Below are 60,948 nucleotides of genomic sequence, written 5' to 3'. Positions count from 1 at the left end.
TGGAAAAACATAGATTCATTTAAGAGCTGTTAAAGAAATAGGGTTGACCAAGAATGGACTAACAGTTACCAAAGGGAAAGGGGACTGGGGAGAATGGGAGGGAAGGGAGGGATAAGGGTGGGGAAAAAGAAAGGAGGTATTACGATTAGCATGTATAATATGGAGGGGCCCGGGGAGGGCTGTGCAACACAGAGAAGACAAGTAGTGATTCTACAGCATCTTACTACGCAGATGGACAGTGACTGTAATGGGGTTTGTGGGGGGGACTTGGTGAAGAGGGGACCCTACTAAACATAATGTTCTTCATGTAATTGTAGATTAATGATAATAAAATAATATAAAAAGAAAAGGAAATAGGGTTGAGGTGTGCAGGCTGGTAGTGTTGGCCATGGGAGTGAGGACTGAGAAGTCAAGCCAGGTTTCTGGCTTGGGAAGCAGGGTCAGTGAGGCCGCCATTCAGAGGAGTGGGAAATACTGGATGAGGGTCCGCTGTGTGGGGGGAAGGAGCACGAGTTCCAGTTGGGTGACTGGGCTTGAGGGCCTGGGCCCGTCATGTGCTGCTGCAGGCCATTGGGGACAAAGCCCAGGGGTCAGGTCAGGGCTAAAGGCATGACGTTCATAGCATGAAGGGGGTGCTTCACCCATGAGTGGGGCAGACAGCCCACTGTGATCAGGGAGGCCAAGAAGGGAAGAGGGTGGAAGGTGGGACTAGAGTTCTTGAGACGAGGTGACCTTGTGAGGAAGCAGCCTGAGGGGCTGGAGGCAGTGGGCTATGTGAGGTTGAAGCTTAGGGGAAAGCTCTGGGCTGGAGCTATGGGGAGGGGGCGTGCATTTAGAAAGCAGTAGGAAACATGGGAGCAGAGGAGAGAGCCTAGAAAATGTAGAGTTTTTCTAGCTATAGCATTCCTTCTGATAACAGGTTATCTTTAGCAACTTGGTTACTAGAGGTGGAGATAATCTGGAAGATAATGATTCCCAAAGAAGAAGGTGGGGTGAAGTGCAGGTGCAGTGTTTAAATCAGAGGATGTGAGTATATAAAAGCTATCAAAGACTTGTTCAGTCTGGACATGGACTCGCTTCTGATGGACCCCTACTAAAGGGGCAACACCTCTTGCCCTCTGCCCTGCCCTCACTGCCTCACTCAGACAAGCTGGCCAAGTATGGCCGTGCTACACGTGGGCACAGTTACTGGGAGAGAGAGAGTCACGGCCTGTGTATTGTCTTCTTCTCTTTGGACTGGGCTGAGCCCTTTCCTCAGCTAGACCTGAGTCCTGGCCTGCGTAAGGGGGGCTCATCCCTGTGAGAATACTGCCGCCGGGGTGGCTCAGCCAACTCACTGCCACAGCCGCTGCCCCACTTCCTTCCAGCTTCCCATGCAGAGGACAATGCTGTGCAAGGATTTTCGCTCAAGGGGACAAGGTAGCACTTGTGGATACACCCCTAAGTGAGTCGCTCAATCAAGGGATGTTATCCCCGCGCATACCGAAGTTGTTCTCTTGTTGGAGAAAGAATGCAGCCAAGCGAGTTTTTCTAGCACACTTTCTAGAAACCTGTGTTGGAAACTCAGGCATGCTTGTAGGTCTTCACAGTCACTCAGCCAAAAAGGGACGGTGCTGTCTGCAGGACTGAAGAGCAGGGCAGTGGCCAAGAGCTGGCCCCACTTCTCCCCATTCCCCTTTCTGATTTCCACAGTAACGTTTTTCTGCTTGAACATGTGGGGTCTGTCTTAAGCAAAGCACTCTACCGGGAGAGCGAAGGAGCCGCTCTGGATTTCTTACATGAACACTGCCTCAAATGGAGGTGACAAGGAATGGCTCTGCTGGTGTCAGTGGAAGACGGAGGGGCCGATACCTCCCCTCAGTTTGTCCCAGCTCCATTTCCTCTTCCCTAAGGCGAAACCACCTAGACAGCTATTAGGAAGATCCCGCGCGCCTAGACAGCTATTAGGAAGATCCCGCGACTGCTTCTCATGTAATACCCTCCCTCCAGCTTCATTCAGCTCTGATTAATCAGGAAAACAACGGTCTCTCGTCAGTCCCCTGCAACCTTTCCAGAGAAAGCTGGAAATCAAGACCCAAATGGCTTTTCACTGAATAAACTTGCACATCATTCATGAAAGGCTATCGCAGACTTCCAGGGAGCAGAGCGTGCTGTCGCCAGGTTATTTTGCGGGGCAACAAGCTGAGAATCAAGTTCATGAAAACATCACAAAGGTTGGGAAAACTCCCTCCAAATCTTTCCTCCTCCTCCAACTGGCTCAGGGCATTAAATGCTAAATAACAACAATAATGTTAAGGGATTTTTATTATTCAAAAAATAAATAACAAGATAATCACAAGTTCACTCTGGAAACAATGAAGACTGCGGGTAGATACAATAGATTTCCTTTAAATACAGTCATTTCGGGAGGAGGAGTGGGCAGGCTCACAACTGCTCTCTCGGCTTCCCCCTCCCGTGGTAGAGTGGTGGAGATAGGACAGGGTTGAAATAGGATACCTGATTAGCAACAGCCTGACTGTGTGTGTGTGTGTGTGTGTGTGTGTGTGTGTGTGTGTGTGTGTGTGTGTGTGTGTGTGTGTGATGGGGGCAGGGTTTTTCAGTTCTCCAGTGCACTGGACTTTCTAGAGCTTGCCCCCTCCATCTGGGCCACAGGGCCACAGGGACCCAGAATCAACCATAATTATGTGAGCTGAGGTTCCCTGTCTCCCTTCCACATCTTCACTGATAAGTCAAATACATCATCCACTGAAAGACACTGCATGCAAAGAAACATAACTAAACTTGGCTAATTATCTGCTGTTTACTCAGAATTCGGTCTGTGCATAATGGCCTGGTCTTTTCATAGGACTCTGGATGTCTGCATCAGTGGGATCACTGCTTCAGAATATAAGCTCTTATGGAGCAGGCCCGTGTGAGATTCACCCGCCCTGTAATTCAGTTTTTGCAGCTTTACATGCCTTGGGGTGTATAATAAATAGTTCTCCATGAGGAGGATCCTAGGGTTATAAATAGGCAGTTCAACAGGGTGATCTTAACTGCTTTGCTGTATTAGGAAGACTGCCAGCATTGGCTGGGCCACAGCCTGCGACGTTACACTGTTCAGAGCTTGAGCAAGCCGAAAGACGTGAAGCCGGTCCCATGGCTTACTTGGCTTGGATCAGTCACGTTGACAAACACCGAAGCACCTGGGTGCAATTCAAATACTCCTCCCAAGTGAATGGATTGTTGCCCGCAAGGTTTGGAGGAACTGTGGGTATTTGCAGCTCTAAGTAAGATTCTCTCGGATCCACTCGCGGACCTCAGGCAGAGGCTGGCTATAAACGGAGCGTGACTCGAAGCTTCTCTATTGGAACAGAAGGTGACTTGGGCATAGATATAATAGAGTCCTTGCCTTTTAACGGCCAGCTGCTTCCCATTTTCGAGGGTTACCAGGTTGCTGCTTATGGTGTAGTATCCTTTGGGGGCCCACTGTAGAACTGTAATGGAGAGGGAAGAGATTGCTGGTGAGGTGAAGCACACATGGTTTACATCCTAACAGCAAGGCAGGTTTAATGTTGGGTACCAGCTTCATGTAGGAATGGAAGCATTGGGCGTCAGGGATTCCTAAGGACCCTTCCAGCCGTCAGAGTCTGTGGATGAGCTATGACTTCAAATCAGCATGGACGTCACTGTCGGATGGAGCTGGGCTCCCATCCGGGCTTTCTTCGGGCTTGGGCAAGTCACCTAATCTCCTGAGGAACGGAGCTTCAGTTCCTCATCAGCAACATGTGGCTAACGTGACAGGGTATTCCAGAGACTTGGTTTGAAAATTAAAGTGACAGCACAATGAGTTGTCTAAACCTTTTAGAGTTTTTAAAGCCAGTTTTCCCTTGAACTTAAGAAAGTGTGAAGGCTCTCAAAAGCCTACTTCATAAACTGTGCATGCCAAAATATTCAGATGGATTATTGCTAATATGAACACGGAGAACTCACTTTCCTTGAATGTTACAAAGTCAAAGAGTTGCCAGTCTCCTTAGCTCAGTCTCAGCACAGAGAAAAGGAAGGACCCCCTTTCCTCCCTCCCACAAGGACTAAAATTAGACAAGGAGGTATGAAAATAAACCTGTCATTTCACTGTGTGTTTTGATCTCCCATTGTAGTGGGCGCCACCGACTTGAAAGCACCTGCGTTCTTGTGGCTAAAGCGGGGTACCCACCAACAGTGTGCCATTTTCTCGGCTGGGATGTTGAGTGGGTTCAAAGTAGTGTGTGTGCACCCGATGTCAAATCTCAGCTCCCACAGAGAGCTAGGCGGCTGGGGCTGGGGGCTGGGGAGAAGGGAGAGGACTGCTGCATCTGCTCCCTTGAGCTTTTTAAAAAACACTCCTCTTTGGTGGCCTCTCGGGGTGTAAGCTCCAACCTGTTAAGGCTCATCCTTTAATAAGAGGAAAAGCATCCCCCAAATGCCAGACATTTCTTGGCCCTCCAGGCCACTCCAGAAATGATGCCGCATTATCGTGTTTTCACTTTTGGATCATTTGATGAGAAAACAAGGGCAGATTCCCATCCTTTAGTCCACTAAGTTTCTGTTTGTAAGTCCTTCTCTAATTTCTATCGTTGTTGTGGGAAATAGGTCAGGTCTGTAGCAGCACGACCAGGTAGGAATGAGAGGTTGGGGACTGATGTGAGGTGAGGAATGTTAACTGTCTTCCCACCTCATCCCCAGCAGACCTTCTGTGATGCAGGCTGAAAAGTATGTTTGGACCAATGTCAATTATGGGCTTTTGGTAGAACCTGAGCACTGTGAAATATATCCAAGGGCAAGAATTTAGATATAGGTGGGTAAATAGCAGTGGAGAACTGTTCTTTAAGGAGGTGTGTCTGTTGCTGTCACCCAACCCAGATGAGGTGTCAGGTGGATGGCCACCCTGGACATGCCAATATAGTTGTGATGTTCTCCCATAAGTGTATTTTCCAAGAAAGGGGCACTTGCAGAATTATTAAATATTGTGGGCATAATCAGTATCAATGAAGGGCTTTACCTGACTCTTCTGACGTCTAAACTACAGCAAGGTAAGCTAAGTAATGACATCTTACACTTATATAGCACCTGACGGTGTAACTTTCCTCCACATTAGCTGATTTGGTGCTCAGAGTTGCCTGTGAAGTAAGTGAGGCAGGAAACTGCTGTGTAGGTAAAGGGACTTGCCCAAGGTCACCCAGCAAGTGGTAGTCCTGGTTCTCGATTCTCAGGATTCCAGAACTTCCTCCCTAGCACTCTTATTCCCATATCATGATCCATGACAGCCTTTATGTGTTACACACTGAGAAGCCAAGCCATCTCAGAGATGAAGCAGTATCTCCTCTCCTCTCTTTCTCTGCCTTTATCTAACACACACACACACACACACACTGTTTAGAACTCCATTCGGTAACACGGTGTTGAATTTTTCAAAGACTGCTCTGATGCTCTTGGAATGCATTCACGTAGATGGGGGATTTTATGCTAGTACGTATGTTTCCATCCATTTATCAGATGCGACACACTCTCCAGCACCAGCTATTGCAAGGTACAGATTTGGGAAAAAAGATCTAAGGGCTCAAATGATGGCAGAACGTATATGGAAATAAAATCATTCAGAGTTGAAAAGATTGCAGTATGTCATCTGTTGTTACTTCATTGGAAAATCTAACATCCTGGCACCTATTGATCTCTGCAGAATGATTTTACCTTTAATTTCCCTGGGGTTGGCCCCAGTGAGGCTGGGGTTCATCACACAGGGATTGACAGATGCAGGAAATACCCCCTAAGGCCCATTTGCACACAGTGAAGAGGGGTTCAGATGAGAGATGTTCCCAGTCAGGAGGGCACTACCTGCCATCTCTCCCAGGTTGTCAGAATAATGGTCCTGCCACCCAGTAATTCATCATTCAGAATCAGCCATTGAGCAAGAATATAATGAGGACATCAAGATTGCTTCCCCCCTTTTGTCCCTCCAAGTCCCATCTGTGCATTTGAGCTCACTTTGAAGACAAAGGAGAGCAGATGAGAGGTGTATGGGCGGGTCTGGAAATTGGGCCCCAGAGGAAGAGAGGAGCTGAGTCATTAGGCTCCAGTGCTCCAGCTTCACAGTCTTCCCCCTTGGGTGGCTGAGCTCAGATGCCTTAGGACTTACTTACCAGATGCTGTTTTACTGCTGGCCTCGCTGATGACATGTGCCGCAATTTGAGGATCCTGATCACCTGAAATGAAATCAAAAGCAAACTGTCAAGCCAAAGTAATCCAAAACGGCCCGCAAAACTATCGGGTCTATTTCTACAGCCGTGTCATAGAGACTGGGCTTTCATATGTTATTAAAAAGTTATCAAAATCCTGAAAAAGGTCATTAAAGACCAATAAGAAGGATATCAAAATCCTTAAAAAGGAAGGATAAAGGTCTGAAATCCCCTTCAGAGAGGGAAAAATTGGTTTCTAAAATCTGAACAATTGAATTGGCTGTTCCCTCCAATCCCAATCTTTTAAGAGTTGCTGAGTGCTTGACTGCACTTTACGTAACACTGACACAGGCTGAAAACACTGGGCTTCATTAAACAATTTTTGAATCTTGCTTTTAGGAACAACTCCCATCCATTGGAAATCACAGTGGGCCCCCAGGTCATGTCGACACTCTTAGCTAGTAAGATGCTTCTGGTGTCTGATTAGGTCAAGCAACTAGAGCCTATTGTATCTATCTCTCTTGGTTTCTCATGTAAGAGCCTTACTCCTTAATTAGATGTGCTTATCTCCCAAGTATAGAGACTGTGTGGAAGTTTCTTTTTTTCCAGTAATGAGCCCAATAGTGGACACTTTGTAGGTGCCTTATAAATATCGAGTCAAATTGCATGACCTACATTAACAGTTTTGTTAAGTTTATTCTTTTCCTGAAGACTGCCGGGCAGCATCCACTGCTACTGAACTCTTACCTCAAATCTCACTGTAATGAACAAGCAACACGGTACCATTCAAAATATCTTAAGTCATTCTGAAGAAAAAAACCTGCATGGAAATCAGATGACCCTTTGCATCCAGACCAACAGTTAAAGCAAGGTCTGAGTACTCTCTTTGCTCAGAAAACAGTATCTGTATCTCTGTATGTATGTATATATGGATTTCTCTGTGTGTGTTACATTTATACAAGCCACAGCATCTTCGTCACTGACTTCGTGATATAATAGTCTAACGACACCCATCTATCAACACACCATCTGTCCCATGCCCCACTGCTCAGGTCACCCCAAGCATTGCTGTGTTTGGTTTGGAGTGCTACATTCTAAGAGGAAGAGGGAAAGTTAGTGTGTCCAGAAGGGGAGGTAACTAGGAGATGAGAGGGCTTGGAAAGGGTCATAGGAAGAATCATGGAAGACATTGGGGAGGTTTAGCCTGAAGAAAAACAGGCTCAGGGGCCATGATTGCTGTTTCCAACATCTGGACAGCTGCTGTATAGAAGCAGAATTATACTTAGTAGGGCCCCAAAGTGCAGAAGTGAGTCCAGGGAGTGAAGTTTACAGGAACGAATTTCCACTCCAGGGGAGAAAAGATTTCTCCGGAGTAGTATTGTAATCTTACAATTATCAGAGCCATTCAAAGATGGATGAGGCTGCTTTATGGGATAGAAGGTGCCCGGGCATGTTGCCCCAGAGGCCAGATGGTCAATGCTGCTGGGAAGGAGATTCGTGCTCTGGGGCTGGGGCTGGATTGGAAAACCATCAAGGTCCCTTCCAACCCCGAAGTACTGGAGAGTCTCTGACATCGAGGACAGTGCAAAGTAGGACATTGTCACTCCAAATCACCCCCTGATCCCAGAGGTTCCAGTGGCCATGGTTTCCCATGAAAAACTGCTATCATTGAGTCAATGAATGCCACTGCTACCAAATGATGACTTTCTTGTCATCTTAGCCTCTGTAGGTGCTACTAGGCTGTATGGTTGCTTTGATTTAAGGTTTTGAAAATAATAGTGTTTCTTCATACTTGGTAGCATCAGCATTAAAGGAACAGAGCCACCCCCATAAATATGTACATACAAAGCCTTTCCAAACCACAGGCACCAGAGAAGGGGTTGATTTAGCCGCTGGGTTCTGTTTCATTTCCAGAGCTTAAAGTTTCCTGATTTCAACACTAGGTTGTTCAATAAAATCTGCCTAAAGCATATTCATAGAAATTGGAACCCAGCAACCTACCTTTTTGCCTTTCAAAGTTTTCGTCTTTCTTCTTCGGTTCCTCCTGATGTTCCATCATATTCTAGAATAAGAATCATTGCCAGTGTCATTTTGACAGGAGCTCTGGTGTGGGGTTTAAGAGGCATCGTGCACTCGGCATCTGCCATTGCTCTGCTGCCTGTTTCTGGTGAGGGTCATCACGCAGACTCAGATCCTGTCACTAATTTGACCTTAATGACTGGGAGCCCATGGCTCTGACAGATGAGCTGACAGCCCAGGAAGCCCAGGGGTGACCTTGGAAGCAGAATTACTTTATTATCTCCATTCTAGTGCTCTCTCCAGAGCAGAGGCTGCGAAGGTGACCCCTCCTATGACCCCAGCCTCCCTGGCTTTGACAGGTATTGACAAAGAATGCTGAATGGGGAGATGATTCTACCCTGGGAACAGGTGCACAGAATATTATTAAACAGAAAACCAAGTGTGTATCTATTAAAATAAAATTGGTCTGGAATCTCTAAAGAAATGGCCATAGGAAGTTTGATCTTGAGAAGAAATCTCAGACTATGGAAAGACCTTTAGGCGTATTTTATTTTGTGGACCCTTTCAATGGGCTGAGGAGATTCTCTTGGTGCTGGTTGCCTCGTGTGGTGGCCTGTATATATTTAGAATCATCAGCATTTAGGAAACACAGGTCATCTCCCAATGCTGCTGATGTTCAAAGGCAAATGCAACATTTCTCAAGGGGTTTCTTCTTACTCAGCAACAGAAGGAAGGCTAGAGGTACTTAAAGAAGCTAACAGAGACTGCCATCAACAGAGGTTGGAAGGTAATAAAAGCTTTGGCTGCTATATACTGAATAAAAGGCCCAGACAGCTTTAGTAGCTGGCGTGAAGTCCCCAAGGAGTCTGAGGTTGAAGCCAAGAGTAGAAACTGTGAGGTCACATTCGTAGGCCAGCTTAGCTCACGCCATTAGCCTGTACTCTGAGCACAAAGGAGGAGGACAGGCATATTTTCACATCTCATAATCTGATAATTCCCATTACTGGAGTCAGTTCTCTACAGTGACTTGCTTTTTGTTCCTCCCCGAGAAAGAATCAGTGTTGTTACTGTTGAGCGTCTTGGGGTAGGCTCAGCTCAGTTGCCAGATGGGAGGGTGTAAGTCACACAGCCCAGAGGGAACCTGTGCCTCAAGACGCTCACATGGGCCACAGAGCTTCAACTTTCCACTCAAGCTGAAGTGTGGCCCTGTGAAAGCGCAGCAACAGGAAAATGTTTGTGAGATAACAAGTAAACAAATGAGTATTCGGTGCCTTTGCAAAACCTGGAGTGTGGTGACTGAGGTGGAGACACTTTTAGGCTGGGTGCTTGCATTGGTGTCAGGGCTTGGCCACGGTGAAAATGTGAAGTCAGCAAAGTGTGTCTTTTATGCACCCGGCCTCGCCTTTCCGTGAACTTTCCCCCAGCCACACTCCCCAGAGCCCTTGTTTTTGCTTGCTTCACTCCCCACCTCAACTGAAAAACTTTTTAAAGCGGACTTTCAGAAAATCTGGGAGCAGTTATTTCTCTCTTGGTGGGAACTCTATGTGGCAACGATGGACAGGTTGACCTTCCACTTGAAAAGGAAATGCTTTAACCCTGTCATTGCAGGCACTGGGGGACAGACAACCGTGGAACTGACCATTCCGGCAGCAGGTGGGGTGGGTAGTCAGGTTCAATGAGAAATTGCACTATTTGACATGCTGCTTCCACTTACCCTGACATAAGCCCTGACCCCCATCTTCCCCCAAGTGACAGGGTGGTGCTACCTGCCTCAGGAGGTAAGGGGTGAGAGCTCCTTCTCACTAGAGGTGTTTAGAGACAGGTGACTACTTGGTAGAGACTGTGGGGAAAAGACTGAGGATTGGGGATGATGATTGGGCCGGGTGATTTCTAAGACCCCTCAACTCCTATGATTCGGAGCCCCCCCAGATTAAAACCTTAGGTTGCTCTAGGCCGGTCAGACCGTGATCCCTGAGTAATTCGGTCTTTTTAGACTGTGAATCTCAGCTGTCACTTTTTCATGTAAGTGTAAGCAAAGAGGCCAAACTGGCAGCTTTCTCAACTCCTATCCTGGGCAGCTGATCTAGGAGGCTTTACTTATCTGACCTGAAGTAAAGACATGAGGAATTGGCAGTTCAACTGCAAAACTCTCAGTAAGAATGAGAGAGGGTGGGTAAAAACCCAACAGCCACTCTCATCACCAGTGGGGGGACCTGAAGCCTGAGCACATAATTACAGAATGTTGGAGCTAGTAGTGCCCTTACAGATAATCTCAGCTCTTTCATTTTGTAGGTGATAAAACTGAGGCCCAGAGAGGTGGAGTCATTTGCCCAAGATCACACAGCCAAGCATCTGAAATATGCTGTTTGGATTATTTACCATTGTTCCCAAAGTGGTTTTATTCCCATTTAGATTTGCAAAAGCCCCAAACCTTGTAACGCTGGCCAAAATCCCCAAAGAACTGGAAAAACTCAGATCATTTCCAAGCCTTGCAAATAAAGAGTTAGGAATCTTTCATCTAAGACCTAAATTGGGATAAAGACCCTAAAACTCAGCAGAGATTTGAGCTGTATTCTGATTCCCACAGGTGACCCAGGAGTAAGCTCTCAAGTCTTCACTACTGGGTTAAATTACACATTGGGGACGGTACAGGAAGACTGGAATAAGCTCAGAAGTAAGATCTTAAGCCCTTCAATCCTGGATTAAACTGCACATCATCCGTATGTGAGAACTAGCTCATTGCTTTATCCAGATACCCACCCACCTAGCACAGAGCTGCCCTCAATGTGGGGCACTGCCCCCTATTCAAAACCCCAAAGGGGGCTGAGGGCCAAGTGTATCTGACTCTATTCTGAGAGGAAAACAGGCTGAAAGACGTCCTGATATTCTGCTTTAGGAGAAAGAGCCCCTAGACCCCTTGGCTATGATGGTAGAATTAATATTGTAAATGCACCCACAGGAAACATTGTACCACTGCAATGACTTCACGTTGGGAGCTAGCCTGTTGGGCTAGAAGCCTTCAAACTCTGTCTGCCTTGGGTCTTGATTGGTCCCAGAGTGGGCTGGCTTCACAAGCAGGCCGTATTATATGGCGTATGGTTCGGGCCATACTGAGAAAGTCCATCACCCATTCCCCATTCCTCTCCTCACAATAAATCACTTTCACGGCACCTGAAATGCCATCATTAGAGAAGCATTCCTTCCTACGCTGCAGTGTATCAGTCTTGAGAAGTTCCTGCTACCCCTGGTAAAGGCAACACCTTAACTGTAGTGGCCACTGGGTATCGCTTCTCTGGGAAATGGGGACCAGGCCATGGATCCACAGTGAGAAGCCATCAAGGTTTAGATGGAACGATAAGAAAATGCAGAAAACAAACATGGGGTAATTCATAATTCTCCCAGAGGCAGCTGCAAGGATGAGCTTGCATGTATGTGTCAACATGCCCGCGGGAGTGGTTATTTTCTTCAGAGGGCCTTTTTGTTCTTCTCAAGAACATTCCTATGACTGTACACACTTCTAGCTGCTTTCCTTTCCCCTCTAACAGAGAGTTTTGGCTTTGTTTTTTGCTTTTCTCTTTTTTATATACATCCCCACATATGTATCAATGTACACAAATATATATAACAAATATTGACACTTTCATGTTGTCGGGCTTCAGTTTCCCAAACTAGAATAAGTAGTAGAACTTTTCAATGATATTTTTACCAACAGCGGAGCGCCTTACCTTGACAATGGTTTCAAACTGTTTTCTAATTTCCCCACAGTTCAGTAAGGATATGGACCCATCTTCTTTGTGACATTTCTGTATCATTTTCATAAACACAAAATCGTCGTGAAGATTTCTTTCGTCTTCTATCTATGTGTGAAATAACAGGGACATGAGAAATGAGGTTCTGAAGGTGAATGCAGCTAATGAGGCTGGCCTCTACATTGACTTCGTGGCTTCAACAACAGGAGGAGGACTTTGCAGACATAAATGGGGACAAAAGTTATTACACTGGATTATTGATATTTGGTATTAGCTGTTAAAAAATCTACAACAGCCAGCAATGAAAATATCATATTATCTGAAGCTCTAGGTAGAAATCGCAACTGTTCTAACAAAATATCACCACAAAGTGTACTTTTTTTCAATGTATCAGAGCAGCAACATTCTGTAGTTGTCCTATTACCCATTGCTCCGGGAATGATTGGTCATTAGGAACACAGTCTCTAAAACAGTTTTCTGCTGAGCTCATTTGCCCACTTCATTTCAGTGTTTGGTGCCATGGTGCTTTAAAAAAAGAAGTTAATTTGCAATGTATGTCAATTAACTCGAGTTCTAATTACATTGCTCTCTTTTTAACGCTCGTATTTGCAGAAAACGTGCATTTTTTAAAGCAATCATCTTTCATTGCAGAGTTAGCAAGATACTTTATTTTCCAATATCTTCAAATAATTAAGCGTATAGAATTAACTTGTATAATCAACTAATACTGCGCTATTTTCTGGTTTTAAGATTAAATTTTTAGCAACAAGATACAGGTGGCCGGCGGCTTTCACTATCTTGAAGAGCACACCTAAAGGCTATGGTAGATTTGAGTCTATCCAGGTCAGTGTTGCCCCTATAGAAGCTGGGCACAGGTCCAGGCAGTCGGGTGGCAGAGCCCAACAGGCCAAACACAAACAAACAACTAGACCCAGAATCCCCCTCCTTTCTCAGCGGTGAAACCTAAAATTTGAGTAACCCAGTGAATTGCCTCAGCTGTCACTGCCCCACTTTGTCCTGACAGAAAACCTCATGGCTTTAATTCTAGGTTGACGTCCCAATTAGAAGACACTCAAACATCCCTAAGAAAATGTCCAGATGCCGTGCAGCCACAGTTCCCACAGGCAGACTTGTAGGGGCAGCCAGACAATGGATCAAATTTCCCCTTTATATCTATGAGTGATATTGTGTCAACACAGCCACCAATACCCCTCAGTGAAAGTGGGGAAACACGCCGAAACAGGATACATCCTAAAGGTCATCTTTTCCGAAGATGCAAGACAACCTCCCGAAGTTTACTCTCTATTCTTGCAAGTCCAGCCACTTAAGAATGAAAACATCTCAGAGGGAAACGAAGCAGCTTGCGACCACAATCAGGTTTGAAGAATTATACAGACACCACTTTGACTAAAAGATTGCAAACTCTGGGACGTATCCATGTCTATGCTAATCTGAAGTGCTATGAAATTTCAGATCAAATTGATGCTCTCCTTCTCTGCTCAGAAATTTAAAAGAAAAAAGTTGTCTCCATCAGAAAAAAGAAGTTGACCTTTATGGAAACCGAGGCATAGAAATGTAAAACAACTTGCCCAGGATCACAGAGCTGGTAGGTGGCAGAGTCTAGATTTGAACCCAGGCAGTCTGACTCCAGAGCCCAAGTTCTTGACCAGCAACAGGAATACGATACCTCACTAACTACACAACAGACATTATGCCACCAGACCATTTACCTACTTGGGTTCCTACCACTGTCCAACATTTGGAGAGAACTAAAACCAACCAACCCACAGATCAATAAGGACCCCAAATTTAGTTAATAAAGGCTCAATTCATCTTACCTTGTCCAATCTTCTGTGAAGGTACACAGCAAAAAATGCTGATCCAATCATCTGGGTGATAAGAAAAACAGTCAGTAAATACATAAAAATCTTCATACTGACGGGTGGTCCAGTGGCCACAGATCTGGGGGAAGGTTGGCTGTATGTATCGATCATGCCGTGTTAGAGTTGAACTGATACCTTCTGGCCAAAAAGGTGGCAGAGGCAGCATGAGAAGACTGTCAAAGTGGCCACCTTACTCTGGATTAGTTAAGAGCACACAATCGTCGCAGCCCACACTTCCTGGAAAATGTGCTTCGTAGTCTTCTCTCCTAGCAAAAAAAGTTACGTAAAGGTTTTTTTTTTCATTATACCCATATCATTCACTTCCAGGCTTTCCCTTTTGTTAGTAAAGAAGAAACAAGTCTCTTCTTCCATACATTCATTCTTGCCTTGAAATGTCATAGACTTCTTAACAGACAATGGCAGTATTTTCCTATTGCTGTCAAATGTTTTGGGTTCACCAGTTTCAAGGAAAGTGACAAATGAATCCACCAGCAACAGACTTATTTCAATTTCAATCTTACTAATGTAAAGCGGGAACCTGGTATATGGGGAAAGAAACAAATGTTAACAAAAGTTTGGATTGATTTTGTGACTGGTGGGCCACTAGCTAATTGTGTCTCAAGATTTCTTCAATCTTTAAACTCAACAAAATCCCAGAAGCTTTTCAAGTCAAGACTCCATGGCATAAGGTAAAAAGAAGCACTGACAATTATTAAATAAAACTGAGCTGGAAAGACAACTCGAGAAAAAAAATTTCTTAAAGGCCAAGAGATGTAGAGTCTTGAGGGAAATCAGGCCAAAACTCTGGTGTTCAGGTTAAAATAGGAATAGTAGCTTGAGTTAGCCAAGCTTCCACTCTACACTCTTCCAATCCAACAGGTAAATGTTGATGCCAGTGTAAGGATTCAGAATAGAGATTATAGACTATGGTTAAAGGACGTGAATTCTAGTCTTGGCTCTACCAATAAATGGCTCTGGACCTCAGGCAAATCACTTCACCTCTCCAGGTATCGGTTTCCTGATATCCCAACAGGATAGTTGCACCTGCCTTCCCTATCCTATAGGTTGCTTGAAAGTCAAACAAAGATGTGCATGAAAGATCTTTGAAACATGTTAAGCAATAGGCAGACAATTCTCATTATTAATTTTTTGGAAGTTTGTAAGCCAAGATATGATTTTCAAATAATTGCTAATTCCTTAAAAAAATAAAAGAAAAAGAACATCAAAAACACCCAAAGTTTTGAGAAAGAATTGAATCATTGAGGTATGTAGGATTATGTATTTCTGATCAGCTTTTGCACTGTCTTATCAGATTGCTTTCAAAATAAAAGCAGCTGTGGAAATCCCTACCCCACCTCCCAATCTGGTCAAGAAACCATGATAAGATTGTTTTGGTGATTCCTATAAAATTGTTTTAAGACACACAGAGCAAATGTAACAAGCTGCTCCTATGGGCATACTATCTGTATAGTTAGCACCTGCTCTCTTCCCCTCCCACGCCCCAGCATCCTGTCCTGGGCCCAGGTCTGTGTAGCTTTTCACTACATCTGCCAAGTAGGTGGCTTCAATGCACATGATAAACTTTGATCAGTCAAGTCAGACGCTTTGGTTCTTAGACAAGTAACCTTACTTCCACTGAAGGAAAATTATCACGAGAGCCAAAATGGGCTTGAGCACTTCTCCAAGGCCAGTTTCATACAATGACACCATGCCAGGGCTGCAGGGGCGCTGAGAAGATCAGCGCAGCCAAACCCCCAGGGACAGAGGTCCCCACTGGAAGGACCACAGAGATGCAGACAATGTCAGGATTTGTTCACAATACAAACATCAAGAAAGAACTGTTGGTCACTCTCTCTGTCTCCACTTCCTGATCTTCATCGTCCTGCATCTGACTTCTGCCCACAATAGTCCCTCCATACTATTCCCACCATTATTAGCTCCACAGATTTGGCTAAATACTTTTCTAGAATTCATCTTTCATGACCTTTCTATTCACCTGTGGACCTGTTATTCTGTTATCCTTCTGAGAACTCTCCCTTCTTGCCTCTCAGAATACTTCTTCATGTGATTCCCTTTTTAATTTGAATCCCTTGAAACTTTGGTATTCTATCCTCTCCTCCCTGCCCCCCTTCATGTTTTCCTTGGATGATTCCCATCCACTTTCACAGTTTTCACTATCAACTTCATTGTGGTAAATCCCAAATCTGTAACTGCAGCCTTGAACTTCAGATGTGTAAGTACAGCTACCTTTTTAAAATTGATATTTCTTGTATTAGTTCCAAGTATAAACACAGTGGTTCAACAGTTACCCATATTATTAAATCCTCACCCCCACTAGTACAGCTACTATCTGTCAACATAGAAAGATGTTATAGAATCATTGGCTATATTCTCCATGCTGTACTACCATCCCTGTGATCAACTTATATTATGATTGAGAACTATTGTGCCCCTTTGTTCCCCTCCCCCTCCCCTTCCCCCATGTGCCTCAACCCCTCCCCCTTGGTAACGACTAGTCACTCCTCAGTGTCTATGACTCTCCTGCTGTTTTGTTCCTTCTGTTTTGCTCTGTTTTTATAGTCCACAAATAAGTAAAATCATGTGGTATATGTCTTTCTCTGCCTGGCTTATTTTACTGAGCATAATACCCTCTAGATCCACGCATTCTGTTGCAAATGGCAGGATTTCTTTCTTATTTATGGCTGAATAGTATTCCATTGTGTATATGTACCACCTTTTCTTTATCCATTCATCTATTGATGGATGCTTAGGTTGCTTCCCTATCTTGGCTATTGTAAATAATGGATATATCTTTTCAGATCAGGGCTTTTTCTTCAGGTAAATTCCTAGAAGGGGAATTCCTGGGTCATACAGTACTTCTATTTTTAGTTTTTTGAGGACCCTCCATACTCCTTTCCATGGTGCTGCACCAGTTGACATTCTCACCAACAGTGTAGGAGGGGCTCATTTCTCCACATCCTCGCCAACACTTGTTATTTCTTGTTTTTGGATAGTGGCCATTCTGACTGGTGTGATGGATGTCTCGTTGTAGTTTTGATTTGTATTTCCCTGATGATTAGTGATGTGGAGCATCTTTTTGTGGGCCATCTGTAGTTCTTCTTTGGAGAAGTGTCTGTGCAGGTCCTTTGTCCATATTTTTAATCAGGTTATTTGCTTTTTTTGGTGTGAGGCTAAGTAGAGTTACCTTTGAATATTTCCATTTGGTATCCCAAAGCCACCTCACATATTGCATGCCCAAAGTGTAACTCATGTCACCTCTCCACTTCCAGCGCTCACCTGACCTCCATCAGGGTTCTCTCAATCTCCGTGAATGGTACTACTATAGCCATCTAACTGTCAAGGCCCGAGACCTGGGGGTCATCATAATTCTTCCATCTGTCTTGCCCAGATTACTCCCCAATCCCAGTGTCTTATTCCTTCCCAAAGCTTCTTGATTTGCCACCACTTCTTTCCATTCCTCCTGCCCCCATCCTAGTCCAGGCCCACATCTCTTCTCTCTTAAATTACTGAATTGTACTCTCCTAGTTTATCTCCTTGCTTCTGTTTCTGCCCAACCTCATCCTTTTTCCATATAGCCAGCAGATTGTTAATTTTAAACCCTATAATCATATCAAATCTGACGGAAGCTATCACGTTTCTGCATGAGACCCAGGGAAGCAGACCGACAGAGTGCCGTGGCATGTTCAACATGCACGAGCTTGTCTCCAGAAGTTCCTGCTTGTACTTCAAGCCTTGAAGCCTCCTTTTTCTCTCATCTTTCTCCTGCCTGGTCCTCTAGCTTGAAGCAACCACTGGCTACCTTCCTAGTCTCTGAACTTCAGTTCTCTTTTCTGATTTCCGGTTCTGTGCCGAATGTCCTTTATGTCAGGGCATTCCATACTGTCTCTTCCCCAAGAAGTGGTCTGGACCTGGGGTTGGGCCCCCTTTAAAAATCTCCAGTGGCCTAATACATCCAGAAGTGATTCTCAGACTTAGTTTCCAAACAATTTGTAGATCTCTGGAGTGCCTGAACATGCCTGCAGCCATAGTCAAATATTGACCATCTTTTTCTTAGTTCACAGAAAGAACTAAGTTAATGGAGTGAATTGTTTCATTTTTCACTTTTTCTTGCATAAAATTTTCTGCAGTCTGTCACCCCTTTTTATGACTGCTTTTCTGCTAACTAGTTTGCAGCCAATAAGTATCAAGGAAAAAATTCAAAAAACAATGGATCACAGTTCAACAGCTTGGTGTGAATATTCTTGTGGTTGTGATTTTATATTGATAACCTAGAACAGTCATAGTTTCTGCTAGAAAAATTATTTCCAGTACATATGAAAGAGTTAAATCCATCAGCATTTTGTTTGTTCTACAGACGGCCTCACAAAGACTCTTTTCCCTGAATATGTCTGGGAAATCCTTGCCTAGAGGATAGTGTCTTGCTTCTTAGCACCGAACATGATCTGACCCACCTCCCATCTTTTCGTCTTCGTCCCCCACAACTTGCAACATGCTATAGGGCACCAACCATATCAAGCTAGGTTTATTTCCCAAAAAGTACTGTGCTTGTTCCAGCTGTTCCCTGCACCCATGCTGACTCCCTCCTCTCTTATACATTAAGCTTGAAGAGATGACCCCCCTCCCTCGCTCTGTGAAAAACCCCTCCAGGTGACGAGGAGCTTTCTTCTACGCTTTACCTGTTACAGCATTTGCCACACTACATCAGAGTTGACTTCTCTGATTTCCCTAGCATTAGCTCCTAGAGGGAAGAGACAAAAACTATTTTTTTTTTAAATCTCAGAATCTTTGCTTCCTGACACATTGTAAGGAATTAGTAAACCTTTGCCAAATTGCTAAATTTTCTTTTAAGGGGATAGAAAGGGAAGTTGTAAAACATACTAACTTGATAGACTAGCACTGGCTAGCCTCTTCAGTAGTACAAATCAAAATATATTGTATTTAAATTTTCTTCTATTCCTTCAATTATCTCTTTTTCCTCTGGGGTCAGTTCCATTTGTTTATTATGGTCCTTCTCTTTCATGTTGATAGTTTTCCTCAAATGTCTCATGATCCTTAGTTGTCTGGCCATATTTATGAATGAAAAATGATGTTAGTTTTTATGGGTAGATGGCATGGGTTTCCTCTACAATTGTGTTGATCTGTTTCCCCCACAACCCTCTCTCCGGAATGGGAGGGCTGACTGTGGGTTCTGTTTAAGTGGGTAGGACCTGTCAACAGACAGACTTCCTTTAGGTTATGTGGGCGGAGAGGCAGGAAGGCCAGGGACCCCCACAACTGATAAAATAAGGAGGGCTTTTCTCTGGGGGTGGAGCCCTGTAGAGGGTTTCACTCTCGACTGAGGCTGGTTTTCCTTTTGTTTTCTTCTTCTATCTGTTGCGGAGGTCTCAGCACCCTCCCTGGAGCTCTCCCCAGGCGATTTTAGCCTGAGGGCAAAGGTCAAATGCTGCTGCTGACAAAGGGTCCTTGGGGGAAGGGAGAAAGAGCCCACCTGTTCCACTGCAGCTCTTTACTGCCTTCCCATAATGAGGGCCTCAGCCTACCCCTGCCCTGCTGTCTGCATTTGTCTCTGACATTGGTGCTTCTTTGGGAAAACCCAGTCTTACCTCTGATTTCTTGAATTCCAATGCTTCCTGTTCTGATTTCTCTGTTAGTCCAAATTCATTGACTTTCTTGCGTTCTGGTGTCCCTCCAAATTTATTTCACGTTGATGTCACCTTTTCTTGTTTCCCGTGGTTGTTGTGATTTCAATCATTTTACATTTATTTTTGGCTAAACAATGCATTCACATGGTTAAAAATGTAAATGATACAAGAGTGTGCAGTGTAAAGTCTTCCTTCCACTTCTTTCTCCCAGTCCTCCATTGTCAACCAGTATCATTAGTTTCTTCTCTATCTTCCAGAGATGCTATTAATGGGTATTCAAGCAAATACATGTTCTCTTTCACCCTTTTGGGCACTCAGTAGGATACAATACACTGTTCTGCATCTGTTTTTTTCATTTAACAATATATCTGGAGAATATTCCATGTCAGCAAAGTGACTCTTTTTTCTTCTTTTTTTTACAACTACACAGTATTCCATTGTATGAATGACATCCCATAATTTAACTAATCCTCTATTGATGAACATTTAGGTTGTTTCCAGTCATATGATACTAAAACATTGAGCAACAAATAACCCTATGCTTATTCAGTTTTTAAAGTTTCTTTTTAGGCATTTCTGTGAGATCTGAAAGGCAAAAAAATCACATTTTTTTAGCACTGAACAATCAACATGTTAACCTAAACACATCACACTCAAAGGAAGATAATTTAAAGTTATTGTTCATTTTTCATTAGTCGGATCAGTGCATAGTAAGTCATTTGTGTCATCTACCCCCTTCAAAGCAAGGCATTGCGTTTTAAAGCTTCCAGTGCGAAGTTCTGTGTGGTCTTGAGGATTCTGGTTACATCATGTGGGATTCTCCATGTAGGTCTGCAGCAGAAAGCCAGAGTGATCTCTGGTGCCTCCAGCCCAGATGCTGTACTTTTTGGCTAGATTGGTAAGAAACAACTTCAAGAGATTTCTTTCAATCAGTTCATTTGCTTAAATCAACATTTATTGAGTGCCTACTGTGGGTTATGTGCTGATCTAGACACTGGGGATACAAAAATAAAGATGATAGTCCCTATCTTACCAGAAGCTCACAGTCCAGAGCAGCCGAGCAATACATGAGCACAAACAACTATCAAACAAGGTGAAAAATGCCACAGTAGAGGTGAACACAGACTGCTATGGGAACATTAAGGAGGAGTACCTACCCAGTCTTGGGGGTAGGGTAGAAATAATATCAGGGAAGGCTTCCTGGAGGAAGAGACACTTGTCATAGCTTTGTATACCAACTTCTAGCACTCCACTGACAAATACGAACTTTCAGTGTCCATCTATTGTCCTTGGCTTTTCTAGTCTGGAGTCTTCCACCCCTTTTCATTCTGCAGCAGCCTCATAGTTGGCTATATTTATTCTGACACTCCAAAGGTTCAGGAAGAGTAAGGTGGGAGAGGATTGGGGATAATCATCTCCAGCATAGACAATGTGGTTGGAGACCAGGATGTTTGGAGTGTTGGCCTGGTTTCAGAAGTATTAGTTGTGATAGTGTGACCAGAATCCTCAATCTCTATTACTACCAGCTGCCTTACCTCCATCTCAGGTCCCCAGGGTGAATTTTCTTGGCAAATGGGTGCTCTTTGTTTCTGATTGCATTTGTTTGCTTCTGTGTCACTCTGACTCCACTCCCCATTTGTATAAGAAAAAAAGCCATATCTATTTATTTGCTTAGATAGAAAAGAAATGCAGGTGACAGTGGTTAATTACCACTGGGAAGTAGAACTGGGCTGGGTGTGGGGAGGCAAGTTTTACTTTTTGCTCTGTACCCTGTGCTCTCTGCATTCTTTTTACAATAAGCACATTTGAATTTTGTAATAATAAATTTTTTGATGAACTTTTTATTGAAGTAAACCTTTACATACAGAAAAGTGCACAAATCATAAGCTTACGAATGAATTTTCAGAGTAAACACAGCCATTGTAATCATCACCCAGATTGTAGACCTTTACAGTATCTCTGAAGGCCCCCTCTTGTCTCCTTCTAATCACTTCCACTTCTCATGAAGATAACCACTATTCTGCTTTCTAACACCAAAGGTTAGTTTTGACTGAGAGTTCCAGTTGCTCCTTATTCTCGCTAGCACTTGTTATCATTAGTGTTATTTATCTTAGCTATTCTGCTAGGTCTGCAGTGTTATCTCATTGCAGTTTGGATTTGCATTTCTCTAATGGCCAATGATGTTGAAAATCTTTGCATGTGCTCATTTGCCATCCATATGTCTTCTTTGGTGCTAACATGTTCCATAAATATAGAACTTAATGGTTTTTAAAAATTGCTTGAAAATAATAATGCCACTAACCTGACTAGGGAATATTCTTTGTGTAACAATCCTTCCAAGAGGCCAGATTAGGATGGTGTAAATAGCCAGAATTTGGTAGCAGATATTCCAGACTACTCTGCTTGCTGTGGGATTTTAGGCAAACTATTTGACTTCTTTGTACCTCAATTGCTTTGTCTCTAAAACAGAGATAACAATAGTTCCTGCTTCATAGGAGTGTCCTGAGGATTAGAGGAAAAAATTATGTAAGGATCTCCATTGCATGCCTGACAGGGTAAATGTTCATCAGTACTCTCTTTGCAAAGCCTGGGAAGGGGGCAAGGCAGCGAGGTTGTCTTGTCCTTTAGGTAGTCAGTGGCTCAGTATCTCAGGGAGAAGTGGTGAATGATTCCTCTTTCTCTGGACGAACAAAACTCCAGAGTTCTGTCCTGGAGGCAAGATTCTATCCCCTCACTCCCTGCTGTGCTTCCCGCCTCACCACAGCAGGAAGAGCGGGCTTGGAAAGAAATTTGAGAACTTCCCAGACGTAAGACGGGCTCGGCTCTTGGATGATGCTGCACCCCTTGTATGACTTTAACACCTCCTGCCTTGTGTCTAGCAGAAAGACAAAAGCCCCAGGGCATCTCTCTGTATTATTTCCGAAGATTCTCACATTGATGTTTCCTATGGCAGGACTGCCTGAAGGGCCTTGTGGCTGACACCAAGTAGTCAGTACCCAATCAGCAAATATTTGCCCAGCACTTAGCAAGCAGTAGGTTCTCTGAAAGGTCTGGTGAACCAAAATGAAAAAGAAAGGAGAGAGAAAAGCGGAGCATTGACCACAGTGCTTTGGGGGAAGCACCACAACAGGGCGAGTGCAGGGGGCTGTGGGAGAGTGAGCGGGAGTGAGGGTGAAGCCTGAGAGGCTGGTGGGGGCAGGGGGGGTTGGTTCCTGGAAGAGGGAACATCAGAGCCCTAAGGGAATTGTCTGCAGAGGGAAGAATACATTCCAGGCACAGGAAATAGCACATGCCAGGACCCAGAGATGGGTTCTTTCTTCTCTTGAGGCTGCATGCTCGTGACCAAAGCCTTGCTCTGGGCTCTGCACAGCACCCCAGCTTCTTCCAATGGGCCCTTAAGGTGGAGCACAGAATATTAGAACTTAAAAAAATACCCTTGTTTCCAGAGTGAAGGGTCACAGGATCAAGTACTCTGCAGGTGGGTGCATTACTGGCACTCATTCTCCTTCAGCAATCAGCCCAATATGACTGAATATATAAGACTTGTCTATGTGCTTCTAGCCCATTTTTTATCTCTTGCCCTCGAGTCTCAGCCTGCCTTCTACATCTCTTCCAGAGCTCCAGAACTCTGGTAGGCTGGCCCCCAGCACTTACGGACCAAGAGCCCTCCACACCAGCTTTCCCTGGGCCCCCCTAATTTACCCCTACTCAATCCTTCTTCTTAACATGTTCAGGGTTTTTTTTTTTTCCAGTCTCTTTTTCCTTGTTTTTGTCTCTCTAGCTTCCAACTGCTATTCTCTAGGCTGCCCTCTTCACTTCGGATCCAAGGCTTGGGCAGCCCGTCTCTGATTTCCTCCTATGGCCCTCTCCTGACGACCCTTTGGAACTGTTTCGAAAGTGGCACTTCTTCTCCTGGCTCCTTTCCTCGGTATCTTCACAGGGGACTCTTCTTAGTGGGGACCTGACTCAGGAGACCCCCGGCGCTCACAGTGTCTCCTGGGGCCAGCCCCCTGGTTTCATAAATGGGGAAACTGAGGCTCAGAGAAATGGGGATCACTTACCAGGGCTAGGCAGCAAGTTAGTGCAGAGCAGGGACTAGCCGAGGCCGGCAGACTTCCAGCCAATGCTCTTTCCCAGGAATCAGGCTGCCTCTCACAAAGCTCAAGTCCTCTCCCCGGCATCAGCTCCCACCCGCTGACTTCACTGCGTGCCCATCTCTGTCAGTGCTTCCTTCCTGAGCCAGTTCATTAAGACTACAGCTGGCCCGTCCAGGCTTCTGACTCAGCAGCCTAGTAAAGAACATCCAGCCATGTCTGCATATAATTAAGGAAACACCAGGGGCAGGAAGCACTTTTTTCTCTGGCAGGGTCTGGGGGGTGGGGGGCGCGGGGGGGGGGAGGCGGTGTAAAAGGAGGTGGAGAGATTCAGTTAAATGGTGAGATGTCAGGACCCACAGTGGTGGTAGGGGTGTATGAAAGGGCTGTATGAGAAGATTCAGCATTACTGGTTACATACATTTGGTAGAGACATGTAGTTAGTGGCATAGAAGGAGCCATGTGATACACCTGTGTTAGTGCAACTATCATGGGAAAAATAGAATGTTCCCATAGTTCCACTTGTGTAAACAGTACATCACGCGTGTCCCCAAAGTGCCTATGAGTAGTGGTTAGAAATCAGCTGCATGTTCCCGTCCATTCTCTGACCCCACGTTAATTTTTGCCTCTGGGTTAGTAGTTGGAAATGATTACTACAATGCTTGTGAACTGGTGTGGCACAGGCATTCACCAAAGAATAAATGGAGTTGAGAACTTCTGTCCTTTACAATGTCCCGCTGTGAATGGTGCCATCTTGCTAAGTGTGGATTTAGAACAGCTCCTACTAGAGCACATCTGCATCTAATCCAGCATCTCCACTCAGGGCTTTTGACATCGAATGTTTTCTGACTGGGAGGAGCAGGCAGCCCACGCTTGCCCTGTTGGTAGAGGGTCTCTGAAGCCTGGAGACCTCGCTTCGGACATGACGGGACCAACCACAGCTGAAGCATGGTCACATAAAGCAGTGGGGCTGACACTTGTACTGGGTTGAACAGTGTTCCCCCGCCCCCAAATTCTTATCCTCCAAATTCTTATCCTCCTGGAATCTGTGAATGTGACCTTATTACGAAATAGAATCTTTGCAGATATTAGCTAAATTAAGATGAGACCATACTGGGTTAGGGTGGGCCCTACTCCATGGCTGGTGTCCTTATAAGAGGAGGACACACACTGAGGGAAAGTGGCCATGTGAAGGCAAAGGCAGACATTGAGCAATGGTGCCACAAGCCAAGGCACATGATGGAGTGGCACAACCATCGGAAACCGGAAAAGTCAAGAAAGGATTCTTCCCTAGAGTCTTTGGAGGGGGCATGGCCCTGATAACACCTTGATCTCAGACTTCTGGCCTCTAGAACATTAGAGAATAAACTCCTGCTGTTTTAAACCACCAGTTGGTGGTAATGTGTTACGGCAGCCATTGGAAACCAATACAGAAACTCTATAGAAAAAATTGGCTCCATCTTCTGAAATATTACAGTAATCGTGACATGAGGAGAAAGGTGCTCATCAATAGAAGATACACCCCCAAGCATAGGGACTGTGTGGCCCCTCGGATTATGCCATGCACAGGCCTGTACATGCATAGAGAAGTAAGTCTGGAAGATATCACTTGTTTCTGGGTGATAAATTCTGGGAGATTTTTATCCTTTTCCTCTGATTTGTCTGTATTTTCTAAGTTTCCCACAATGAATATGTATTACTTGTATAAACAAGATATATCAACATCTACCTGTCATCTATTTATCCATGTATCTTTAATTTCTATTACTTTCATGCACTCACAGAATTCTTTTCAGTGAAGTAGTCCCAGGATACCTGAACTTCTTTTAGACCCAAGGTTAGGAGCACCTCCCTGAAAGCTCTGGCAGAGTAAGGGTAGACAGTCATAATTCCATGTATTTATATAGTATTTGATGCTTTTCAAAGAACACAGTTCCCTGTCCATTGACCCATTCAACCTCATCCCCCTTAGATTGATAAGGAATCTGAACTCAGAGAATTATTAAGGAACTTGCCCAAGGTCTCATAGCTAATAAGTCATAGAGCTGTGACTAGCACTCATGGTCCTAACATTTGGTCCAGTAGCAGTTTCTAGAATGTACGGTCCATAGGACAGTATTGTTTGTCTGTCTTCTTCTCCAAGAACTTGTATCTCTAGCACTTAGAGTCATGCCTGGCATACAGTAGGCGATCAGTACATTTTCACTGAATGAATCTGATAAAAGCAAGCTCCTTCCTAGAAGTATTGTCTACAACTAGGAACATGTTTGTTCGAGGCAAGCTGTTGTGCTCTGCAGAAGGTAGCAGGGCTGCTACAGGGGGTCCCACTCCCTTCACAATCTCTGTCCTTCCACAGACTGCTTCTCTGTCCCCCTGCCCCCAGGCAAGGATAGCTAATGTCTAGAGAGGCATACATGTGCTATGGTTCAAGGAGAGTCTAGAAAGGGCTCCTTGTCCAAAAATAGTGGTTCCCAGCAAAAAGATCCAGGATCAAGGGGAGGGCAGGCGCTTCCAATGGGTGGTTTTGCCAACTACAAAATGATTTTTTGGTTCTGGGACAAGGAAGAGGACACATCAAGCAACATTGACACAGAGAGACAGAGAGAAAAGATGGCAGCCAAGTGAATGGAGAAAGGTTTCAGTTCAGGAAAAGAACAAGCATAAACAATGTCCAAAAGTAAGTCAAAAAGGAAGACTTCTTGAAACACTCTTGCTCCCCTTTCATACAGCTCAAAGGCTTGGAAGACTTCCTTTCTCAGAATGCATGTGGCTCTACAAGGAAAGGGTGGGACAAGCAGAAGACGCTCCCATCCCTGACTAGTACCCTAGCCCAACCCTCAGTTTCCATCTCCTAAGGATACCCCTCCTCACATGCCCCACACAGGTGACATTTTTCCATCAGGCCTTGTGAAAGGGGCTCCCAGAGGGCAAGCTTTGTACAGAGGAGTGGGGCTCCCACCCCAGATTTCCTTTTCAAGTGCAAATTCTCAGGAAGCTTTAAAGCTGCTCCTGCCCTGCCTGGGAGGGTGGGGATGTGGCCACTGCCAGTGCTGAGAAGGATCCCATCTCAGGAAGCCAGCTGAGAAATGAGAGGTTAGGGAGAGGGCCATGGGCCTCTGAGCACTGAGGTCAGGGAGCAAGCTCTGGGGACCCTGTAGGATTTCCCAATTTTCCCCTTCCCTAGCCTTTTCCATACAAACCAGGACAGGAAGGGGAAGCCTAAGGAGGATTGTGGGCCAATTAATTGTAGGTAAGGAAGTTGTCTTAAACAGGAAAGCCACCTCACTGTCTTAATTAAGGGCCATTCCTGGTTAATTTGCTAGATAAGGAGAGGGGTGCAGCTTTGATAGTAAAGGATTTTGAGAGATCACGCCTTCCTGTGTCTAGGTAGAGCCACATGTATTCTGAGAAAGGAAGTCTTCCAAGCCTTTGAGCTGTATGAGAGGGGAGTTGCAAGAGTGTTTTTCTTCTTTTCCAACACTGCGTACTTCTCCTAGCATTCTAGGGTTCACAGCATTAGTAGCCACTACGTACAAAATGTGAACCCAGGGTATCATTCAGGTGGCTGAACCAACAAATTAATGCATTTTGTCAAGTACCAATGCTCCTATTTTCTTGCTTCTTAACAAAGACCTATCTTAAAATCCACTCCTAGCTGGGAGAAAAATGTCCATTTTCAGCTTAGGACACAAGAGAATTGTTCATCGGTGTGGTGGGTTTTGCGAGTATCTTTCATAAAGTTTGTGAGCAATGAAAATTACTGCATTTTCAGAGTTAGCTCCTCAGAAACCGGAAATGTGAACAGAGCTGACTTAGTGCTACTACTTTCTCTTACTCCTGTAAGAAAAAGGAAAGACTGTGCACAAGGTAGCGATGATGTGCGAAAACCACAGTAGAGGTTTTGTGAAGAAGCGCAATTGTGGCTTTTGCACAATTTATTCCTAAACCGAGGCTGGGGACAGCAAATGACACTTTTCGAAGTAGCTTCTGGACTGGTATTTCACTGAAATGAAGAAGATCTTTGAGCAAGACCGGAAAGCCAAAAATCTACTTTTCATGACCTCTGCAGGAAAGTAGTAGTTGCATTGTGGAACATTCTAGAATGGCAGGCTCAAACCATAGTCCGGAAGAACTGTAGGCCTTTTTGGGTGGGAGGGGGAGAGGCAGGGAAAATCTAATTCCCAATGAAAGTTTCTGATAGTTTTCCACTCTCTCCACCCCCTCACCTAGTTCTGTGGCTCCACTTTAGCCACCTCCCCTAGCACAGGGAATCTGATTCAATAGCCAGAGAAAAGGAAATAAAGGAAACAGAAGAAAAATTCATGTCAGTCTCAGGATGTCCAGAACAGTTTTAACTCAAAAGTTGCCTACGAATGTAAAGACTCTGTATCGCATACCCCATTGTACTGGGAGTGCACCTAAGTATGTCAGGGACCTAGATGTAGCCCTGGAAAAAGTACTCACAGTAAATATTATTTTATAACTAATCCATATTTTTGATAAGAAGAAAAGAAAAAAGGTTTACCAGGTGAACAGAAGGATATCAATAATGGGTAAGTAACTGAACAGGAAGAACAAAAAAATGGCCTGATGGAGTAAAATGAATTTCTTCTGTCCTTCATGGGGTTCGTTGGGGTGGCATAAGCCCCTATGGAATAAACTAGGAATCTTTGGAGTAGCTAACTTTCCTAAACAGCCCAGAAAGCTTCATGAATTAATTCTTTCAAGCTTTCAAGGAGCATATAGTTTCGATACTTTAAAAAATGTTCTAGAACAGTGAAAAATAATAAAAGATTCTCATTCTTTAACCAAAGCCAGCATAAGATTGATATTGACACTAAACTGTTTTCTACGTTTATCTTGCATCTACCTACCACTTCAGCATTTTATTAAAAATAAAAATAATAATAATAATAAAGGGAGAAATGTGGGATCCACATATAAATCAAGTATAAAAATCAAACGAATATTCATATTTGACCTGATTGTTTATAGTTCATAATGCGTGATCAAAACCAAAAGTTTCTGTGATGAATGCCCTTGTACTGTTCACCATGTAAGAACTTGTTCGTTATGCTTCAGAAGATTGGAGACTGACGAGAATTAGGCTTGGGGTAGATTAATGATTGTGCATTGAGCATTGACTCCCCTATACAGAATTTTATTGTTGTTAACAACCATTTGATCAATAAATATGAGAGATGCCCTCTCAAAAAAAAATATATACTTTTGTCAAAAAAGGAACAGATTATTTTGGTGTCCAAAACTCACCTGACAAATGTCATTGTTTAGATTTTTGCTTCTGGCATTAATAAAAGAATAATTTCAATGGGAGTTTCATGTATTGGGACCTCTTCTGATGCCAGGATTTCACAGAATGAGAAATGGATTGTTAGGGAAATCTGAAGCTTGTATTAAAGGCTTAATTCACTGAAAAGTCAAAATAATTGTGGGTGAGGAAAAGAAAAAATATTTTCCTCAATAAACTTTTCCATAGAAAAAAAAAAGATTGATATTGAAGTCTAACAAAGAAACAACCTAACTTTACACCTCACAGAACAAACTGGTTCAAAAGTTAGCAGAAGGAAGGAAATAACAAATATTGGAGTAGAAATAAATGAAGTAGAAATCGATTGGAAAAAATCAACAAAAATAAGTTGCTTTTTGAAAAGATAAACAAAATTGATAAACCCTTAGGTAGACTAGCAAAGAATAAAGGAGAGAAGACTCAAAAAAGTAAAATCAGAAAAGAAAGAAGGGAGATTTCAACTGATGCAACAGAATTAAAAAGGATCATAGGAGACTACTATGAAGAATTATACATAAACAAACTGGACAACATAAAGGAAACAGATAAATTCCTAGAGACCTACAACCTAAGACTGAATCATGAAATTGAAAATCTGAACAGACCAATACAAATAAGGAGATTGAATCAATAATGAGAAACCTCCAAACAAAGGAAATCCCAGAACCAGAGGGCTTCACTGGTAAATTCTACCAATATTTAAAGAATTAATATCATTCATTATCAAACTCTTCAAAAAAACTGAAGAGAAGGGTATACTTCCAAACTCATTTTATAAGGCCAGAATAATGATACTTAGTACCAAAGCTGGACAAAGATACCACAAGAAAAGAAAACTATAGGCCAATATCCCTAATAAATATAGATGCAAACATCCTTAACACGATATGAGCAAAGAGAATCCAGTAGCACATTAAAAGTATCAGACACCATGACAAATGAGATTTATCCCTAGGATGCGAGGATGATTGAACATATAAAAATAATCAGTGTACTATTCCACATTAACATAATAAAGGATAAAAATCACATGATCATCTCAATGGATGCAGAAAATACATTTGACAAAATTCAACATGTTTTCATGATAAGAACTATCAACAAACTAGGATAGAAGGAAAGTACTTCAACATAATAAAGGCCATGTATGACAAACCCACAGCTAACATCATACTCAATGGTGGAAAGCTAAAAGCTTTCCCTCTAAGATCAGTAACAAGTCAAGGATGCTGACTCTTGTCTCTTCTATTTAACATAGAACTAGAGGCCCTAGCCAGAATAATTAGGCAAGAAAAAGAAATAAAAGAAGAAAAGGAATCCAAATCAGGAAAGAAGTAAAATTGTCCCTGTTTGCAGATGGCTGATCTTATATATAAAAAGTTTCCATTAAAAAACTGTTAGAACTAATACCCAAATTCAGTAAGGTTGCAAGATCAGCATACAAAAATTAGTGAACTATCTGAAAGGAATTAGGAAAATAATTTCATTTATAATAGCAAAAAAAAAAAGAAAGAGTAAAATACTTAGGAATAAATTTAACTAAGGATGTAAAAGACTTGTATTTTGAAAACTACAAAACATTGGTGAAAAAATTTAAAGAAGGCACAAACAAATGGAAAGACATTGCATGTTCATGAATTGAAAGACTTAAATGTCTGTATTACCCAGAGATCTACAGATTTAATGCACCCTATCAAAATCCCAGTATAGTTATTTACAAAAATAGAAAAAAACAATCCTAAATATCAGATGGTACCACAAAGGACCCCAAATAGCCAAAACAATCTTGAGAAAGAAGAACAAAGCTGGAAGCTTTCTACTTCCTGTTCAAAATATATTACAAAGCTACAGTATTCAAAACAGTATGTTACTGGCATAAAGACAGAGATATAGACAAATGGAACCACGTAGAGGACCCAGCAGTAAATCCATGTGTATACTGTCAACTGATCATCAATGAGGATGACAAGAATACACATTAGGGAAAGGATAGTCTGCTCAGCAAATGATGCTGGAAAAACTGGATATCCACATGCAAAAGAATGAAATTGGACTCTCATCTCACACCACACACAAAATTCAACTCAAAATGCATTCAAAACTTAAGGACCTGAAACTGTAAAACTCCTAGAATCACACAAAGAGGAAAAGCTTCATGACATTGGTTTTGGTGATGATGTCATGGGTATGACACCAAAAGCACAGGCAACAAAAACAAAAACAAACAAGTGGGACTACAGCAAAATAAAAAGCTTCTGCACAGCAAATGAAACATTCAAAAACATGGAAAGGCAACCTACAGAATGGGAGAAAGTATTTGCAGACCATATATCTAATCAAGAGTTATTGTCCAAAATATATCAGGGACTCATACAACTCAATATAGTAAAAATAAAAACAAAACTAACTACTTGAATAGACATTTCTCCAAAGAACACATAAAAATCATCAACAGGTATATTAGAAAAAGCTGAGTGTCACTAATCATCAGGGAAATGCAAATCAAAACCACAATGAGACATTACCTCACACCTGTCATAGTTGCTATTATAAAAAAAAAGGCGACAAGTGTTGATGAGGATGTGGAGAAATTGGAACCCTTGCACATGTTGATGGTGATGACTATGGAAAACAGTACAGAAGTTCCACAAAAAATTAAAAAATAGAACTATTATGTGGTCCAGCAATCTTATTTTTTGGTTTTTAGCCAAAAGAATTTAAATCAGGATCTCAAAGCGATATTAGTACCAGTGGGGTTGAGTAGAGAGCCCAGCGGTAAATCCATGTGTATATTGTCCACTGACCTTTGACAAAAGTGCCAAGAATATGCAATAAGGAAAGGATAGTCTCTTCAACAAATGATGCTGGGAAAACTAGATGTCCACATGCAAAAGAATGAAATTAAACCTTTATTTTATACCATACTGTGTTCATTGCAGCAATAGCTAAGATGTGGAAACCAATGTCCATCAATAGATGACTGGATAAAGAAACTGTGGTGTATACATACAATAGAATACTACTCAGTTTTAGAGAAAGAAGGAAATTCTGCAATATGGAACAACATGGATGAACCTTGTGGAAATACGCTAAGTGAAATAAGTCATTCACAGAAAGAAAAATATTGCATGAGTCTACTTATATAAGGTCTCTAAAATAATCCAGTTCATAGAATCAAAGGGTGGAATGGTGGTTGCCTCGGGCTGGAGTCAGGGGGAAATGGGGTGTTAATCAGTGAACACAAAGTTTCAGGTTTCCAAGATGAATAAGCTCTAGAGATCTGCTGTACAACATTATGCCTATACTGAAAAGAATGTATTGTACACTTAAAAATTTGTTAAGAGGGTAAATCTCACTTTAGGTGTCATTATGACGATAAAATAAAATAAAAAATCCTGACAAAGAACATGAAAAATTAAGCTGCTTAACTGTCTCACACATAGATATTTATTGAAACTATGCTAGGTAAAATATTAGCAAATGGAATCTAGCAGTATCTTAATCTATAAATGTATATCTTCACCAAGAGGGACCCATTTAAGTAATGCAATAATGGTTTAATGTTAGAAAATTGAATTCCCTTCAGGAGGAGAACAAAGAAAAGAATACTATTGTGATACATGGTAAAAAAGCAAAAAATTTATCATCAATTCCTGATAATGCTTTTAGAAGAGGAAGAATAATGACATTCTTCATTCATAAGACAAATCCATATTTCAGTCTTACTATCCCTTTAACCTTGGGCATGCCACATACTCTACATCACTTTCCTAATATTTTAAGTGGCAATAATACTACAGACATGTCTGTGTCAGCAAAATTCATCAATATATGTATCAAATGCTCTCACAACTCCCAGCTTCCCCACCCTCTTAATGCCTTATTTTCTCACCCGTGTAACACTTATCAACACTGTGTGGAGCACACTAAGGAAGTGATACACTCTCATGGTTCTGTTTTCCTGTTTTTTCTCATTTGCACCAGTGAATGTAGAATGTTTTTTACTGCTGCTTTAGCAGTGTTTATTCATGTGTGGTCTTGTAAACAAAGTAACCCTCTCCCTGAGCACCCCTCCATACTAACTCCTAGACCCCCTCAAAGGAAGACTGCACTGACTGGCTTCCTTGGTTGCATTAACTGGATGGCTCCCAGCCCCTGTTGCGCCAGAGAAGCACCTGAACAGCGTCCCCACATGCTTTGACTTGGTAGCCAGAATGGCCACTGGTGCAGAAGTCATTTCAATGCCAAGTTACAAACACTTTCACGGCCTCTACAGAAGTTGACATATATGTCATTTGATTTTGAAAGCAGCTTTGATTCATTACTAAAAATTGACTGAATGGCTCCATAGTACCTTACAAGTCCATTCATTAAAATGAAGGCACTTTCAGAAAGAAAGAGACCTTAAAAGAGACGGCAGAGAGCAAGCAACCAAACCTTGCAGGAACCTCCAAATGAGGGAAAAGAAAAAAGAGACGCAAGGAGGGGGCAAAGGAATAGAGAGACTCAGCACTGGGCAGTCCCATAGCAACGAAAGATGGGAAAAAATGCAAGAAGGATGCAGCTCAACTTTCTCGTTTCCCCTCAAGCACCATCCATCTTCCCACCCAAGGAGGGCTTTTGCTGGGCTAATCAGCTTGGCCTGATCCTCAGAACCGGAGCCACACTGTCTAGCCTCAAATCCAAACCCCACCATTCTCAAAGAGCACAACATCGGGCAAGTGACTAAACCCGTTGTGCCTTCATTTCATCAACCTACAAAATGGGGATAATAGGTTCGGCTCCTAGGGCTACTGGGGGACCTAAGCAGGGCACTGAGAATAGCCCCTGGGAAGCAGTACATATTATATCGAGTGTTAGCTATTGTTATTTCAAACACCCCCTTTGGAGACTTTCATAGCACCGTGGATTTCCCTTCTGTAGCATTTGTCCCAATTTCTTTTGGGGATTGATTGAGTCAGGTCCATCAGGATAATTTCCCTTTTGAATGACTCTAAGCCAACTGATTTGGGACCTTAATTAACGTTAATGCAAAATCCCTTCACCTCTGCCTTATAATATAACCTAATCACAGGAGTGATGTCCCATCATATTCACAGATTCTGCACACATGCAAGGGGAGGGGGTTATACAGGGCATGTACACCAGGGTGTAGGACTCTTGGGGACCATCTCAGAATTCCGCCCACCACAGTGATTATTTGATTCATCTCTTTCCCAATGGATCATAAAGCCCCCAAGGCAGGGGCCTTTTATGTTTTGTGGAATGAAGGAATGACCAATGAAAGAAAACTAAGGATAAATAGTTGTGGATGTAAGAGTTTTGGTTCCCCCAAAGCCTTACCATTACGTTCAAGAAGCTGAAGAAGGCCTTACAACTTCACAAAAGCTTGTGGAGAACAAAACCCTGGTGAGCATCAAGGTTGAACCCCTCTTTGGTGCTTGTCATGTTACCACTGGCAATGGGGGAGCAGTTCCCAAACCCCAGGGTCTCTGCACACCCAGCTAGCTCTTTGCCCACACCCGGAACCTAACACCTGGCACTCCTAACACAGTAGCACCATTTGACCTCAAGTGTTTATGAAGAGATCAAGGGCATCCTGAGTAAGGGAAGGAGGGGGGAGAAATGGCATCTGAGGCCAAACCCAAGAACTTCAGAGAATGAATTCAGTAACTCCCCTCAAAGGCACTCAGGCTTTTTTGTTTGGTGTGCATGAAGTTTTGCGGTTGTTAAATGGGCTGAACCTGTATATCACTCAATTGTCCTGTTCTTCACCTGCCCCATTCCTCTTCCAGCACATGAGCCCCTGTTCTGGCTCAGGACCCAGCATGGGCCCTGAGGCTTCAGTATTGTTTATAACACTTGATCGAGATATAATTCCCACATCATATAATTCACTTACGGAAAGTGAGTTCAATGGCTTTTAGTGTGTGTATTCACAGAGTTGTGCAACCATCTCCACTACCCAATATTACTGAGAAGGTCCCTTTAGCAGTCATGCCCCATCTCCCCCCACCCACTCAGTTTTGACTCAGGCAGGATCCCTGCGCCCAAGGGTCTCGCAGTTTTGTGCCACATCACCAGGCCCTGGGGGGCAGAAGAGCAAGGCTCTCATCCTGGCTGTGCTCCTGACCAGCTGTGGGCCCGTGTGGCCTTCCCTTTCTGTGTCTCCGTTTTTTAAATCTAAAATGAGGAGACTGGACCATAAAATGTTCCCTGAGGGACTTTGTTATTCTTATATTCTACCCGGAGACTGCTCCTGCCAGCAAGGTATTAGTTTAGGCCAACAGCCTGGCATCCTTACTGCCTCCATCCCTCTTGCTCACCCTACCTGCAGTATCTTCCTCTCCTCTCACACCCTTCCTTCCAGAGCCAGCCCCACCAGGAAGCCCTACAGGGATCTCTCTTATCCAAACTCCTATGGCAACAAAATTGTCTACCACACAACTTGGCCTTGCCTTACACACAGGAAGTCTCTGTGTCTTGTGGATGGCTTGGGGATGGCACCAAAGATTGCCACCGCATGCCACATTGCCACTCTCTTTCTCCACTCTATGCCTTCCTGTATTGCTGTGCTTTTGCGATGCTTTCCTGTTTGACAACTAGCAAGATAATGCCATACTTCAGAACTTGGAGTGAGAGTGGGAAGGAAGTGTGTGGGACTCGCATGATTTGGGTGCTTATTATAAGCCTAGTCCCTGCTAAGGACTCGACGTGCTTCATCTCCGTGGAGGCTCCAATGGCAGCTGGTCAGGTGGAGGTGAAGCTGGAAAGCAGCACAAAGGAGAGGAAATCCAAGTCTGTCTGTTCCCGTGCTGGTGTTTTTAGCCCCTCTGCTCTGATGGCTCTCACAACCTCAGGAGATGCTGGAGGGGGACGTGGCCAGATAGAATCCAAATTCCTCCTGTAACTAATGGGTGTTGAGTTCACTCTTGACAGAGGGCAGAGGCCTCCACAGGTGTATCACAGCTGGTGCAATGTCAGGCGCACAGTAGGCCCTCAGCTCCTGCTTGCTCAGCCTTAGGCCACCTGCCCACACACTGGGTATCTAGGGCAGGTTTGTGGGAGGCTGTGGCTGTCCCCTAGATCTTAGTAGGAAAAAGTTTACCTCAAAGATCCTCAATTCTGTTAAGAATTCATTTTCAATTAGCCAGGGGCTTGTGTAACATTGCTCTTCAACACGGTGTATTATTTTCACGGAGAGCTCTACATTTTACAATGCTTCACCCACCTATGCCTCATGGAGCTCTGGTTTTCTGATGAGAAAAGTGATAAGTGCTCATTGTGGGAAACTTTAAAATGCAGAAAAATATAAAGAAGGAAATAAAAAGCACCCGCAAGCCAAAGATAAGTACTGATAACATTTTGGAGTATTTCCTTCTAGGCTCACCAGCTTGCATGCTCTCTCTCTCAATAAAGAAATACCTACGCACACATCATGGCTCACTGGATTCATACCGAGTGTATAACTTCATGCCTGCCTGTCTCCAGAACGCTGGGCTGTGGGGGCAGCCTTCTTCTATTCAAATTGTTTCCAAATTCATCCCTATTAGGAACTCATTTTGTAAATGAATAAGTTGATGTTAGCACTGGCTTTCATAGGCACATTTCATAGCTATCAAATACCAAAACCTAATAAACGGAAAGAGCTCCAGAATCCAGAGGGTGGCAGAGTAATTGGGAGGTTGTTCTGGTAGCTTCTGAGTGCACCCCTGTTTCTGGAGCATCATTGTAGCATTGAACTTCTTTGGTGTCCTGTCCCTTCACTCCCTGTTTGCCAATAAATGATTGCTGGATTGACTTAGATGTATTCTTGAGAGCTTTTTTTTTTTGTCAAGGTAGTAAGCAGCCCCCACAAAAATATTTTGGCAAACCTGGTGATTCACTTGAGGATCTGAAGATCAAGGAAAGCTCTAAGTGGCACATTTTAGCCACAAGCGTCACCTTGCTTCCTGGGAAGAGCAGGCACCAGCCTGCACCCAGCATGCTCCATTCCCCTTTTCCCTACTTCAGGCCCATCCACATGGAGTGGAAATCAGGGGCCTCCAGCTGTTCTCTTTTCTCTGCCCTCCTCCTCTGCAAGCTTCCTGAAACCATGCTGGCCGGGACACAGAAGAATGGCTAGCACCCTGGCCAGCCTCAGTTTAGAGGAAGAGAAAGGAATGAGGCTGAGGGCACTCGTTCTGGGGTGACTCAGAGTTTCTCTGGGCCTACTCACTGACAGCCAAGAGCCCAGCTGAACCCCTCTCCTGGGCAGCCTTTTTAGGAAGAATTGCTCGCCCCATTGAGATTCTCAGTTTCTGGAAGATTGGGTTCATCAAGGAAAATATCAACTAAAGCTTTGAACCTGGGAAGTTAAATTTATAATAACTGGACAGAAACCCCTCCTTTAAATAAATCTGAAAAAGTACTATTTTTAAATGAATCTGAAAAAGTATTAATAAATCTAAAAAGAGAAAAAGAAAAGGAACAAAATTACTCATAAACCTACCCCTTTCTAGCATAACAATTGCTGATTTCCTTCTAGTCTTTTCTTCCTATAAAATTTTTCATGGTTATAATATTAGAACCTGTGAATGCTGACTTTTTTTCCTCTGAGCTTCTTTTATGATTGACAGATAAAATTGGAAGATATTTAAAGTGTATGTCATGGGGATGTGATATATGTAACCCTTAAGAAAGGATTCCCCCATCCAGCTCATTAACACAACCATCACCCCATGTATTTATCCTCACTTAGCCTTTTTTAATAAGCATTTTCTATGATGCCTCACATTCTAATAACTACTGCTTTAAAAGGCAACATAATAGAATGCTTCTTTTCAGTCACACTGCATCACTGTGAGATTGTGATTTTTCTCTTACTTTTCTGCAATAGGTACAGGGTTAAGAGGATTAACAGATGGTCTTGAAGAACTTTTATTCTTTCTGGTGGAGATAGTCACTTCTTCAAAGACCCTGAAGTTGGAGCCCCAGAGCACGAATAGCATGAAATTCAGGACTGTCTACGGAGGTACCCCTCCACAAGCACTGGAGTACTTAATGTATGAATGCAACTGGATGAGTCATTTTCAATGACCCAAATCTACCACCCTCAAGCTCAGATTCTGTATTGGCACCTATGTGACCTACTCGTAGTTAAAGAGGTGTTTCAGTGGCCTTGATGTGGGGGTTGTATACGCAGAAGCCTTTCCCACACTCTTTTAATCTGGTTGGTTGGTTGGATGGAGAGTGTGTCCTGATGGGTTTACACCTTACCTCCACGGTAACCAAGGGAGAAGATTTTAGCATCTTGGGGGGTATCAACTTAAATCCCATGGTGAGAAGCAGAACCTTTCGAACTCTAAGTGGCACAGCTGATGGAGGCGTCACCCAGACTCTACAGCCCTGATGAAGGTTCCTGCATTTTGTCACATTGCTGAGAACTTCCAACCCTAAGTTTTGCTGAGAGACCAGTAAATGTTTAGAAAATTTCACAATCTATAATTTGTGTTTGATTCACACAAGTATCATCAATCCAAATCATTTGCATTGTGAGCCTCTTTTGTAAGTATGGGCCCTCTTTAGTATTCCAGATTCCATGAAAAAAACATGATCTTGGTGCAAGGAAATCATTATGGGCTGCCAATGCTCAGGAAATTACAAAGCTACAAACACCAATGTGTTCTCAAGTGAAAAGAACCATTTGAACATGGCTTTAGCAATTCTGACTTCTAAACAGGGTACCACTCATTTAGCCAAAACTCAGCTTTGCTAAAAATGACTTTTCTAACTACCTCTACAGTATGCTTTTATACTGAGCCCAAGATCATGTGTGTTTGTGAACTTACTATCAACTGATCAATAGTATCCTGGGCTCGATAGAATAAGCATCTTTCCCTGAAGCACCAACCCAGGCATTGGCATGTGGGCAGAGCCAGATCATCTAGAAATCAAAGGTTTAAATGTTGAGTTATAAAACAATCACGAAAAACAGATATTACAGAAGGGCCGAGGAATCATCCTTCAGTGCCATTCCCAACAGCCTGTGTGAGGGGGTGTTGAGTACTCATATTTTCTCCTCTTCCTTAAGAACATCTTCTGGACATTTCCCTGCTAAAAAGTCTCAGATTGTACTCCACCAGTGTAAAAGACAGTCTCCCATTTGAATTACCTATTTGGCTTCCTCAATAAAATATTTCAGCAGTTTTGTCCACAGCCATTAGTCTTCCTCTAATTGTTCTGACTCAAATGGAGATTGACTTTGTGGTTGGAAATTTTGTGACATTACCAAGAAAGCTCAGACAGTACCAAGTCTCTTCTCAAACTCCCGTTTGCAAACCCAAGGAAAGACCTTTAGCAGGAAAGGCCAAAATACTGATATGCAAAACAACGATGTGGTGTTTGGTAGAACTCAAATGCTCAGCGAACCTACCCTTCTCTCCGTTGCTTTTTTTTCGTCAAAGGAACCAGTTCAAGGAAATTTTTAGTGAGGCTACCTACTGATTATTTGTGTTCATGAGGGACAAACAAGTTCTGGAAAATGTAAAGCCAGACAATATCAAAAGCCTAGGATAAGCTAGTAGTTTCAAAATTATTCCCCAGCAAACCTTTAGTTTTGCTTTCCTCCTTGCTGTGGGTCATCCTTTGTGGAAGTAGAAATGTGGCTTTTATAGCTAGAAAGCACAGGAGGACATTGCCAGCTGCACTAAGGATCAAACAGATGCTGAGGGTAGAGCAGAGAAGATCTAAGTTGGAGCCTCATGAGATGCTGAGTTGAAAGAGATGTTGGAGCAATGGAGTTTGTTCCAAGGCAGATTTCGAGATGTCAACACAGGAGATTCTGATTCAGTGGGTCTGGGTTAGGGCCCAGGATTCTGTTGGTAGCAAGTATTCCAAATGATTGTGCTACAGCTGCTTCATGGCGATCCCACTTTGAGAAACTCTGCCTTAGGAGGAAGGGGGTACCACCTATTCATTTTACATATGGATAAGGAAACAAAGGCCCTGAGAGGTTAGGTAATTTGTGCAGGGTCCTTGTAAACAAGATTAAAAAGCCAGATTTCTCAGTGGCGGACCTTTCCTTCTCCGCTATGGCCCTAGAGTGAGTTCTTTTTCCTTCTTCTGGGCTCTCCACCTGAGCCTATGCCAATGGCCAAGGCAGTCAGGCCTGCTGCGTCAAGTTGGGGCTCGTACCTCTTTTTACTATAGGTCTCAGACTGGGTGGGCTGTGGTGGGAGGGGAGGAGCATCCACAGAACGGGTCTGGTCCCCTAAGCTTCACTGTTCCCCATAAACTGAGTGACCTGCAACACAGACTTTCCTGGAGCTAGAGGGTTAGGCTATAATAAAAGGACCAAGTGCTGAGCTCTGTAGTCATTGTTGGTTAAGCCAGCCAGCCAGCATTTCACATCTGTGACCCTGGGCCCTGGAATATACCTGCTCTGTTGAGTACTTGCCCGGGATACTTGGCTCCTTGGCATAGACAATTCATTAAAACCTTGGATATTTGATCACCTTACCTATCCAAAAAGAATAATATTAGTTGACCACATATGTGGTATATTAGTTTGCTAGGACTGATGTAACAAAGTATCACAAATTGGGTGGCTTAATGGACAGAAATTTACCGCCTTCAGTTCTGGAGGCTAGAAGTCCAAAATCAAGGTGTCTGCAGGATTGGTTACCTCTGAAGCTTCTTTCCTTGGCTTGTAGATGACCATCATCTCTCTGTGGATGCACATAGTCTTCCCTCTGTGTGCATCTGTGTCCTAATCTCCTCTTCTTATAAGGACACCAGTCATATTGGATTAGGGCTCACCCACATGATCTCTGTTAACTTAATTACTTATTTAAAGATCCTATCTCCAAACACAGTCATATTCTGAGATACTGAGGGTCCTTAGGACTTCAACATATGGATTTGAGGGACACAATATGTGTGTTTGTGTCCATAACATCTCGTGTTTGTCTATTTCTACAATAAATAGGGATGAGCAACTGATGGTGGGGGTGGGATGGGTAGCGAATGGTGAGGAGCAGAAGAGTGGAAACAAACCTAAGCACTGGGCTCCCTAGTGAAGTGAAAAGTGTTAAGAGAACTCAGGTATCAGGGAGGAAATTCCACTAATTTGATACTAAAATCATGCACCATATACTTTTACTTGCATGATATCCAACATTTCATAAGGACAGATGATTTTTTCATAAAAACTCTCCACATGCATGAATTGATGTTACGTTTTACTGATAAAAAATGTGCTCTTCTAAAACAACAAATGAGACGATCACGCCTTTTTAAAAAGTCCTTTGTAGCTTTCTAATATAAAGTTCTCTAAATCTCTTAACTTTAAGGGAAAAGTAGTAACATTAGCTCAGAAATCAAAAAAAGATATAAAGGCATCAAACAGTTCATCATTATGAACATAAATAGAGATGCTATAGACCTCCTATTTAGATGCTCCTAAGATACGGTTTGCTATGGCTAACTTTGGAAAGACAGAGGTCATAGCTGTTAAGGGTGGCCTAGCAAGAGGAGGGAGCACACCATGAGGGGGATGGAAAAAAAACAGCTTAGTGGTGATAAAATTGTCTTGGAACAGTCCTGAAGTTCACTAACCAAGATTAGGAAGCTGTTTTAGATGGAATTTGTTTCCTGAATAGGGATTAGTCTATTTGAATCCAAATAGCTACTGGAGATGGAGATTTTGCTCCTGTCAGAATCCGATTTGGGGGAAGGTCTGGAGCCCGAGGCCAATAGCCTGAGGGATGTTTCTTTGCAAGGGACCCTGCAGGGTCTTTATAAGAGCACGGAGTGCCTAGGAGAATTGGAGGAAGGAGATGCAGAAAGGAGGAGTAAGAAGGACTACCCGGTATACACTGCCAAGGTCACTCCCTGCTGCGGTTCGGGCTAGCCTCAGGTTTAGAGGACCAGGGGAAAACAGAAAGTGAGTGCTGAGTCACCTATGCAGAGTTACTGGGCAATTCTGAGTTTTGGTGGTCATAGAAAGTGGCTGGTGGGCCACAGTCCATTCTGGAGCTCAACAACAAACAGTGGAAAGAGTAAGAGAAATACTCGGTGCATAGTATTCTATGCTTAGCCTTCAACCTGCTGCTTCTACTTTGTCTATTTGTTGACCTATCCATGGGCCAGTTTTTCATCACAGGATCCTTTCTTATTGAAGCAGCATCATAACTTATGTAGTGTTCACCATGTGCCAGGTTCTGCTTTAAATGCTTTACAAATAATCAATTATTTAATCTACCCAACAGACGAGGACATGGAGGTACACAAAGATGAAGTAATGTGCCAAAGATTATAGTGCTAACAAGTGGCAGAGCTAAGATTAGAACCCAGGCAGTCTGACTTCAGAATCTGAGCTCATCACTGCAACTTACCATTGCCTGGGCATTTGCACATGAAGGAAGAACAGTGGAGGCAAGCAGGCCCAGTTATCCAGCATCAGTGGGGAAAAACTCCTCCAGAGGTCATTTTCCGTGTAGCTGAAGGCTGGCCCTTTATGTGGGGGAACTTACAGATTATAGTGTCGTTGGATAGAAATTTTTCCAAAGTGTTACTTCTCAATAGAAGACTCTAAACACATGGTCATGTTTCCTGGAGGATTAAATGGCCTCATTACCAACACTATCCATGCATTCACTGCACATTTATTGAGTGCTTGTGCTATTGATACCAGTGGTAATTGTATGGGGCTCTAGTTGAATGAGCTTTCTGGTCTGTGTAGGATGACAGATTCCCAATGCTCTGCCTGAATGTGGTGGTATACCAGTTGACATGTCTTCAGCTGGAATACCTTGAGGTTGGCTCCAGAATCAGAAAGTCCTAAGTGATTCATGGTCAAGCGGCTCTGCCAGTTATTAGCTTTGTGACCCTGGGCAAGTCAGAGAGCTTTAGTTTCCTCACCTGTAAATGGGGGATAAAGGTACTTCCCACCTCTAGGGTTGTGAGGACCCAGTGAGACAACAAAGGAGAAACACAGTGCCCAGCCTCAAAGACAACCTTGTGATTGCAAACCGATCAGAAGGTTCCTTTCATTCTACCCAGGAAACCCACCACTTTTAAGCATCGAGTGCCATCCCAGGGGCTCTGTTCTTCCCAGCTCTGTGCATTGGTGGCTGTGTGCTCAAGTGCGGCTTCTAGACAAAGAAGCCTCTCCCAGTCCTGAGATAAGCAAGCCCAAGCCTGTCTGAATACCCTGGGCTATTGGTTGACACTGCTTGAGAATTAAGCCTTCTATAGAGTAGGCACTCAATGAGTGATGACTTGAATGCAGTAGATAACAGGGCAGCAAGTTGATTCACCTCACCCGCTTTGACTGTGCCTCACTTTCTCCACCTGCACATGGGCCTAATAATACCTGCCACCTACACACCTTGTTGCTGTTGTGAGGGTTATTGTAGGCAAAGGCCATAGAGAGCGGGGGATCATTAGAAGATGTACATCTAACAAAGTGGAAACCTTTGAACTTTCAGAGCTGTGGGGTTGTCGTGTGGAGACCTGTTATCTTCATCTTTCAAACTCCTCTTCAGCATTTCAATTACGTGAGAAGCGAAGTGTTCCCTTCCGCCCTGAGCTGGTGTGTACACACCTAGGAGACAGTTCTGGCCTCTGGCAGCCCATAATCCAGCTTACCTCTTGCCAAAAGTCACTCAAATGACAAAATAACTGGTGCTCCTTATCATTGCCACAGCTCTATGCTATATAGTGTTGTTTACCCCACAAAAAGAATTACAGGGTCTGAATTATCAAAGGCGATAGGGAGGTAAACAATTCATTTTCAAGAGAACCTGCTAAAAAATCAGATCAGTCCATTACTCTTTCACGCACTTCACAAATACTTACTAGGCACCTATCATGTGGCAGACACTCTTCTGGGCCCAAAAGGATACGAGAGTGAACAAACCAGACGAGTCCTAGTCCTCCTGTATGTTACATTCTTGAGAAGGTAGAAAGACAATAATGAAATAAATAGATAAATTAACAAGATGATTTCAGATAGTAATAAAGATTATGAAGAAACTGGAAAGGGGTAATTCATTAGAGGATGACCAGGATGGGGGAAATGGTTGAATTGGGATAATTAAGCGAGGTCTCATCAAAACTAGCTCATCTCATTCTATGGCTTGGGGATTAGAGGTCACGGGGCGTGGGTGCCAACTACTAGAGATTTCTTACCTTAGCTGGGAGTTCCTTCAAATTCTAAATACTACCTAAAGGGCCCACACTCATGACTACTAACTCCTTAATTTGGTAAATTTGGTATCAAATCCTTCCCTCCCATCGAAATGGGATGAAGCACATGTGGCCAAGGGATTAAGCAGGGCATAGGATGAGGTGGGGTAGACAGGGAGCCCTTCCCAGCCTCTGCGTCATCATTTCCATCTTCACATGAAGGCGCTTTACCCCTCAGGAACAATCTTTAGATGGCGAGTGACTAGAAATTGGTTTGAGAGGTTTCCAAAGCTGTAGATACTGTGATCACTGTTGCCATACCTCCATTCTTCCCTTCCTATCAACAAACACTGGAAAAGCTCTGATTCATGGCGTTGGGCTTGCCATGCAGGCTTCTTGTTCTGAGTCAGAGTGGAAGAGCTCAGAGGCCTTCGGTTGGTAGGGCTTAGTAATGAGGAAGGAAACGGTTACTAGGAAATGAAGAGTTGCACTCATCAAAGTGATCGGTAACCAAAGAACAGTGACTTGGTTCTTTGTTACATGGTGGAATAGAAAAGAGTAGGTGTGTGACAGGGCCAGACCCAGATGACCCCACACTGCTCCAGGGGCCAATGTCGGCTTCCACTGAAGCTGCCTCGGAAGTAGGTGGGGACGGCCCCAATTGCATCTCCATGTTGTTTGTTTTTGCTTTTCCCGAAATAATCAAATCGATCTTTAATTTCCACGTGGAAACACTCCCCACTCTCTCCTGCCCCCAAAATGTGGGTGAGCGGAAGAACCAGAATTTGGGGCTGCTAATCAGTGACCTGAATTTGGAAGTTTTACTCACAGTAGCTCTCCTCTCACCACCTCTAAATTGCTCTGACCTTGACAGCTGTTCGCTAAACTGCCATAGCAGCTGAGGCTGATTGAACATTCTAGAAACATTTAGAAATCAGAAACAATGGTATACAGCATTTAGCACGTGCTCAGCTGTGTTGGAATCACTTTCTATATAGTAACACATTTAATCTTAAAATAATTCCATAAGGCAAATATTGTGTTATTATCCACATTTCACAGAATAGGACACTGAGGTCCAAAAGGATGAATTCCCTTGCCCAGCCACAGAATGGCATGGCAGGATGGAAACCTAGGCAGCTGGCTTCCCCTGCCTGTCTCTCCATCATTATGCTATTTCTGTTTCTCCCACTGTCTGTGACAGCTGAGACCCAGCTCTCAGTGCTTCTGGCTATTCGTGTGTTTGCTTAAACTCTGCCTTGGCCACTCATTTCATGATTTATTTACCTCCTCCCCAACTAGTTCCAGAAAAGATCAGAGGTGGTGACTTAGCCTCTAAGGATTGAACCCACCTAGAACAATAGCTCACCAAATGTCTACCAGCTGGCTTATAATTATTTGTTACCCACCCACACATTTCCCCCAAGTGTTTTTCATACCTACTGCTTCCTCAGAGAATCAGGGCTGCAAGCTTCTGAAGCCTAAATGAGCATCATAGTATTATCCGGAAACTATGAGCTGGGTGGGCACCATGCCCAGAGACAGCCCTGGCAGACACTTTACTTTTCAGAGATGACTGATTTCATTTTCACAGACTTGGAGTCAAAGCAAAATTTTGCTGAGTCCTGGGATGAGAGCCCAGAGTTTGGTTATCATATACAGCTAGAAATCCCGCCCAGGACTCTTAGGGATGGCAGTTCTGTGTCGATGACTTGGTTGGCTTGGCGGCACCTGGTTAAAGGTTGAGGCAGCATGCTTATAATGATGGGGTCATGAGCTGGGTGTGGTTTGGGTCTTGCCCCTAGGGACACATGCTGAGGGAGAGAATCTGATATCTTTAAACCAAAGATGCATGCACATTCCCAGAGAAACAGGTCAAAGTGGAAAGAGGAACTAGAAAGGCCCATCCTAACCAGCACTTGTAGCCCAACGGGATGAAATAGTCTCGATGAGCTAGGTATCAAACTTGCACTTATTTACCAAAATCCACAGGGCAGTTTCAAGGTGTCTCCTGTAAAAGACCACACAACAGTGCAACCTCGAATTCTGTTTCTGCTTCCGCCACAGAGATCTCCTGCCACTCAGCCCATGTGGCACAGTGTTCTCTCCCTTCTTGACCACACTTTTCTTCTCAAACCCCTTCTTAAGTTTTACTGATTCCAGGTTAATAACCCATGAAAAGTGTTTTTACCTAGGGGAGGATTAAAAGCTTCCTTCTTTCCACAGAGCCAGCAAGACGGAATAAGCTTGCATTTCAGAAAGGGGATCTGTCTGATTGCCACTGCTCACTCCCAGCGCCCCCTCCACTCCTTCACTGGGAATCACTTCAGCACTTGAATCATTCATTTCCAGTTTCTTACTCGGCCCATGACCAGCCGTTGCTTCAAGATGGCAGGGTCTGGTTTCTGTTTGCTTGAATGTTGGTTTTCTCCTAACAAAGTTTTCTGGGCTTCTCACAACGTAAATCAGGTTTGAAACTTTCAAAGAAGTTGAAGGACATGAAACAAAAAGCTAGAGGAATTGTCTTAGAGCTTCAGTTAGCCAGTGTTATGCATTCCCATCTGGGACAAACTGGTGCCTGGTTTGAGGAGAGTCTAGAAAGCATGAGCTGACTGAAGGGTGCCACCAGCTAAGGGCGCTAGCATTCACTGTGTAAGAGGCGTCCCCTTCACCCAACTCTAAGGGGAAGGCCCCTCTGAGCACATCACGCAAGCAAATAAGAGATGAAAATGGTCTCCATGTATTAAGCCCTTGCTGTGTTCCAGGAATCTCTTTATTGTCACAGCAGCTCTGTGAGGTGGAACGTGTTATGATGACTTCTATCAAGGAGACTGAGGACAGAGGGGTTTAAAAACTCTCCCAAGATGTGTGCACCCAATGGGGAATGACTGGGGAAAGGTACTGAGGTTCGGGGAACATGGAGATATTGCAGACAAAAATCTTTGTGAAGAGTGGGCTGAAGAGTCTGGAATGGGGAAATGGTGGTGAGCAGCACAGGAGAGAGGTGAGGGACATATTAACCCAGGAGGATGCAGGTGGCACACATGCTGTGCTTGAAGAGGAATGGACAGAGAAACCTTGGTGTATACATACAATAGAACACCATTTGGCCTTAAAAAACAAGAAGGAAATCCTGCACTATGTGGCAATATGGGTGGCTGTGGAGGACCGTGTGCCAAGTGAGACGAGCTAGTCATGGAAAGACAAATGCTGCATGAGGCCACTTGCATGAGGAATCTGAAGCAGAACCTCAGAACCCAAGAGCAGAACCGTGGTTGCCGGGGCCGGAGGGGTGGAATGTGGAGTTCCTCATCCATGGGCACAAAGTTTCAGTTAAACAAGATGAGTAAGTCCTAGAGAGCTGCCGTACAACATTGTGCCTATGGTCAATAATGCTGCACTCCTGTACGCTTAGAAATTTGTTCACAGGGTAGATCTCATGTTAGATGTCCTTACCGCAAAAAATTAAAAGAATAAAATTTTCTCACAATGAAAGCTTTTTAAAAATTTAAATCCTCTCCCAAGCTCACTCAGCTTGTTAGGGGTAGAGCTGGGATTAAAATGCAAGTAGTGGGAGGCTACTGCCTATGCATTTGCCACTGGCCCATATTGTCCCTCAGAGGTCCCCGATACAGGAAGGGGAGACTGGAATTGGACTGGAGGAACCATTTAACCACCACTTGGACTTCCTCAATTCTGAGACACCACGGGGTATCTTAAAAGGCATGATGGGCTTAGAAACAGCTTTTGGGAAAGAACAGAAATCCCAGGGTTCCAGTAAACAGTATGACGGTGTCATGGCCAGGGTCATGCCTGCACGCCTCTGCAGCTTAATAGGTGTGCGTGTGTGACATCTTGGAATTTAACCTTTTTGTGCTTCAGTTTCCTCAACTGTCAAATAGAGGATAAGAACTCCACCTAATTCATAGGGTTATGATTCAGTTAATATAGATAAAGCAGTTCGAATCACACCTGGCACATATTAAGTTATATATGAGTATTAACTATTATTGTCATTGTCACTCTTACTATCATCAGAACCATTCTGGTTTCAGAAACAATGCCATGTGGAAAACATGCTTTTTAAAACTGAGGAAGTGAAGATTCTGATCTGATTTGATGACTGTTGATACGGGTTGCGTAAGGTGTCTTGTAATTTTATCAGCTGTGGGACCTGAGCATCAGCCACTTCTGCCATCCCAAGGATCACTTTTTCCTACAGTCCTAGGGAAAGATGTTTTGCCCCTTCTTGTTAGTCCCTCGGTCAGATGTTCACCAGGCAGCCTCTTCCCTGGGTTTGGATCCCTCCTGGCCACTGGAAATGGTTCTGTGGTGCAGGCCATTGTTTGCTGCTAAGACTGTCGCCATGTGGAGCTCCTGGGCATGGGCCCTTCGTGGTGGGCTGCTGATCCTCTTCCTGGGCCTCAGCTCCAAGTTGACTGGGGGCAGGTCTCCACCCCTTGTAGCCCATCGCAGAGTTTTGTAGGGGTGTGGGGCCCTATTGGAGGGTTGGGGGTAAGGGTAACAAGGTGGAATTATCATGAGGGAGAGAGGTTGCACTAAAAGTGGGTTTTGCCTTCGTGTTGGGCAACAGAAAAGTGTGAAAGAATGAACCCCCTACACTAGGGTCCTTGGTGGACACCTGCAGGTTCCTAGCCTTGCTCTACCCTATCAAAGCCTGTGGTCTTCCCTTCGGAATAAGGCCTCCACTTTCAAGCTGGGAATTACTACCTTCCTTTAGGGAAATCCCACCCCACAATAGCAAACTTTGAGAGGTTACTGAAGGCCAGGCACCACTCTAAGCACCCTATCAGTATGAACCACTGTATTTCATCACTTTAGAAATGTGCACATTCCACATTTTAACAGGATGTCTCCAAATCAATGGTGTAGAGAGTTTAAGGGGTAATTATGTATTTTCTTAGTGGTGCATAAAATAATAGTCTATCCTTCAACTGATGATGTCCTAGATTCAATGAAATATAGCAATTTAATCCCCACAACAAGTCCATCATGCCTCATGTGGGGATTAGTTTTATCAACATTTGACAGATGACAAATCTGAGGCTCAGAGAGGTTACACAGCCAGTCACCTCGAGGTTGCACAAACTCGTAGCTAGTGAATGGTGAATGTGAACTTAGGCAGGCTGACTCAAGAGCTTGTGCCCTTAGGAGATGATCTGATCTGCCTGGATCAACGCATCTCCCGTCGGTCCCCATTCATTATCAAGGATGGTCCATCCTGATGGAATCTGAGAAAGAGAAACATTTTCCAAAGGTTCACAAAACCTGTCCAGCTGGCCCTTCCTAGTTATATTGTCATGTGAACCAAGTGCCAATGTTTTGTTTCTCTGGCTTTACAGACTGTGTCCTGGGTGGGTGAAACAGGTGCCCCAGAGGAACAAAAAGTAAACTATCACAGAGCCACCTACCCTAAGAGCTGGGAAAAGCTTTGAAATGGCAAGTTTTTCCCTTTATTTTGGAGGCTATGTCAGGTCCCAGAGCAAGGCTACCTCCTGCAATTTCAGGAAAGGAAGACTGGGTGATGACTTACCAATTTTTCTGTGCTCCCAACATCTCTGGGTGGAGAGGTGAGGGGCCAGGCAGTGGTTTCCCTTTGGCTGCATATATTCGTGATGTTATTTATTATATCGTGTCTATTAAATGTGCGTATTTCATCCCCTTATTTCCTATGAGCTGGTGACAGACAGAAGGACGTTTGACACCAGAAGCAGAGTTATCTCTTCAAAGTGGGTCTGCATCAAGCGAGCCAGGAGCCAGAATACTTCAAAGCGAGGATGGCCCATCCCAGCTTCATTTCTAGAAATTGGAAGGAAACAGTTGTAGAATATCAAGTAATTCATGAGTTTTGGAGCAGCCTGTCCTAAGAGTTCCCGAATGCTGCCCAGAGGGCAGTTCGTTCTCTTCCTTCTGCTCCGCAGACCTTTGTACAGCGGTACTTTCATAGCCCCAGCGAGAAAAAGCAAGTTAAGGAATAAACTTACACTACACCTGCCATGGGGGCTGTGGAACTTCATTCCTAATATAAAGCAGGGAATTTTTTTAAAAGAGCACCTCACTGTCCTCGTTTATAAGTGTTTTGTGAGATGTATTTTATACAAAAAAGCAAATATGTATTACTTTATCTTGTTATATGTCGTATTTTCTAGGGACAATTAGAGTGATTTAATTTCTCTGATTTAAAATTCTCCAATGAAAGCTCAATCAGCCTATGAATCACATTTGCTCATTTTTTTTCAGCACCAACTAATTGTGAAAACCACGCTTTGCTTTCTGCTATTTGCATGAGCTATCCGCGAGCCGTGTTGGTATATATAAGTTATAATTTGTTAAACAGTCAATGGTTAATTATATTTGAAAACTTCTAACAGAGACACTAAACCTTTAAACTGAGAATTGAGTGATATAAATTAGCCTCTCCGTGGGTCAGGCTTGAAAAAGTAGGCCTGAAGTGTGGTTCTCTCTTACATGACACAGCCTGTCTGCTGCACTAGTCTTTCCCCTAAATTTCTTCTATGCTGTTCATTTTGGAAACACAGCACTGCTCTGCTTGCCTTTAAAAATACTTTGAGATAATATCCTGAAGTTCTACAAATGCAACAGGTAACCAAAACACTCGCTGGTCAGTCCAAGCCAGGGCACTCTCCAATTGCCAAAATTAGTTCTGCCCTCCCAGCCACCACCTGTCACTCATCCAGATGTAACACTTCCCACAGGCAAAAGTGATTGCTTTGTTAAACTCTTACCAGTTCTTCCGCAAAGCATAATGCCATCATCCATGCCTGCATCCCTTATTCTTTCATACTTCAAATGAGTGTGGGAGAATTGGGTGCTCTGGGATGGAATTTCACTAACCGCGCTTGATTCTCGTTTGCTGGGATTTGTATCTCTGTGCATTTCATGACATCTCATGACCAGGCAAAGTTAGAAGGAATTTGGAGGGTCTAATATTTTTCTTTCACTTGAACAATTTCTCACAAATTTGAGAAAATGTCTTTTTGCAATTCTGTCACTTTGAGGTTTTGAGAGATAGGCATTTTAGCGTGTTCACAGATATGTGCAACTATCATCACTGCTAATTTTAGAATTCTCATGACCTCAGAGAGAAACTCCATACCCTTTAGCTATTACTTCCCTGCCCAAAACATTCACCACCACCACCACCCCTCCTCTGCCCCCGGGGCCCTAAGCTTATCTTCCTTCTGTCTCTATAGAGGTCTCTCTTCTGGACTTCCCTGTGAATGGAATCATATACTATGTGGTCTTTTGTGACTGGCTTCTTTCCCTTTGCATAATGTTTTCAAGGCTCCTCTGTGTTGTAGCATGTGTCAGTACTTCATTCCTTTGTATGACTGAATAATATTCCATTTATGAATATACCACATTTTGTTTCAATGTAGGAACTTAAGAGAGGCAGTGGAGACCACTGATAAGGTACAAAGACAGGTATCAGTAGGCCTGATGGACCTTAGGACCTGACAATTCTGGGAGTCTTTGAGAACAGAGTACATGAATATTGTGTAGGATTTGCAAGATCTTGAAGGTAGAGCCCTTTGATCTAGATTTTCATCAGACTACAGTTTCCAGGCCTGCTGTACTAGAGAGGCTAATAATTTGCCTGCCCACCCACAAGAAATCTGCTCTGCACTTCCTCCTATGATGCTAAATGTCCATGAGACCCCACTCTTCCCAGACTTGTCTGCTTGCAGAAGGATTGGTGGGCATTTAACACACGATGGCCCCTTCTTAAGCAGGTTAGTGCCTTAGACAGGGCTCCTGCGGCCTGGCTTAAGAAGATAAGTTTGAGCAATCAGATTCCTTTCTTGGGAATATGGTAGTGGGAAGCTGAGAGTCTGAACCACCATCTAAGATGGGACTAAAAGGCTGTAAGGCAGACTTGGAGCTGGGCCAAATATGAGGGACTATCTCTGAACAAAAGCTAGGAGTCAACAGAGAGGAGAATGGAGCAGGTATGCAGAGAGGAGCAGAGACACCAGGAAGGGAGATCATGCTTCCCTGGAGGGAGAGCCAGAAATTGAAGTTGCCTCACTTTCCATTCTACGTCCCAGCATGGTGGCTCTCTAGGGGGGTGCCATGACATTCTGTTCTCCTTATAATAACCCATGCCTTCCTCACACACCTTGTTGTTGAGCCAACTTGAGCGGGTCTCTGTTCTTTGCATCCATAGGAGCTCTGGTTGAAATACATGCAGAATGGATATAGAGGCAGGTGCTTGGAGTGGAGCTTGGGGGGTGTCGAGGCAGTGGAAGTTTAGCAAAATGGTGTACATTGGCCAGGCAGCACTGGGGTGATCGGGCAGCATAGTTTGGGTAAAGGAAGAGGTGCCTGGTAACAGGGTACAATACAGAGGGCCAGAGCTAGATGTGTGTGTGTGCACTTGTGTGTACACACGTGTGGTAGCTGTAACATGGGGCACTAGCAGCAAAACCTTAACGCAAAAGTGAGACATGCATGTAGATCTTGGAGGCCAAGTGGCACAAGGGATGGTCACACTCAGCAGGCAGCCTGAGCACTTCCTGGCCCTTCTGCCACCTGCCTCAGCCAGGTGCGGCCGCACCTTGCATTTAGTCATTCATTTATGTTGGCAAGGGCAAAACCGTGGTGCTTAGACGTATCTCTGGGAAGAGCAGCTCTTATAATGCAGAGAAAAGAAGCTTGGGGGAAATGGGTAAGGCAATAGTGTTTAATGAAAACATTTTTCTAGATTTTCTTAAATATGTATCTATAGAGATGTACACAGACAATAGTTTAAGGCTTCAAACCAATAACTCAAACTCCTCAGCCAAAACCTGAGAGATTCTTAGTAAATTGAAGCAGAGGTGATCCCACAACCTACTGATGTTGCTTAGGTTTGAATGCTTCGTTTATGGTCCTCGAGCTAGTCAGCAGGCATTTCCATGGGGCACCCGGGGGCTGGGCAATGCAGTAGGAACCTAAAATCTGGGCCTGGGGCAGCCTCCTGCCTGGAGCGGCAGTCGTCGACACCTTTAAAAACTTTTCTTTTAAAAGATGAAATGTTTCTCTTTTCCTTATTCTACAAGTACTACATGTTCATCATGGAAAAAGTCAAAGTATACACAAAAGTGCAAAGAAGATTTTTAAAAAATCGGTGGTTGTGCCACACCCAGATATAGCCAGTGGTCACATCACACTGTATGTTAATTGCAGCCTTTCCCGCCCCAACCCCGTGTTAACACCCCTCTTCTGACATTCTGCTGGGGTCAGGCCAGCCTGCCTGTGGGCTCCGATGCACACCAGCTTGGCAGAGAGGAGCAGAAGTTGAAACAACCCTGCCACCTGCTGCCTGACCTGCTCTCCTAAGCAGCTTCTTGGCACTTTAAAGTTGTTTTTCTTTTTAAAACCCCTATGATTTATATTTTCCTAATTGCAAACGCAATGTGTGCCTGCTACAAAAATTCAAACAATAGAGAAGCATATGAAGCAAAAAGTTAAAGGCTCCCTTCCATAGTCCCACCGCCAGAGGTACCACTCTGCCCAGTTTAGTGTGCACCCATGCAGATCGAAGCATTTGCATACACGTGATTCATTTATTCAAAAATTCATTCATTCATTCATTCATTCATTCATGCTCCGTGAGGGCTTCTTATGTGCCAGGCTAGACACTAAGGCTGGAGCTGTGAAAAAACCCAAATCTCTTCCTTTTGGCGCTTCCATTTTAGTGCAGGGAGACAGGCAATAAGCCAATTTACAGTGAAGCCATAATAAGTGAGGTGATGAGCTGGGGTAAATAAGTCAGGGTAGGAGAGCCAGGGAGCACCCAGCAGGGTGCAGAGGGGAGAAGGGAGGACCCTCAGAGAACGTGACATTTGGGAAGGGCCCTTAAGGGAGTGAGGGAGCAACTCCTGGGGTTGTCTGGGACAACAGCTGAAGCCTGAGGCAGAAGCAGGCCTCAGAAACACCGAGGGGACTGGCTGGTCAGAACAGAGTGACCTGAGCTAGAGGACAATCGGAGACAAGGTCACAGAGATCACAGGGTTGCGGGGGGGGGGGGGCTCAGGTGAGTCCTAGACCTGAAGGGGCAAGGAGAGGGAACACTACTATAGGAGCCCCATGAAAACTGGAACTAGGGGGGAAGGACCCTGTGACAGCAACCCTTGGAGAATTTTGACCGGAGGAGAGGAGGGGCATGACCTCACTTAGAAGTGCTAAAGGTTTGCTCTGGCTGCTGTGTTAAGAGTACATGGCAAGAAGAGGAGAAGCAGGGAAATGGGTAAATACAGCAAGCAGAGATCTGAGGCCTGGGGCAGGATGTGGCCTGGGGCCAGTGTGGAAAAAAGAGGAAGGGAGTTGAAGGGGCCCAGAAATCTGTATTTTAAAGAAATATCCCAGGTAATTCTGATGCAGGTGCCCACTCTTGCCACTTCTATTCAACATAGTACTGGCAGTCCAGACTAGAGCAATTAGGTAAGAAAAAGAAATAAAAGGCATCCATATCAAAAAGGAAGAAGTAAAACTGTCTCTATTTGCAGATGACATGTTATTGTACATAGAAAACCCTAAGGAGTCCACCAAAAATCTGTTAAAACTAATAAATTCATTAAATTTGCAGAGTATAAAATCAACATACAAAAATCAGTTGTGTTTCTATACACCAACAAGAAATTATCAGAAAGAGAAATTAAGAAAATAATACCACTCACAACAGCATCAAAAAGAACAAAATGCATAGGAATAAATTTAACCAAGGAGGTGAAAGATCTGTACTGAAAACTATATGACACTGATGAAAGAGAATGAAGATGACACAAATAAATGGAGATATTCCATGTTCGTGGATTAGAAGAGTATTGTTAAAATGTCCATACTATCCAAAGCAATCTACAGATTCAATGCAATTCCTATCAAAACTCCAATAGCATTTTTCACATAACTAGAAAAAGCAATCCTACAATTTGTATGGAACCACAAAACACCCTGAAAAGCTAAAGCAATTTTGAGAAAAAAGAAGCTGGAGGCATCACACCTCCTGATTTCAAACTACATTACAAAGCTATACTAATTAAAACCATATGGTATTGGCATAAAAACAGAAAACATAAGTCAGTGGAACAGAATAGAGAGAACAGAAATAATGGTCATAATGGTCAAATAATGGCATATATGGTCATTAATTTTAGACAAAGGAGTTAAGAATATACAATGGGGAAAGGACAGTCTCTTCAATAAATGGTGCTGGGAAAACTGGACAGCTACATGCAAAAGAATGAAACTGGACTCCAATCTTACACCATACACAAAAATCAACTCAAAATGGATTAAAAGCTTGAACATGAGACCTGAAACCATAAAACTTCTAGAACAAAGCACACAGGATAAGCTCTTTGACACTGACATTGGTAATGGCTTTTTGGATTTGACACTAAAAGCAAATAAACAAGTGGGACCACATCAAACTAAAAAGCTTCTGCACAGCATAGAACACCATCAGTGAAATGAAAAGGCAACCTACAGAATGAGAGAAAATATTTGCAAATCATATATCCAGTAAAGGATTAATATCCAAACACATACAAGAAACTTATACAACTCAATAGCAAAAAAATAAAAAAATAAAAAAAGAACCCAATTAAAAAATGAGCAAAGGATGTAAAGAGGCATTTTCGCAAGGAAGACACAAATGGAAAGCAGGTACATGAAAAGGTATTTAACATCACTAATCATCATGGAAATGCAAATCAAAACCACAATGAGATTATCACCTCACACCAGTTAGGATGGTCAACATCGAAAAGACAAGGAATAACGAATGCTGGTGAGGTTATGGAGAAAAGAGAACCTTGTGCACTGTCAGTGGGAGTGTAAACCACTACAGCCATTGTGGAAAACAGTATAGAGATACCTTGAAAAATTAAAAATAAGACTACCATATGATCCAGCAATCCCACTTGCTTGTATATATCCAAAGGGAATGAAACCATTATTTAGAAGAGATATCTGTACTTCCATGTTCATTGCAGTATTATTTACAATAGAGTTCTCATCAACAGATGACTGTATAAAGAAAAAGTGGTAAATATATATATGTATATATTTGCATATACAATGGAATATTATTCAACCCTTAAAAAGAAGGAAATCCTTTCTCAAAAAACTAAAAATAGAAATACCATTTCATCCAGTAATTCCACTTCTAGGAATTTACCTGAAGAAAACAAAATCCCTGATTCAAAAAGACATATGCACCCCTATATTTATTGTTGCACTATTTGCAATAGCCAAGATATGGAAGCAACCTAAGTGTCCATCAGTAGATGAATGGATAAAGAAGATGTGGTACATATACACAGTAGAATATTATTCAGCCATAAAAAAGAAAAGAAATCCTGCCATTCACAACAACATGGATATATCTAGAGAGTATTATGCTCAGTGAAATAAGCCAGATGGAGAAAGACAAATGCCATATGATCTCACTTGTTTGTGGTAAATAAAAACAAAGCAAAACAGAAGGAACAAAACAGCAGTAACATCATAGACACTGAGAAGGGACTAGTGGTTACCAATGGGGAGGGGTTGGGGCAGATGGCAGGGGAGGATGGGGGAGATAAAGGGGCACAATAATTAGCTATCACAATGTAAGCTGGTCACAGGGGACGGTAGTACAGCATGGAAGATATAGTCAATGGTTCTGTAACATCTTTTATGTGAATAAATAATAACCGTACCAGAGGGGGGTGAGGATTTAATAATATGAGTAACTGTTGTACCACTATGCTGTACCTTTGAAACCAATATAAGATTGTACATCAACGATAGTTTAATAGAAAAAAAGGTGATGAAATCTGAATGTCAGTAGTCTATTAAACTGCACTGTGTCAATGTCAAAAAAAAAAAAGAGGACAACCACTGCATGGTGTTACTCCTATGTAGAATCTGAAATAAAAGTTGAACTCAGAGAAACAGAGTAGAATGATGGTTGTTGGGAGCTGTGGGGTGAGGAAAATGGGGAGGGGTTGGTAAAAAGGTACACACTTTCAGTTATAAGATGAATAATTTCTGAGAATCTAATATATAACATGGTGACTATGGTTGATAATACTATATTGTATAATTGAAATTTGCTAAGAGAATAGAACCTAAGCATTCTTGGCAAAAATAAAAGGTACACACTGTGAAGTGATGAATGTGTTGACTTGATCATGGGATTCTTTTCACAGTGTATCATATCACAGTGTATATGTATATCAAATCACCACATTGTATACTGTAAACATATGACACTTATTTGTCAATCATACCTCAATAAGGCTGGAGAAAAACAAGCACACACACACACACGCATACACACAAATGTCTGTAGACTATTTTTCTATATTTTGCAAGCTCACACTTTGTAAGAAAAAGTACTTTATAAAGATACATTTTCCCCATACAGCAAAGGACAGGGGGAAAACTACCAAAAGTGAGAAGAGTGGTAAAAACATATGTTTATTTAAAGACCAATGAAAAGGGATGATATGAGCCCCATTCCCTACCTCGATTTCTGTCATTATTTTCTTTACGTAAGCCTATGCCTCAGAGACACTGTAGGGCAATCTGGGTGGGGCTTAGTGCTCATTTTTGAGTTCTGCTAATTGCGGGGGACAGTCTGGGCAGCAGCTGTAGAGTGGGGAGAGGCTATTCAGGTTTGTGTCACAGCAAAAAATTCTTCTCATTCAATGAAGTGAACGATTACAAACCATCAACAACAGATCTTCTGAAGACCTTTCTGACTCTGGCTTATCTTTGCACAAATGCAAATCTTTTCCCAGGAATTACTAGTAAACTTTTTAATTAGTTGATGAAGCAATTTATCTGACTGGTAAATGTGGGACAAACAAACTGGGCATGCGTAGCTTTTAAAACAATACCTGTAAGCAATTAAATTTTCCCTCTACACCAAAGCCTGAAACGATGTATTGCTGACCTTATAGAATTTTGTGGGAATTTAATGTGATAATAATAGGTTGAACCTTCTGAAATTCTCATTTCTGTAGATAAAAAAATCAAACATTAGCATTTTTTATGGTTCAACCTATACACATAATGCACTGTGCACTTAATAAACATTAGAAATGATTATTCAAGACATATGGGTTTGTCATTGCTGTTTCCTCAGTGCCTAGAAAAATCAGTGTCAGACCTATAGGTGGGGTACAATTAGTCACCATGGGTGAGTGAATAAATGAAGCACAGTGCAGGCCAGATAGAGGGTAACTAAAGCTGACAGTTTGGGTGCCTTTTAGCCTTTCCTCCTCACAAGGCTCATGAGACTATGGTGTCATGAAGTGCTCTAGATTGGCTATCAACAGTGAGGACTGTTGGATTCACAAGATAATTACCCATTCTCTGCTTCATTTTGCTTGCAGAGAGAGCTGGAGTCGCTACTTGCCCAGAAGAGTCAGGTAGTCCACTTTTTCCTGGCTCAGTAGCTATTTAAAAGGAAAGGAGGAAAAGGTTGAGCTGATGACTGCATCACTGCTTTGGAGAGGTGAAGATGGTCTGCCATAAGTCTGTTGGAAAGATCTATGGAAGAAAAGGAACATTTCCTATAAAGATGGGAAAATAAACCTTCCACATAGGGAAGAAAAGGCAGTGTTATCAAGAATCTGAATTGCAGTTTAAACACAGTTTTCATAGAATTGCAATTTTAGAAAGGTTATGAAGGACTTTGACAGGCATTAAGTTCTTACATTTCCCTGGGGCAAATAATTGATAGTAAAATGTTGAATGCAAAATAACAAATGAGAATTCTTGCCAAGTACAGATCCCTAAACCATTTGGGGTGGGGGGATGTTTTAAGTCACTAAACTGTTACAAGATTAAATCCGACAGCTGCTTTTAAAGAAAACATGACAACGGTCGATTTTTTTAAAGCGTACTACAAAGTGTGGTAGAAAATTTTCCAGTTGGGATAGACTTGTGGTCAAATATAATTCACTTAGAAACCTAACAGAAAACAAACCTATTCTGGATCTATTACGCTATTGCAGAAGACTATTTCCATTCTATCTTCTTTCTTTCTATGAGCAGCATGGGCCAAAACCGCTTCTTAAATCAGATTGATTGAGATCAGATGTTAGGATGGTGGGGTGGAGGGAAGAGGGAGACCAGGGAAGGAGAAGGACCTGTTTATCCCCTCCCACCACTAGGAAAATCATCCGTAAAAATTAGTTGAGAAGGAATGTTCGGGAGAGCTCTGAGGGGGGAAAGAACTTACAAAAGACCAGTGCACTCTGAGAGACGGGGAGGGACTGGGGCTCAGAAGCTTGAGTTGACAGTGCATATGTTGATTAGATATATTTACGTGTCTCTGGTTTTTGTTCTGTTTTGTCTTTTAGCTGCAGTTACAGCCTTCTTCTCCATCTCACTGAGAAGTTGCACAGAGCAGTTCGCTCATTTGTGGATAAGGAAGTGGAGGCCCAAGTCAGGCGCTGTTGGGTGCCTGTTGATTAGCCTACCCAGCTCCGCGGCTTCTTTGATAGCAGAACCCTAACTGTGTCAGGCTTTCAAGCCCCGAGTCTTGGAACGTGTTCCCAGCCATTGCCTTCCCTGGTCCAAGCCATGCCTGATGATCCCATGTCTTTTGCCACATTTATGGGTGGCCATGTGGCCTAGTTGGGGGTTAGTGAGACAAAGGGATAGTCCACTGGGGGGCTCCTGGGAAAGGTTTTCCTCTCTGATCAGAGAGAGAGGCATATAGAGAGCAAGACTCATTCTACACACACTTCCTGCTTCTGGAAGTTGTCGGGTGATTGTGTGATAACAGAGGGGAAAGGTAGAGAGGACTGGGGGTTTGAGCTGCAACCCCGTCTCTGGAAGTACCTACTTCCAAACTTTTTATGATGTGGGAAGTTTCAGTGTATTCATTGTTGAAACTGGTGCTAATTACTCTCCTGCTGGAGGCCAAAAGCAAGCGAACTGATATAAAACACAAATAAATGAGATGACGTGTCCAAGAGCACTCAGGTAATTGGTGTCAGGGCAAGGGCTGGATCTGGGATGAATATGGAGTGTGGAATTAAATAGACCCAGGTTTGAATCACTGATTCACTGTGTACTCTTGACATGTTATTTCATCTCCCTGGGCTTGTTTTCTCCTCTATAAAATGGGGCTAACATGAGCATCTACCACATGAGGTAGATGTGAGGATTAAATGAGATTATGTAACATGGCTGGCAGTAGATGAATGTTAGCTCTCTTCTGATTCTTACCTAACCCTGTGTGCAGTGTCATCTTTTTTCCATCTCAAAAATGATTTTATTAAAAGAAATTAAGTGTAATGCACTACAAAATTTTTTAATTCATCTTTTTTTTATACAAAAGGCATTTGAAACAGTGCAATCTTTTAACCTTGTCTTTTCTTTCCTTTAGAACTCTATTAGCAGTTGGATTTTCATGATAAAATGTTAGTTGTGTACAATCGCAGAGAATTAATTTTATTTCATTGTAAACATTGTTATATACTTATAATGTGCCTCTTCTCTGAAAGTCCCCCCAGCAGTTGGTTACCTAGTACATCAGTATCTGCAGGAGTTACTGCTGAAGATCTAGATCTCGTTCCCTGAAAAATAGTAAACAGACTTCTTGAAATTTGGTGCATCATCTTGAAAATCTTTCAGTGCATTTTAAAAGTAATCCCTAAATCTCCATTTTTTGATGCTATTTTCAGACATTAAAAATAGATAAAAATAAAGAATAACTCAGTTGTTCCTACCTGTGAATACTGGAAAGGAAAATGTCTCAAAAACAGTCATTTATAAACTGGTCATAGTGTTTTTGCAGCACAGATGCAAACATTACTTATTAATGCTGGTTATTGAT

General features: G+C 43.1%; 1 protein-coding gene across 1 annotated transcript; it reads right to left on the bottom strand.

The window, feature by feature from the left end:
* Positions 1 to 2,299: 2,299 nt before the first annotated feature.
* On the bottom strand, positions 2,300 to 14,028 carry CD40LG (CD40 ligand). The gene is made up of 5 exons (XM_017681041.3): positions 13,801 to 14,028; positions 11,939 to 12,070; positions 8,196 to 8,256; positions 6,159 to 6,221; positions 2,300 to 3,476 (listed from the first exon to the last, which is right to left on the bottom strand). Exons 1-5 carry the CDS (start codon positions 13,954 to 13,956, stop codon positions 3,100 to 3,102), a joined length of 789 nt encoding a protein of 262 aa, XP_017536530.2. The 5' UTR covers positions 13,957 to 14,028; the 3' UTR covers positions 2,300 to 3,099.
* Between the last annotated feature and the right edge of the window lie 46,920 nt (positions 14,029 to 60,948).

Source organism: Manis javanica, chromosome X, assembly GCF_040802235.1.
Source record: "Manis javanica isolate MJ-LG chromosome X, MJ_LKY, whole genome shotgun sequence".
Lineage (NCBI taxonomy): Eukaryota > Metazoa > Chordata > Mammalia > Pholidota > Manidae > Manis > Manis javanica.
This window is presented reverse-complemented; position numbering and strand designations above follow the sequence as displayed.

Coding starts and splice junctions, on each gene's coding strand:
- CD40LG (XM_017681041.3), bottom strand. CDS start 13,956: ATGATCGATACATACAGCCAACCTTCCCCCAGATCTGTGGCCACTGGA. Junction 12,071..13,800: donor TTCACAGAAGATTGGACAAG/GTAAGATGAATT, acceptor TTTCACACATAG/ATAGAAGACGAAAGAAATCT. Junction 6,222..8,195: donor AAACTTTGAAAGGCAAAAAG/GTAGGTTGCTGG, acceptor ATTTCATTTCAG/GTGATCAGGATCCTCAAATT.